Raw genomic sequence first — 72,089 nt, forward strand, 5'->3', positions numbered from 1 at the left:
AAACTGAATCCAAAAGAATGACATTGATGTTTAAGTCTGAGTGCCTGTTTTGAGCTGGAGGGTGAGAACCTGGTCTACTAAGCGGCAAGAGCAGTAGCTGTTGGGCCCACTCCTCATTATTTTCTTCCATAAAGTAATCTTGCTCAAACTTCTGGAAGCTGTTACCAAGATCATTTTCCATCTCTGCATCCATATCCACGGCTCCATCAGTATCACCAATCTCCTCCACCACTGCTTCATCACCTTCTTCAGCCCCTTCCTCGGCCTGACGGAGCTCCAAAGGACACTTGATGAAGCAGAATCCGTAGGCTGCCTCTGGCTTGGCTGTCAAGAGGAGGTGTTGCAGGTGCACTTGAAGTTCCTTCATGTCAGCAAACTCTTCCCAGTGCAGAATACCAAGGGCAGGGTTGATGGTCCCAAGGGAGACGGGACCAGGACACACCCTCTGGTTACAGTCCACTTGCATGTCTTTCCCCTCACCCTAGAAACAGCGAGACCAAAAGCCCAGACGTGGTGAGATGCATTTGTACACAATCACAGTTTTTCACTAAGTATTAAGCAGCTATTTCATCTATTTCACCTGTTGTGAGTAGTCACTTGTGAAGGACAGATTTAAAGTGTAATCCAACTTATTTATGGTTTTAATGTAGACAAGCATGTATTACCAGAACAAAATGACATGCAGTGTTCACTGTCTATACAGACCAGACTTGAATATTCATTCTCAGATTCAGAGACAATGCAGTACATTTTTGTCTTGTTTTGTCTTGTTTTTATTTTGTTTTATTTGTTGTTGTTGTTTTTGTAGTCACATGATTCATTCTATCTGGATGTTCTCAAGTCAACTGCAACAAAAACTGGGAGCAATTTCATGGCAGCATGAAGTCATGCCAGCATTTATTCATGCTATCTGCACTGTTATTATGATGGAGAGTACCCTGCATTGTTTATGTAAGTTTGGACTGGTGCTTTAATCCTCAGCTAAAAGGTTAAATCTTATTCTTAATTCAATCCCCTCCCTCTCAACAATATCCTTTCCAAACTGACAGAGAAGAGAAGTAATATCAGCAAAGCCCAACAAGAAGAGAACACAGCATACTGTAAAATGAGGAATGTTCGCGTGCATTTTAATTTCGCGAGTGCCAACATACGCCAACAAAATGCACGCGAAAGTTCTTGCCTACACAATATGCATTGGACGTCAGTGGCAATTCACGAAAATTTCATGCTGCGAGAAAGATCGTCGGCTCCAATTCGCAGAATTTTCATGCCGCAAATATATCGTGTTTTACAATACTCAAATGATACTGAATAGGCTGCCACAGATAAGGCCAAGTAAAAAAAGAAAGTAGTTTCTCGTCCGGGTTTTTTGAGCAAGGCGATGAGGGAGGTCCTTACTATTTGATATCTTACTATTTTTTCGAGAATTGTCAAAATGAAAGTAATATGTGTTTCTCGTCCGGTAATTCTGAGAAAAGTAACGAGAGAGGGCTTTACTATTTTCTATATCCAATTTATGAAATGAAATATCACTCTGTTAAGTGGTAGCTGTGTTATGAAAAACCAGGTCCCACGTGTATTCATGCCTGCACTCTCAAACATTTTCAAACAAATAGATATATGTACCATACTTGAAATGAAACTTCATGCATGCAGAAATACATTTGCTTTTTCTTTCCATTACAGATGTCAAGGGAAAATGACCATCTTAATACTGGTATTTAGTGTTGTAATGGCATTTCTGATACCAGTGTACTTGCAATTCTGATGTATTGTGCTATTAATTGGAACAGGTATAAAACATGTCTTCCCTACGTAGAAAGCCAATCACAGCATCAGATTGCCTCACACTTGCTAAACGTCATGATGATGTCATGTATACGGCCGTCCCACCACATTTTCTGCATGTATCAGTGCACACACACACACACACACATACACGTACAACATGCGGTGCTAGCTGTAGAGTGAACTGTCATGAAGAAAATGTGTGTTGTACAAGACAGTTTTTGGCGCATCGAGCTTTACAATCTCGGACCGTGATAGCACAGGCGAAGTTAAGCTTTACCCGAAGACATTTTGCTTTGCCTCGCTATATCAGGTTTGATTGGCTATGTTTTTCTTTGTTTGGAAATCACAAAATTTATCTCGTTATAGCAGTTATTTCGTTATAGCCAATCTCGCTATAAGAGTAGCATTTTACATGGACTTGTGTGGAAGGAAATTTGGGACCGGGAGAATTTCCTCGTAATAACCGATATCTCGTTATAGCAGTGTTTGTTTTATATACCGAGCTTCCCCTGCCCTGTATACCACACTACAGATGTTACGATTCACGGCCGTGTCCGTGAATTTACGTCGTAAAGAAAAGTATCCCGCAGAAATACGATACAAACCAGAATCCGTGGAAAAGTTATTCATTTTGTAGATACACCCATTTTATAATTCCACATTTGCTGGAAAAGCGCACTCATTTTCTCTTCAAAATACATCGCCGTCAGATGCAGCGTTACAGAGCAGAGTGTACGGGCCTCTACACATTCGAATGTGTTCATGCGTGCGATGGCCTGGGGACCCGATTTGGACAGCTAGCAAGTTACAGACACGGCCGAAAAAATAGTAAATATCAAAAAAGTCGATGCGGCAACTGAAAATCGATGCGGGCGGGGAGCGGGCTGGGACGAGAATTATGAATTTCTTGGTATTTTCAGCGCCATTTTGAAAATAGTAAATAGTAAAAAAATCGATGCGGCGGCCAAAATCGATGCGCGCGAGGACGAGAAACTGGTTTCTTTTTTTACTTGGCCTAAAAAGACCGTAAATATTGTTATTCTTCACCTTTATTTGACACAGCTTGTACTTCTCCTGGTGACTGCACGTTTCTGCCTTCTGCTCAATGTAGAGATCATGCGCCAGTTGGCATGACCCAGGCCGCGGTGTGATCCTTTTGCATACAACATTTGCAGGTGCTGTTGAGTTGATTTTGAATCTGGGAACACTGCACTCTGAAGAACTGCTGTCCTGATTCTGTATGCAGTGTATGATGGATAAAAAATAACATATGAAAGCTAATGCTTACAGTAACAGTCAATTAAACTTTACAAAATACACAATCTTTCACAGAAAGGGAATATTGCTGGATATGATCTGATAAAAAACCCCATACTGTACATACACAAGCATCAATCTAATGAAAAGGAAGGTTCCTCTTGGTGTTAAATTACTGATCTTGAGCAGATGAAAATGAAGGAAAAACGCAATTGAATGTGACAACAAAGAACAAAGGAATAGAAGATGCATTTTACAACAGAGCAAAAGACCACAAAAAGCAGACAAATATTGCTATTGGAGGACTGAAATGACTTTTTATTTAATGTTACAATTGTTTAAAATAAATTTGTTTAAACGCAATATGATTGCAATATAAGAACCTTCGAGAACTCTTCAAGCAACATATAACTCTCAAGAATTCTATAATGAAAATCTTTATTAGAGCATACTTACAAAATCATCCACAGAACAGGAAGAAACATTGCAATAAAAGGGACCAGAAGGAATAGATTGTGGTCATTCTCACCAACTTGGGAAGAAGATCTCTCTCAATGAATACAGCACTGTTGATCCTGTTGCCCGCCAAGTGGCCCGACTTGCCTACTTGACTGTGCTCTAGGTTGCTGCTCCATACGCTCTGGAACAGTAGCATAACACTGGAAGCAGCCAAAAGGAGGACACAAACCTTGAAGAGGAAGAGAAGGGGGCAGCAATGCCGCCGTATACGCCCCATCTTGCCTGCCTCAGATTTCTCCATTCACAAGCTGGGCTGCTTCCACCTGAATCCTCCGTTTCACCAGTAATTGTGACACCAGATTACATTTAACAGTACTCAGTAGCATAGTACCAACGTTACGTAGATCTTCTGCACATAATAACATGCTCTCCTTCGCGACGAAAGAATACACAAACTATGTGGCATCCTATTCTAATTCACATTGCATTGATAACGCTAGCTTACGCAAATTTAAGCGTATGAATGTCCAATGTCTAATAACAAGGGATACAGCACAAATACGAGCATATGGGACCAATAGCACACGTTGATACAGTGTCAATCACTCGCCAGCTCGACTCTGAAACAAACAAACAATGTTGAAGAAAAGATTCCTGACAATTTCACATCAACATGGCAAGTGTCACCGAAAACTTGGCAGCAACAGCATGCAGACACATATCGTAGCTAGCTAGCAAGCAGTTTGCTCCAGGTAAGCAGAGCTACAGTACAGTATCTCCAGAGGCGCTCCTCGTGCATCGATCCATCACCCTCATGATCAGCTGACGTTATGTACGCACTCATGATGCACTGTGACGAGGCCGGACGGGGTTTGTGGATGCGTATGGGAGGGATCGGAGGTGGAGTCATCCCTCCAAGAGATCATCCTGGGGGGCGTTTCATCAACGAGTTCGTCAGAGATTTCACCGACAAATTTGCTATCAGCCAATCAGACGCAAGGATTTACACTGACAACTGTTAAAAGCTAATGAAATCCTTGGTCTGATTGGCTGATAGCAAATTTGTCGGTGAAATCTCCGACGAACTCGTTGATGAAACGCCCCCCAGGATCCACCCCAGGCCGCCCGTAACTGGGGGTCAGGGGTACCGCGGATCCCCCCCCCCCCCCCCCCCCCCGCCGTTTCGTTTACTCCTTGAATCAACTAAACTGAATATAAACTTGAACTAAAAAGGTCCACTTTTTCTCATTCTGAACCCCCTGAAAATCCTATCAAATTTCGACCCTTTTTAAAAGGCAATGCCGGATCTTTCTGCTCATAGTCTAGAACAGTATCTCACCCACTTTCCCGCAATTATTGGTTATGACCATTTGTAATTGTTGTCGTTATGCGTTTTTGTCTTCTCCTTTCTTTTTCTTTCGGGGGGGGGGGGGGGAGGGGGTCGAGGAGTATAATAAAAAGATACACTTATACACGCTTAGGCATACACCTGAGGAACACTGTCATCGTCCGTAATGATCAATATAGTTCAATTCAATTCAATTCAAATGATTTATTTCCATATAAAGTAATACAAAGTAAAATACATACCGCTTACATGAGTACGGAATGTTTTAGGGAATTTTAAATCACATTTAAGCTTCAACAAAACATGGATACAATTATAGTAATATTAACTTTGTATTTCAGTAAATAAAGAAGCAAGGAAATACACTGTACAATCTTACTTCGGAACTATAGATGGAAAAGAGGAATTCACAAGAAGAACATAGCTTGTAAATTTTGTGAATTTCTCTGGGAGATGAGGGCATCTCAAGATCAGTCAAGGACTCCAAGTATGAAAATTTTTATATCATGATTCCAAAATAATACAGAATGATGTGTTACGGAAATGACTGGGGGGGGGGGGGGGAGGTAAAGCGTGAAAGTACGACTTGTACAGGCAAATTATTTTTCAAAAAGTATTATCAGCTTATACTATTTTTGACACGATAGTACAGAAAAATAAAGAATACAAAAACTTGCGTGTCTGGAAATTGAATAAAATAATTCCATCACTGTTCTCCTCTATCCATTACTACCCCCCCCCCCCCCCCACCTCCTTGGTCATGACACAAGGCCATGTAGGAAAATGATTTTTAAATTTTAATTTTGTAAAGGCGCCTCCCCTTTACGGAATTCCTCCGGATCCACCCCTGCCATGACTTGATATGGCAGAGGGGCATGTCTTGTAGATATAGACCTTTTCTGCCTAAACAATCATTCGTATAGGACCTAATGCTAAAAATATGATTTGGTATATAGAAAGGTGTATCTCGTATTATACATAGGCCCTTCTGACAATTTCTTTACACTTGTAATCGCAATTCCGTGTGAATGTATAGGGGTCTCTCTCGAGATAGGCCATTTTGCCAAATCAAGAGGATGGAGTACATTTTTTTTTTTTAAAGGACGAGATAGGACCTATTACCTTGGAAACAGAAGCTCACTGCACGAATTATGTAATTGATTAATGGAAATTTCGGCCTTGACCCCCCATGGAAACAGAAAAATCGACACCTTTTTAAAAACTTTTTATAGGCCCTTTTACCGCGCACACACACTCGACCCACTGTATATATGTGACGCATACACATCGGATTCTGCAATCAGAAATACATGTCTCTATACATAGACCTTGCACATCTCCTAAAATTATTACCACTTTAAATCACTTGCTCATTGCTTGTGTGACCACAATTTGCATTTCGTTGTAGCGATGAAATACTGTGCAGTGAGCTAGAAAATGCACAAGTACAGCAACAGTCTCAATCTTGTCACACCTTAGGCCTACTCTATATACCATGCATGAGTCTATTGAAAATGGCTATCATCTTCTTCTGTTCGATAAACAAAAAGATATAATATACTGCATGTTCATCTTCTCTTAACCCTTTGCCGACTGTCGCTAAATTACACTCAAATGCATACACAGACAGACAGACAGACACACACACACACACACACACACACACACACACACACACACACACACACACACACACACACACACGTGCGTATACAGCAATGTACAATCAGGCACTTCCCACGATTGTCCCTTACAATGGACCTGCAGGATACCGACGGGCATTAAGAGCTTGGGGGTTGGACTGTAACAAAAGGTTATTGATTTATCTAATTTTAGATAACTTCTTTTCACCGCACATCAGTAAACACTGCCTTCTCAGTTCAGCCGCTACCGATGCCCATCACTCACGCACTCGATCCTCTGTACAACGTGTTAATACACAGCGATTTGTTCAGCACACGACAATATTTATTGTACCAGAAATTTGCATCTATACATTTTCAAGCTATAATATTCTCTGAATACAAGCATGGTGGGCTCATCAATAGCGTTGTCAAATAGCTGTCAAAGCTATTCCTTAGATGTAAGATCAGGGTGAATAATTGTAAAAGTCTTTGAGAGTTTTCGCGGCCAGATAACGACATTCATCAGGATGTTGGTGGCTCGTCATCGGATCCGGTACGTAATGGTCATAGGCCAGGTTTTCCATTTGCCTATTACCACTTCTTTGTTGTTCTTGGGTGTGGTCGGTTTTTGTTTTTTGTTTTTTGCTGTTGTTGTTTTAGTTTTAAAGAGTAGATTCAGGGTAAGGCACTTCAATTCAATTCAATTCAATTCAATTCAATTCAATTCAATTCAATAGTTCCCTTGTTAGGCGCTGTTAATTTTCTCACGTCTACTTCATTATCGATAGATGATGGCCATGGTGGCACATCGCTTCTGTTTTCGGTTATATATTAATGTCGCTGATGGTTTAAGACAAACATGACATTGTGCCTGTATTATATTATAAATAGATATGGTGTTTTTTTTTTTGGTTTTTTTTTTAATAAGATGCATCACAATGTGTTTTGTGTGTTGTGTGTTCTGGGGTATGTGTGTGTGTGTGTGTGTGTGTGTGTGTGTGTGTGTGTGTGTGTGTGTGTGTGTGAGGTTGTAAATCCAATAATATTTAATAATAGGAGTGTATGCATAACAGGTAGGATGTTTTTTTATAGAGATTTATTTGATGCAGGAATAATTACAATACAAGATATATTAGATAACGGTCATTTGAGATCTCAGTCACATTTTCAAAGCTTGGGTCTTGGTTTTAAGGTAGAAGAATTGCTTAAACTGAATGATATATTTAATGCTATACCCCAGAAATGGAAGGATTCTATGAGAGCAGGTACACTTCAGCAAGTTGATTCCACAAACTTTGACTTAAAATTGATTTTTTCTGGTCAGAGAGTAAATTTGCAAGTTTTAAAATCGAGAAAAATATATGAGGCTATGGTGGAAGATTTACAGTCATCTTATGTTTTACAAATCAAAGATGACCACAGTAGCTATGATTATACAAACAAAGAAATAAAAGATCTTTTTATTAAACCGAGTAAGTGTACATTGATAAGAAAATATAGAGAATTTCAATTTATGATGTTACATGGCGTAGTTTACACTAAGGAGCGTTTAATGAAGTTTGGTTTTGTAACAGACAGCCTTTGTTCCTTCTGCCAACATGAGCCTGAAACTTATCTGCATTTATTTTTACACTGTGTTAAAGTGAAACCGTTATGGGAATTCATAATTAATTATTTTGATATAAATGAGTTAAGGAATATGAATTGGAGAGATATATTTGGGGGAATTTCTGGTTATTCAAATAGATCAAAATGTGTAAATACTTTGATTATCTTAACAAAATACATCATTTTTAAATCTAGAACGGGAAATAAGTTACCCACTGGAGAAAAGATGCAAAAGATTATTGTTGAATTAATAAATGAGGAAAAAATCCTTGCGACCAAGGCTGGGAAGCTACATGTACATTTACAAAAATGGGAATATTTTGAGACTTCGTTGAATAAACCAGTCTGAAGCTACGTGCAACGTCTGTGACTTTTAAGAAAATAGTAATGTTTCCATAGTATTCCACTCTTTCTTTTCTTCATTTTTTTCCCTTTCCTTCATTCCTCCTCCTCTTCTTCTTCTTTTTTTTTTCTCTTGTGTTGTTTTGTATTTTCTCCCCCTCCTTTCCCATGCGTTCCTGTCAGCCTGTTGGCGGGCTGATTATATAACTATATTTACTATATTGTGATGTGTAGGCAAGAGCAGTTAACCAAATTAGGTGCATGTGTATGTGTGTGTGTATGGGTGTGTTTGTGTGTGTTTGTGTGTTGCATGTGTACAGATAGGGGTGGGGGAGGAAACAGGAAGGGAGGGAACTGGTGGGGGTGGTCATAGGGACTCAGTAAGGGATATGAGTTAGTAGGTGTATGGGCGGGTATTGGTTGATAAATAATATGGTTCCATTATTTATTACTGTATAATTTTGCTGCATAATTCATTTGGATGATTATTAAGATTAATGCTAGAAGAATTGAATTATCACTGTTAAATTTAAGCAATTTTTTTGAGAGCATAGGGGAAGTGACTGTATGTAAATTGATAATTGTTTATGAAAATGTAATTTTTGTTATGTCATTATGTACAGCAATAGCAAATTTGCTATTATGATCACAAATGTATATTTTCGTCATTTCAATTGTAGCAAATGAAAATTGTTATTTTTTTTCTATTACTTTGAATGGAACAGAATAAACATCGTTGAAAAACAAAAAAAAAGTGTGTGTGTGTGTGTGTGATGTGCATCTATGTAGGCCTATGCATATATGTAATGTTTGCAATGAACGATAAAAAATATTACGTAATTTTTGAACAGCTGAGCGATGTCTCGCACTCCCATCGGTGAGTTACCGGCCGAGTCACTCCAGCTCCCCGCCGAGTACCTCGTCGACGGCGAGCAGTGGCTTCGCTTCAACGTTGGTGGCGTCATGCTGGAGACAACGCGAGCCACCGTTGACAAACTCCACTCATCCTTCTTCTCACTCCTGCTCGATTCCAGCGGCGACGACGTCCGCGCGCCCGTCGACGGCGTCTACCGTATCGATCGCGATCCACAGGCTCTCCATGTCTTTTTCAACTATGGACGGTACGGAAAGATCGTGGTCGTCCCCGAGCACGTCAGTGAGAGCTTCCTCATCCACGAGCACAAGTTTTACGGGATGTCAGACGCCCTTCTCGACGCCATCAAGAAGTACTTTGTGGAGCGGAGCGCGGCGCCGAGCACGATACAGTTGGAGCGGGTGACGATCACGGAAATGGCAATGGACAAGCGGTACCTCCACCACAATGTCTATGGACTCATTCGGGGTACACAGCTTTGCTGCTTCACCAACGTCCCAGGCAAAGGGGTCTGTTATCAAGACGTCGGGAGGTGGTTCGCCTACGAGAAGCCTCGTGACAAATGTAAGAAAAGTCACTCCATCTATATGATAATTTATACATTTCAACTAATAGCTTTGTTGTTGTCAGAGACGTACGTTTGACCATCAAGAAATATACGAAGATATATTTTGAAGATTGAGGTGTATAATCATCTTAGATCTGACTTGGATTTGTAATTGTGAGTGCGAATGTGTAAAATATCTCCGTAAATTTATACTGCGTTAATGCACTTTTATATGTATCTATGTAAATTATAAATTTACATCTTGCATGTGAATATGTAACTCCTTTATTCCATTGAGACATCATTTGTCTAATATCCTGTGCATGCCCATAACAGTTAATCTAACAGACTGGGAATCATCACTCTATGTATACCAAAGAAATAATCTCATTCATCCTCTCGTGTTCTCTGTTTAAAGACCCTGCTCTGTTCAGGACCAGTTTTGCTCTCGTTGCAGTCACACGGTGTGTTTGGCGGATGATGCGCTCATAGGGCTGGAGGGCTGGTGTCACAAGTGCTCTCTCTGTCTCCGCTGCCAGGACATCCTATGCAACGATCCTGACGTAAGGGAGGACAAGGCCAGAAATGTCGACGAAGTCAACTCGAAGGGGAATCGCGTGGTCCGAAAAACGGCTTCGGCAATTTTCGTTTCCGAAGTGGCTCCCGTCGCGCTTTCTCCAGAGCTATCCTCCGAGGAAGACTCTGACGTCGAAGATGAACAGACCGACCAGGGATTGGTGGGCAAGGTCAAAGATCCCTTGGCAGAGATGATGCTGAAGAACAGGCGAACAGGCGTTGAGGGTTTGGCCTCGAGGAGATTTTCGCTGCTGCCATCGGATGTGGACCAAAGCAAGTTCATCGAGCCGAGCGGAAAGATGAGATTGCCCCAGATCCCAAACGGCGCAGCGACCAAAGCGAAGGTCTCGAAAGAGGCTCGACGAACCAGGAGGTTCACTGAGCCGGCGGCTCTCAACATCGATCAGTTTGCGCAGTTTCTGAAAGGAGGAAACTGGTGACAGGGTTGTAGTTACAATTATGTCCTACATGGCTTCTTTCGATTTTGACGATGAATAGTACTGTACTTTTAACAACTGCCTGATTATGTCAGCGGCCTGATCACGTAACATGTGTTCATTTTCTCTAATGTTATTGTGACAATAATAGGCCTAAGGTCTTATTTATCCAGGGTAACCTCTTCAGTATCTCCACTGCTCTACCAGAGGGCCCTGCCATTATTATTACCCTAGCGTTGCCAGGTACCCATTTATACTCCTAGGTCGAGAGGGACATTGTATAATTATTGGTAAAAACATCTTGTCCTCGGACGTTGAAGCGCCTTGGCAGGCGGGAATCGAACTCGGGTCCTCCAATCGGGAGACGGGAGTCTTATCCACTAGCATACATGCATTCTATCGTCCACTATGCCACAGCGCCCCCACTGTGATAACATGAACTATAAATTTGCATTAATCATTATCGTGCATTGAAATCAATGCAAAGAACTGAAGTCATCGAATGCTGCTGCGAGAAAAAAAAAAATCTGAGTGTCTTGCGTGGTTATACGGTCATTATTCATGCACACATTTCAAAATGACATTCAAACAAGCCAGGTTTATGTTGTGTCAAAAATCGAATATCTATGGACGCTTCTAGCCTGCTTGACAAACATTTCTACGGTGGAATACCGATTCAACGCCTGTCTTTGTTTTTGTTTTTTGCAACAATCATGGATCTTTCACACAATAGAAGTGTGTATAAAATTTGAACAAAATTGTAGAAATGGCCCATCACGAAACATGCATGACCGCATTTGTGGAAGACAGTAACAATTTCATTGACAATGAACAATGGTCATTGTACACTATTATTTTTGTCACTTTGCAGTGGGTAAAAAACTTAGCGCGAGTTTTATCATGATTTGTATAGTATTGTATTCTCCATTCTCGCTTTATACTGAATGCACATGGTTCCATTCCATAGCAAAATAAATTTTGATATAAACATCATTTATATTCACTAATTCACAAACTCTGAGGGATAAGAACGACCGAGCACGGTCTGTGCTATTTTGAGATTTGTAGTAGAATTTGAGGTGATATTTGATGTATACTGGATGACTACTTTGTAGAAGTCAAACTTTATATGCCTTGACATCCTTGCCAAGTTGTGCTGTGCATTTGTCATTTGTATAAAAGCTAAATATTGATGGATAAGATAAAATATCAGATTTTAAATATTGAAATAACTCTCATTAAGAAATGTTAATCGGTGTCCGTAAAACTCTTTTGTTTTAGACGCACAGGATATTCTTTCACAGCTGAATTTCTGTTCCATCATACAGATTCACCCACCACAGACACACACACACCTATAGCATTAGTACACACCAATCTGCTCTCAGTCTCCGTATGGTGATTTATATATTTAGGTGATACGCTATCAGCGTATCACCTATTGTGATTGTCAAAATCTCTCTTTATTAGGTGATACGCTATCAGCGTATCACCTATTGTGATTGTCAAAATCTCTCTTTATTTTTTTTTATTCTTCTTTCTTTCTGGACAATTTTGTGTCGTCAATATCTCAAGAATGACATAACGAAATAACATGACATTTTCAGTCAACATGTCTCATGACAAAATCTAGCCACAATAAGGTTTTCATGACAGTAACATATCTATGACGTCATCTAGGCGCCATTTTGTGATTTTCGGACCTTGTCACATGATCGATCATAACTTCATAACTAGATGTCATTTCTGTATCATTTTCGGTGGACATGAAGTTCAGGTCACGCTCTATCTTACTTTTTAACGCTAGTTACACAGGTCATCATTACGCGCGCGTAAGCGCGCGTCAAAATTTTAAAAGGCTCAAAACGACTTCCCAATGGGAAATCTCGAAGTTTCAGACAATTTTAAGCGTTTCAAACATTTTCTCGCGTGCGCGTCCGTCCGCGCAATTCCGCGCGCAGAGCCCGTAAGCAACATGAAAATGCAATTTTTTTGACTGATTTGGATTCCTGATACTTTGAGTAACAATATCCATTGATTTCCGATCGATTTCGACCTATAACAAAGGAATGCACTGGCGTCAAAGTTGAAATTCCACGTGCGCGTCTTTCTGCAAATATAGTGAAAAAACATGTCTTTGTTTATTTCGCCATGGCTCTTTAAATCGTCCGTTGACCCTATATTTCTATTGCATATTACAAAAGTATATGAATTGTAAATAACATTCCTGGTATCAATATTGCCAGGAAAACGCGATGACGTCATCATATCGTCATTTTAGATGAAAAAAGTGGAATTGATTTTTTTGAGGTACTGTTTCTGACATTCATTTGCTCGTATCTCTGTTGTTTAAGCTCAATATTATCCCAAATTCAGATATGTTGCAGTTTGAACATTTGCCTTTCAAGTCCATGTGATGGTTTTGAAATATGATGACGTCATCACACTAGAAATTGTGATTAAAGGTAAAGACTCAAAATCAGACAAGTTTACGTGTTATGTCTATGGGAGGTGATTTTTTTTTTTAAACCATGCATTGACTTGACAACGTTTAAGCACCTTTACCTCATCTGATTTTGCTCCATTTCCTCTGAAACATAAATATGTTGTAGTTTAGACAATAAGCTTTAGTAATCATGCATTTTATGTTTTCAAATCTCCTCATCAGGTTGACAATTTTGCAATTTAAAACTGAAAATGAGAATGCAATCTGTACGGAACGATTCCCAATTTTTCTTTGCAACTGTATATTGATCGAATCCACGCTGCCACTTGTGAGAAATTGAATAGCGCCATCACAAGTCGACACTGTCACAATAGTATTTACATTTAAGTTTTGCACTCGATCTTCAGGACAGCAATGTGGCATAATCTGTTAGCGCGCTGGTTCTTCATAACGCCATACCGGAAGGCGAGAGGTTCGACCCCCGCAGGACTTTTATCCGTTCTTTCTTCTTTTTTTTTCTCTCTTTTTTTTTCGGCAGTTCAGCTTTACTCCGATGTCATTTATCGTATTATTTTATCAAGTGTACGTAACCCGCGAACACGGCTGCTCTATTTCCCTTGCTTTGTATTGGAGTTTGGAGATTGGGTTTGCTTCAATAATTTTGTCACACTTAATGTTGTAAATTGCCCCTTGTTACAGTGTCCCGCTTGCCACGATTCGTTTTCTCTTTCCTTTTCTCTTCATTTGTTCTTGTTATACTGTAGCAGGATATTTAGGAACGTGTTCGTTTACATAACTAACATGAATGGGAACTGAATTAATTAACTCTAGTCCAGGTGCATGGCGTCTCGCTTATCTCTTTGGAATTCCAGGTTATTGTTTGACCAAATAACGGAGTTAAAGACAGGCAGGGAAGGAAGTGACTTGATATTGCTTCATAATGAGGAATTTCGGGCAACACCTTTCCAAGTGTAGTGATTATGACGGGGTTCTCTGTCGTTTATTTTCGTCATGGCTGTTTCACTAGTTAGCCATAGGTGATATTATGTTGCTGGCATCTGGGAGAATAGAACAGATCAGTACCAAACTGGAATAGCCCTATAAGCAATGTGGTAAGCGTTCAATTTTTTGCATCATCTTTCTTCTTTAAAGTCAATCACTACTGATCGAAATACGCAATATAATATGACACGTTCCACTGGTAGTTTAGGCAAAGGGAGTTAATGCATGATGCAATGATAAATGTGCTACCATTGATTTTAGAGACGTCATTGTGGTGTGGTACTGGTGATGGTAAGGGAACCATAGATTGCTTTTAAAGTAATGAGACAATCATTGGACCTTTGCATCAAGACCGTATTTCCCATCTAGAATATAATGCATGTTCGTGCGGCGTTTTTTTTTTTAATCCTGACGTGGACATTTTTTTTTTCTTGTTTTTAATTTAAGAATGTTATATCTAAATTTGTTTCTTTCCCCTAACATTTGTTTTTTGTTGAATATAGAGTTAGACGTTCCGTGATCGAGTAGAAGAGCAGCGATTTAGTTACAGTTTCAATGCATCTTGTTTACCATCTTCTCTGACATTAAATTGATGGTTTTTATATTTGACATTGTCTGTCTATTTGCCAGTTTATGCTCATAAACCACTGCTATAACAACTAATACATTTGCTTCACCTGTCACACGCAATGACATGGATTGCAGTTGTGCATGCAGTTTTCCTTTTGCCACCTCTCGTTTTTCTCTCCCCTTTTCCCTCACTTTGGTTTTGTTATACTGCAGATGGGAATGATTACAATAGCATAACCCAACTTAAAGTAGGAATGAGAACTGAATAAATTAACTCTGGGCCAGGTGTATATAGCGTCTCGCTCATCTCTTTGAAATTTCAGGTTGCCATTGTTCGACCAACGGAGTTGAAGACAGGCTTTATGTTGCTATAGAGGTATCTCGCGCCACATGAATGGAATGCATACGCTGTTTAGTATTAGTAATACACTTTTTCATGCCCATCCCTGCCAATAAAAGTGTGTTTGACGGGGTTCTGTGTCATTCTGCCTACGAGAAAGCAAAGTTTTATTTTCGCCATGGCTGTTTCTCTATGCGTAGCCGTGGGTGATGGGTGTTGTTGGCATCTGGACAGTAAAGAACCGAGTATCATGCTATAATACCCCCCCCCCCCCGTTAGGTTCTAAGCGTTCAATACGGTGATATATCTTTCTTCTTTATTATATCGATCACTGCTGATGGAATTACAGAATTATGTTATGACACGTTTCACTCAAAGCTTAAAAAACAAAGTTTATGCACGATACAAGTAATGGTGCATGAGTCCTATAGGCCATTGATTTTAGATGAGAAATTATGATATGCCTAAAGTAGTGGTGTCATTGATTAGGAATTAATGACACGATTAAGCACTCCTTCCACTTCTAACTGTCCCCTTTGAATGTGTGTCGATCACGTGAGATCGTCATAAATTATCATTCACGTATAAGCTTACGTTCAAAGTGTACTCTTAGTTGGAGGAGACCTATAGTTACATGGTTAAAGGTGATGTTTTGCCCTTTTCTCTTTAATTGAGGTATCACTTTCGTCCAGGATAAATCACATTCTCATGTAAACAGACTCACTTGCTCTATATCCCCTGTTTTGTATCGGAGGCTTCATTGGTTTTACTGCTGGTAAATCTCACAGGCTTGTATATAGTTGTAAGAGCTCTCTGAACTGATCATTGTGATAGCAAGATTAGAGGGAGTCATATTGGTTATGTAAATAATGGTCAAAGGTCATGTTTTAAAAGGCCACTGTTGAAGCCAGGATGGTTATAAACACTTAATTGTCATGTTTTATTTGTACGTGCCGAGGATCACTTGGACCCCGTTTACAGTGCGAGGCTCGGCCGCGTTCGGTGTAAACGCGCAAAAGGCCAAATGCGGGGCCAAAATTGGCCTCGCATTAGGCCACGCTCTGGAGGTGGTCTCGGCCGCGGCCGAGCCGCGGTCGCGCCCGGCCTTTTTCTCAGTGTAAGCGCAAACTGGGCTAAATGCGCGGCCAATTTTAGTCTGGCTTCCAAACCCTCGCCTGTACTATTTCGCTATTCAGGATATTAACTACTTCAACGTCGAAAACTAGTATAGTTTAAGGTGGTTTTGTCCTGCAAAGGATTTTCTCCTTCGACAAAGGCCTTTGCCCGAACGGCGACTTCGTCGCCACGGAATTCAGTTGGCAAAGGATCTGAAAACCAGACAATACCAAATTGCGTTTGTTTAAAAGGGTAGAGCGCCACTACGACAAAATATTGAAAGGTTCGAATCAAAAGCGCGGCCGAGCCCGGCAGTGTAAACGGACTAAATTGCGGGGCTCGGCCTCGCAATTGAGGTTGTCCTTGATTGCAGCTCGGCCGCGGCTCGGCCCAGCCCCGCACCGTAAACGGGGTCTAAGTTTATGCACTGTAAGTACTCAAAAAGTCCGTAAATCGACTTAGTCGCACACGCACAGAATTTCCACTTAGTTTGTGTGACAGAAAAACAAATGTGATCTGAATAATGTAGGCCCAAAAAAGTTCAACTAAGTATCTCATTAGAACTTCAAGGTTCTGTATTACATTCTTTTCTTTGTCGATCACGGATGACCGACATCTGATGACCCCAAGCGTATCACCTAACTCGTCTTCAGTGTGACGAGTTTCATATCTCGTATATATATATATATATATATATATATATATATATATATTATATAATTATATATATATATTATATAATTATATATATATACATATATATATACATATATATACATACATGATATATATATATATTCTATATGTATATATATGTATATATATATACATATTATATATGTATGTATATATATCCTGTATGATGTGCACTATTCCATTACGATCCCCTCAATCTCTTCTATTTTTTTTTACTCACTTCTTTATAGGTAGCTACTATGATCGTCTCATAATACATGCTTCTTAATGATAAAATATGAGGAATGTAATATCACTTTGTGTATTTCAAAGTCTTAATATTATTGCACTACTAGGATAGTGTGTTCACTATACTTAAAACCATCTGCCAAAGGCATTACATTGTATTACGTGATTGGATTGTACAAATGTACATGCCAAATGCTGACAGATGTATACACAAGATGTACAATGTAGCAAGTACACTGTATCGAGTTTTAAGTATGGACGATCCAACTATATTACATTCCTCATATTTATCACTAAGCAAGCAGTTTTACAACTGGATTAAGACAACTTGTTTGTAAAGGCCACTTCTTGTGTTTCCTTTGGGCGGTCTCTACAAGTAGAGTAGACAGGTTTTGGGTGTTTTTTTTCCCCCCATAATATTAGTGTACTACAGTATTTTACTTGAAACACAATCAAGTTTCTCAACATTCTTCATGCATAACAAATGATAGTGGGTGGAAAATATTGTATTTAATACATGTACATCTTCCATGAATAAGCCATACACAAGGAAATTTAAGGCTTTTGTCCAAAATTTAATACGCTGTAGATAGAGTTACAGTACCATAGAATTGATACCTTTACAATACTTTGAATGGCAGCAATATCATACACAGAATTATGAAGTACACAAAGAAAGTGCACTAGTGCTCCTGTTATAACAATGCCTTGGGACTGGTGGCTTTCTTTTGTTATATTGAAATTTCATTCTAGCACAGCAGTATATCATATAAAGATATGCATGCAGATGATAGTTTTGGGCCTGAACTTCGACTCCGTTGTAACAAGAATTTCATTATACATGTAATTGTGTTCATCATAATGGGAGTGGATGGTACTGATAATATAACAGAGTACTTACAAGTCATCATACGCTTTCCCATAGTGCCAATAAATCAATGTATAACTTGTAAAATTATACAAAATGTAGACACAATCATGGTTGAACACAAGACACAAAACTGTTCTTATCTATCACTATACATAAAACAAACCATTTAAAACACTTCAGATCACAGTGACTAACAAGCACTTTCCTGGATAAATGCATGCATATGATTCATGTATGTAGCAAAGCTCAAAACGAATGTGTTTGACGGAATTTTTTTCTTTTTTGAGATCACAATGACTAACGAACACTATCTCAGACAAATACATGCATGTAAGTCCATGTATGTAACAAAGATCAAAACAAATGTGTTTGACAGAAATATTTTCTTTGAAATGCCATCCATAACACATACAATCCATAAGTGTGCTATCTCTCAGAAATCAAGCAGACAGAATTGCAAGGATTTCTTTTTCCTTGATCATCTCTTATGTTATCCATGATTCAGTCCTTCAGTGATGACAATTGGCTATAGCAGGTGACACCAGCACCAAATCTTTCATTCAAACAATTTTCCCTACAGATGAGGATCGTTTATGCATGCAAGAGGTTGCCCGATAATTTTCTCACTTCACAAAATACAGTACAATGTAAATGTCACAAACATAATACGTAACCCACAACCACAAACATTAGGTACGAAACTGTACTTACATTACTTGGCATTTTACTAATTTTCTGGGCACACAGAGAATGATATTTCACAATTTGAAAGCACATACATTGCAAAAGAAAACCATTTTGCCCTTTTTTGCTCTTTTGTTTCTTCACCACAGGATTTGACAGAAGATTTGGATTTACATGTATGTGTGAAGTTAAAATATTTGTAACATTCAAGTCTATTGCACAATATGGGTGTTTTACAATATTCACTGTCAAGACTAAAGGGTCTGTCTGAACATGTGCCCAAGTTACCATTCATTAATATACGTAATGCTGCACATACACACTATCTTCGCGACTGTGAGCATAACACTTGTGAATCTGGACTTGTAAGACAAGTTTGCGGATAGTTAAATTCACAATAGCGAACCAAAGAAATGTAACGCATAAGTACAATTCCTACACTTTAAGAGAAAAAGTTAATTCCATTTTGTAAAAGAAAATGCAACAAACTTCCATTTTATGGGAGACAAAATTCTTTTTTTTTTGTTCATAAGTTGCTTATTCTGTGAAAATCAGTTTACTTGCAAAATTCATTGGAAAAAAAATATTGTGAGTTGATCGATTGTCACGTAAGTCACAAAATAAAATACTGTGAAATGTTTGTCATAATAAATATGAACTTACGTTAATTCATTTTCTACATAGTCCATACTCATGCACTACGTAAAAACTCGGCAACATTTAATGAAGACATGTTACACAAACTTAGGGGTATTACAAAGTGAATGTGAGACTCACATGACTAGCAAAGTTACGTTGCAACTTAGTTGTCTCACACTACATTCCACTGAAAATAGTCTCAAACTTTATCTTAGTTTCCAGAATAATCATTCAACTGTTGCATTCCTTTCACTTTTAAAAAAAAAATTAGAACAAGTTTCCCATTGTTTTGGAACAACTCTCCTCCGATCCATCCCCTGTTGGCCTCAAAGTAAATGAGTCCAGTTGATTGGAGTAATGACTGACCATACAATTAATCAGACAGTATGTCTACTACCTGATTTGTAACTTAACATCATCATGAACTCATTTCCGTTTTCCTGTCCTAAGATGTGTATATTTTCACTAAGGTTGGAATGTATAACACCAAGTCTCATCTAAGAGGGAAAAAAAAAATCCCAAAAGAAGAAATTGGGGAAAATCTCCCCCCCCCCCCCCCCCACCACCCCCATTTCTCTCTCTCTCTCTCTCAAAAAAAAAAGGGGGAAAAAAGGCAAGTGTTCTCAACTGGGTTTAATCAGTTTTCACAGGGCTTGGTTTTGGTCTCGCCTCTTCCTTATATGCTGAGTACACAAATAATCCAAGTATGACGTGGACTGCTCCTATTGCTACAACCGCTGAACAGAGTGTTGCTGTGTGTTCAGACACTTTGAAGATATCTGGAGGGGTAGAGCAGTTAATGTGATTATAAATCTGAAGCAAGAGAATATTCAATACATATTCCCTCTCATCATTCTATCTTTTGCAAATTATGTGACCATACATACAATGTACATGAATTGTGGGCATTGTGGCAGAGCTATCAATGAGAGAAAAGCACAGACAAAACATTTTATATTGAGTGTTGCAAGTTTGAAGCTCTGTGATTCAGTATCATGCCAACATCTTTCTTTTACACCAGCTTTGAAAAATTATCTATTAAGGTAGGTCATGTACCTGTAGGTCCTACGTACATGTACATAAATACCATATACCAGGTAGATCTCTAATGAGGTCAATATTGTTATGTACCATTAATCATACAGCATTATAATAATACATACATCTTACTCAATTGAATCAAAACACTGTAAGAGCACATTGATTCTAGGTGGCAAAAATCTGGATGGTTGCTTATGATCTTTAAAGTCATGTAACATGGTACATTGATCAAGATGTACATGTATGTAAAGTAGATATGTACATCCCATATTGTAATCTACAATCAATATATCTTGAGCCCTAGAGATTCAATCTACAGAGGAAACAAGGTATTGAAATTTTGATCCACTGTGCATTTTATGCAAATGCACAGCAGGACTTTATGCAACTGATGTCAACAAATCAAGAACAGGAAGGAAGAAAAAGTAAAATATCTATTCTTACAAACCCTGATATTCTTCATTTATGATCATTAATTGTATTAAAAATTCAAATACATTATAGGCCTACATGCCCTGATGCTTACCCCCTTTTTTGCACTTGGGTATTCATTCAAAACAAGTTCAAGCTTTAGGTTAGATCAAATTATCAACCCTAAATAGAAAAAAAAAATCAAGAAAATTACCTTCAAGTACTATGTGTTTCATAAAGAAGTAGAGAAATATAGGAATTGTGAAGAGCAGGAAGGAATACAGAAGCAGCTGCCTCAACGCTGAAGGTTGTGCAGGGTTTCCCCTAAAATGGAAGGGAAAAATGAAGTAATTCACATTAGTTTCATCATACACACTGTACACTGTACAGCAATGGTGACTAAAATGTATGTAAAAAACATGATACATGTATTCACATTTTATCAAACTTGCAGAGAAAATATCCTTATATACACATCCAAAATGAGGGGCTATAAGTGATTATGACCTGATAATAGTGATAATGAATGGTAAGAACATGTATTGTATTGTAACAGGCCTACTATTGGGTGAAAACATCACCTGGTAAAATGTTCACGATGCAGCATGAAATCTATAAACATCTCAAAAAGCAATGATATTGAAAGAGAGCATGAATCTGATAAAAAATTCAAAATTGAACATGTAAAATTTAAATATTGTGCAACAGTTAAATTCTTATTTTGTTAATGTTGGAGCAAAACTCTCATCATCAGTACCGAACACTTCGCGTGATTTTACTGATTATTTTTCATATCAAAACAGTAACTCTTTTTTCTGTACACCAGTATCTACTCATGAAATAGTAGATATATCTTTATCTATTCAAAGTTCAAAGGCAAGCGGTCCTGATGATATTGCGCCAAGAATTATAAAAGAATGCATTTATTGTTTTGTTGAACCTCTTTGTTATATTTATAATATATCTTTGCAGTTTGGTGTTGTCCCTGATAACCTTAAAATAGCTAAAATTGTTCCGTTATTTAAGAAGGATAATCCAGAATGTATTGAAAATTATAGGCCGGTTGCAATTCTTTCTATTTTTGCTAAAGTTTTGGAAAGATTAATGTACAATCGTCTTTCTAATTTTTTAACCAAAAATAATATATTGATACCAGAACAATTTGGATTTCGAAAATATTTCTCTACATGTTCTAGCGTAATATCCTTCACAGATTATATTTTGCAGAAAATTGATGATGGTAATTATTGTTGTGGAGTCTTCATGGATTTGTCTAAAGCATTTGACACCATCAACCACAAGATTCTACTTAAGAAATTGTGTCTATATGGAGTGAGAGGTGTACAGTTACAGTGGTTTGAAAATCATTTGTCCAATAGAAAACAGTATGTGATGGTCGATGGTGTCAGATCCTCTTATCTCTCTGTAAATATTGGTGTACCACAAGGTTCTGTTTTGGGTCCTCTGCTTTTTCTTATTTATGTTAATGATATAGTAAATTGTTCTCGTGTATTTAAGTTTTCACTTTTTGCTGATGATACAGTGGTTATGTTTTCACATAAGAATATTGCTTTATTGATAAGGACAGTGAATACACAACTTCAATTATTAAATGAATGGTTCAAGAGTAACAAGTTATTTTTGAATCATAACAAAACAAAATATGTTATTTTTCATTCTATGACTAAAAAAGTATCGTTGAATAGTGATACTTTAATGATAGATAATAATGTTATTGAAAGAACTGAATCAATATCTTTTCTAGGTATACTTATCAGTGAATCCCTCAGTTGGAAACTTCATATATCCAATGTTTCTTCAAAAATCTCACGGACCGTTGGGATTTTATCAAAACTCAAACATTTTTTACCAAGAAAAATATTGATTATTATTCATAACTCTATTGTGTTGCCACATTTAAATTACTGTAATGAAATCTGGGGAAAAACATATCATGTGCATATTAATAAGCTTGTTCTTCTTCAAAAACGAACAATACGTTTAATAAGTAATGCCCCATATTATAGCCCCAGTCTGCCATTGTTTCTCAAATTACAGATTTTGCCATTGCATGAACTTGTCAGATTGAATATCCTTATCTTTATATTTAAATATCATAGAGGTATGCTCCCTTCTGTATTTGATAATATGTTTCTAACAAATTCTTATTTTCATATGTACAGTGTATTCCACTCGTTCCCGAAGTAATTTACGGTATCCCTTTACTCGTTTGACTGTACAATCCCACTCTATTAGGTTCACAGGTGTAAGTGAATGGAATTCAATAAGTACTGCTTTGAAATGCAGTACAACTCTTTCTAGATTTAAGTGCTTATTGAAGCGTTCTTTCTTTGAACAGTTAGCCATGACTGAGTAGTAGAGTAGTATGTAAACTGCATGTGTGTGTGTGTGTGTGTTGTATGTATGTGTGAGAGTGTGTATATACTATGTACGTATTAATGTGATGATTTTTTTTTTATTTACTTGATTTCACACAGAACCAGTTGTAATATATGTTGCTATTGCAAAGTTGTATTTTCATGTGTAGGCAACCTAACACAAGCACAAGATGCTTTCAAGGCTGCCTGGCTCTCATTGTAAACGCCATTATTACATGTTATTGTGTTTTATTTTGCCGAATAAATGGCCCAAATTGGCCTCAATCAATCAATCAATCAATCAAAACTTAATACAGGTACAGTAATGGCAGTAGACTATTTCATATTTGTTTGTGCTTGTCAGCTTTTGTATTGTATTGTTTTGTTTTGTTTTGTTTTTCAATCCAGGCTCTTATAAATTTTGTTTTCCTTTCGACCTCTAGCTCTCCTGGACAACCCTGGGGCGCTGTAATGAACGTGTTGGGGTCGCTGGTGCAGTTATAGCTCTGTCTCAGATCCAAGAAGCACTAGTCTAAGCATTTGAAATTGAATAATTATTAATAGTTCCTAATCCTAGCTACAAAACAGAGTGCCAGAATGTACTATTTTGAAGACTATTCTCCCTGAGCAGTTGATTATACACACTGCTACTGAACCACCAGGCTACCGGTCTAGAGTATGAAGATACGCTCATAATATCGTATATGATTCTAATTCAAATCATAGACGTCTAGAACTCTACTACTACTAGCTCAAACGTTTATAGAGTGATCATGCACCCATCGTTGCCTTAAGAACGCAGAAACGAAGCAATGGGACTATGAGCAGCTACTCGCTATCTTCTACCATGTCGACTGCATGCATCAACCTTCGGCTTCGGACCCGGATATGCTACGGGTTTAAGACTCATTCTTAATATAATCGAAGCCGGAACATCGCCTCAAACATTTCTAGCGCTAAATATGATGAAAATTAATAGAAACGTAAGATGAATCAACGTACCCGCTAACGCCTCTGATATCCTGTGGTTGTTGCATATTGCACCTCTGTTGTTGATCGCTCCAGTACGATCTGATGAATGACACTCGACACTAGTAATATAATATGCACGTCGCACGCATTCCATTGAGCTAGCGCGGCGCGGCGAAGAAGAGCTAGCTTCCGGCAGGGCCACCCGGAGATCCCCGATCACCGGACACGGGGGAGTCGACGAGGAGACGTGTCGTTGGCTGCGAGGTGTGACGGAGCGGCGGATCAGGGAGGTGGAAGCCTCCTCCGATGGTCACACAAACCATGCAGGGAGGTGGGAATCTCTTCCACCTCCCTGCACAATCCTTGGAGTGAAAAGGGGAGGCGCCTTTACAAAATAATTGTTCTTTTTTATTTATTTATTCATTTTCCATGTTTTAGCAAAAAATAAAGAGGGGGCGCGGGCCCAGTGCGCCCCCTCTGGATCCGCCACTGATTATTGCTCTAAGTGTCTAAAATTTACCTTAGTCTTCCACGAGGCGAAATTGACACACTTATTTTTCCTAAATCAAAATACAAAAAACTATATATGAAAACATTATATACCCGATATTTTTTATTTTGTTAATTTTGTCAAGGAGAGTTACTTGCTTGCCCGTGGATGAGCACATGCTGTCATCCGCAAGTCATGCGGTTTCCCGCGAAATACACTCCGATTAAAGCTATTATCAGGTTTTCTTAGGGAAAAAATCCCGCTCACGCCCTGTAGAAAAGTGCTCAATTCCGACAATCTTTAATAATTAGCCGTAACTACAAAATCTGATTTACATGTACTATAGTCATCCATAAATTTCATCTTGTTAATTTTCCATTTCCAGACATAATATATATATACACACACACACACACACACACACACACATATATATATATATATATATATATATATATATATATATATATATATATATATATATGTATATCTTCTTTACTGTGTCTTGTCATTTGAATGCTGTTCATGTAATTGTATTGCATACACTGTATTTTTTAAAGCATGTGAACAAAACAAATATCCGTGATAAGGACAATTGATGACTGAAATGATATGAAATATGCATATATATATATATATATATATATATATATATATATGTTTGAATACATATACACATAACAGATGAAATACGCCTCCAGACTTTCTACTTCAGTTTAATTAGTTTTCTCTTTCCTTCTTCCTTTCCACTTTGTTTTTCCCTTCTCTCTCAAACAACCATTTCCTCTTCCCACGGGAAATGCCGTTCATTTACATGTAGGGGCTACTTCATTATTTCACTCCATAATTGATGAACAGTGAGGAATCAGATCTAATACAGATTGAACCAGGCAAGTCTCATAAGGTAACATACACTGTATTTCGCAAAATCATCATGATGAAATCATGATGTACAGGGGCGTATCCAGGAATTCCGTAAAGGGGGATGGGGCGCCTTTACAAAATTATGGGGGGGGGGGGGGGCGCACGCGCCCCCCTCCACGCACCCAGTATGCCCCCCCCCCCCCCCTCCTGGATCCGCCACTGATGTATATGGCTATACCTTTTGTATTTCATGTATTTATATATATATGTATTAATACAGTGTACATTTCTGTCTCTGCTCGTAAAAGTATGTGATTTGGAAAAAGAGCATGTCACAGTAACTGTGGTATAATTTCATGTAGGAAAATTCGCAGTAACAATGTTCTCTGAGCCATATAACCAATCGTAAATTGAAATGCAGGGTCTAATGGAGTACATGAGACGATCACTCTGCCAATTCTGAATTTTGTGACAAGTAAATACTAAAAATGAACAAAATCAAACTATTAAAACATACACAATGAATCTACTGGATAACCCCACGGGAAAAATATGGTGAAATTCATACCTATGCTAATGCATGTATATGTTGATAATACTAAAAAACAGAAATAAAATCATTAATTACACATTCACTCATAATACTCAAGTGCATGTGAGAACTAACGGAATACAAACATTAAAGATAAGAGATTGCTTGCTGATGCTGCTGTTTAATTAATATCAAAAACATTACATTTACAACCACATCCAAAAACATGTAAGTAAAATTACGTACCACAAAAGCAAATCTTAATCATATCTGTTTTACATATCATCATACAATATATACATATATATATATAAAAGCATAATCTCATTCTATATTTTTAAGCTGGCATGCAATCATACAGCTACTGTCTCATATGCAATGACTTAATTACCAAATTTTATCAAAAGCAAACATTATCAAGATATACATCATTCTAAAACTATACTCACTGCAAATCCCAAAGAAAATATGCAATCAAATTCACCATCAAAACCTTGCACAAAGACAAACACTTCTTATGGTAAACAAAGTTAAGTACTTGTAAAAAAAAAAGATGCAAGTAGAAAAACATATGTGCATAGACGCTTCTCTGTCACTGTGACATACAAGCATATGACTGTACCTTCATCTTCTCACTGAAGGATGGAAGGCAGACTTTACGGTATATGAAAGATTATTGTCTCTTTCTGACACAATTGTATATATACAAGCATATGACAGTACCTTCATCTTCTCACTGAAGGATGGAAGGTAGATATCATAATATAAGGTAGATCATCTCTTGCTGACAATAAAATATCATTTTATACAATACAAGCATAATTATAACTGTACCTTCATCTTCTCACTGAAGGATGGAAGGTAGATACAATGAAAGGAAGATCATCTCTTGCTGACAATAAAGTATAATTCATAATACAAGTATAATTACGACTGTTTACAACTGCACCTTCATCTTCTCAATGAAGGATGGAAGGTAGATATTAGGACATATGCAAGATCATCTCTTTCTTCCACAAGAATACTATCTATAATACAATCACATAACTATACCTTCATCTTCTCACTGAAGGATGGAAGGTAGATATTGGAAATATATGTACAATCATACTACTTACAATACAGTACAAGCATTTCACTGTACCTTCATCTTCTCAATGAAACATGGAAGGTACATTTAATAGGATATGTAAGATCTCTTTCCCACACATAAATACCACCAGTTATTACACATGCCAAAATCTCTTCGACAAGCATCTTCTATTGATGGTTTTAAAGAGAACCTCAAGACCTACCTTTTTTAATTTAAATCGACAATTGTTTACCTGTATGTATATGTGTACGTATATTGTTTGTTTGTTTATTGTTCTCATTATCTTCTGTGATACTGTTGTAATGTGATACATTATGTACTCTGTTCTATAAGGCCATGAGTATCTTTTTAGGAAGAATGAGCGTTTTATAAGAGTCTCTCTATTATGTTATTATTATTATTATTATTATTATTATTATTATTATTATTATTATTGATTATACCTTCATCTTCTCACTGAAGGATGGAAGGTAGAGATTAGAACATAAGGAAATTTGTCCCTTTCTGACACAAAAATACTATTCATAATACAAGCATGACTATACTGCACCTTCATCATCTCACTGAAGGATGGAAGGTACATTGTAGATCTCTGGATATATATACGACCATCTCCTACCAGCAACGAAATATTATTCATAATACAGTTGTACAAGCATATGAATGTACCTTCATCTTCTAACTAAAGGGTGGAAGGCAGATTTAGGACAAATGTAAAATTCTCTCACCAAAACACAAGTACTACTTACATGTATCTACAATACATTACAACAGTTTCACATTTTCTTGTCATTTCATTTCATTGTTGCTAATCCTAATAAAGCATTTCTAAGGCAGAACTTCGCTTCCTAACCAAATTAGTTGCTAGGATACTACATATGCTAAATTTGTTTGTGCAACACAAGTAGTCTGAAAGATTCCTTTTACCTTTTTAATCATACACTTTACTCATGGACCATATGTTTTTCTCTTATTCCAGTAATATTTTCAGAAGTTTATATTGTAAAAGTTCCAATGTCTTTCCTAGTGTTCAATTACACACAATTCATAATATTCACTGGTCTGTTAGAAGTAGTGCAGACTGGTTGATTTACTTATTTCTTTACCCTTGAATTACAGCAGATAGGGAATTCTGCATACTAAAACTAAAGTGGATATTTCTTTCACAATACATGCACACACAAATGAATGTCATTGAAATTTACCACTGATAAAGGATCTATGAAAGCTGAAATGTTGAAAAATTCGAAAGTTTCCTCATTGATATTGAAACACAAATGTCTGTTCTTTATCTTATATAGATTAACTTTGCCAAATTTCATAACACATGAATAATTTGAGACATTAGTATCACACAGGATACTCAATCAAAGCATTTGTGACCATGAATGTGCAGTTGTTGTCTGACAATTCAACCATAATTCAAAATACAGTGTAATTAAAAATTTCAATTATTCAGCAAGTACGGTTCAATTGATTAAGTATCAGTACTTTCTCAATTATCTCACCACCTCAATACACAATAAAAGAAGAAAAAGAAAAGAAATCTCCCCTACTTTCTCATGCAATACCACAGATATTCAAACTTGTAAAAGGGGGTTTCCAGGGTTATATCTAAAGAATATGAATATACTACTAAAAAAAAGTTAAAAACCACTTTTTGTTTCATGTATGATTCTATTTTTTAATACAAGATATTTCACTTCTGGAACTACCCCAATACAACTGTCCAGAATGACCTCAAACACTCTGCAATCAATTTTTACATCTGGTTGGCTTTAGTTGTTGCATGATGTCTCCAGCATCATTGTAACATTGAGACAAAAAATAAAATAAAAGAACTAGATGCCACTCATTGCTTGAAAAGGAAAAAAGAAAAAAGAGAATGAGAATGATTAAGTTTAGCTGTGTGCCTTTTTTTTTTTGGTTCTTTTTAAGCAAAAGGGCCTTCCCTTACAAGAGAAGAATATGGCAGAGAAAAGACAGGCATTATCCTTTCCACAAAATATAGCATTGCTTCAGTACAAGTCTCAATTCCATTTATGCTGGGATTAAGAGCACAATGTGATGTGTTTTAGATTAACAAGGTTTATTGGCAGGCTCCTGTTCTTCAATTTTCTGAGAGAGATGTGTTTCTTCTTTCCATTTCGGGAAGCTTAACCCTAACAGAGCCGGGGGGAGGGGGGAATCCGACCCCCCCCCCCCCCCACCTTGACGTTTCGCCCTATAATTCTGTAAAGAGAAGGCCTCGTCATGAGGTTTCTTGTCTTTCATCGTTCAAGTCTCCTGCAACTTTTGAGGCCAATTTGCAACGTCCATGCATACTTTTTCGAAGCCACACCCATTTTTGTAATGGCAATTTTGTGATTCTGTGTACATTTCCTATGGAAAACAATGCTCTGTCATGAAAGTCATAAAAATCTGATTATTTTTACAATTAATCATTTTCAGTGATTAACTCTACGCTAACTACAGTAGAAAAGTGGTGACAATTTCCAATAAAATACAAAAAAAAAACAAAAGTTGAAAAACAAAGAAATACATAAGAAATTCTGAAAACAATAAAATACATAAGAATTGAAATGAGTTTTGGAAGTTTTTGTGATGTACAATCCATCCCCCTCCGGTTCTAGCATAGCCAAAAAAGCCCGGCATGATTAGGGTTAATTGGGATAAAAAGAAATGTAGATGTAAAGTTGAAACTTTATGTGAACTGTATTCATTTTGGCTTTACTTTTTAATGCTTCTTTTCATCCATGCAATCAATGTAGTGCATGAAAAAAAAAAAAAAAAATTGGTGTGAAAATCCTACAAAACATAGCCAAACAGTCTGTATACATAAACACTGCCATTTTGAAACGGTCACATGCAGAACGTCTGTAATGAATGCGCCAAGTTTTGGGATGAGCTGATAATCTCAGTACATCAGGTTACATTGGTATAAAAATGTCTTCTTCTTTTTTTTTTCATGCACACTAAGAAGTGAGTCAGTGCATTTTGACCCTTTACCAACTGAAGATTCTGGACATAATGGCCTATTGTTCCCTGAATTGTACAGCAATTGTGCTTATTTCAACAACTTTCTTAATGATGTACAACTTTACCAAGAAAACGGTGTGTCACAGAAGTAATTCCGACATATTGTTGTTGACCTTTGACCTCTTTCAAAATTCATAATCACATATCATATATGACTAGAAATGTCGCTATGGCGACTGGTATGCCTCCGCCATAATGCACGATTCTCCTAATAGGTCTGTAGTACATGTGGACAATGTGTGATTACATTTTCACAAAATTGGCAAAATATTAAAATGATATGTTTGTCACAAATGTATCGAATGTTCACCTTCCTTGACCTATGTTTAATTGGATGAATAGGAGAGCATGTATTTGGGGATTTAAGAACTTTAACTTCGACTTTGACCCTTTCACAAGTTTACGCACTTGAGTAATTTTCAAGGTATGGAGAAAAAGTGCAATTTCTGTATTGAATAGTAAATTGTTATCATTTTCATCTAACCTTTGATTCATAAGAGAATCACCGTCAGGCAGAACATACATAAATATGTACTAAGTTTAAAAATAACTTGAGCCACTTCCGAGATATGGAGAAAGAAGTAAGTTCAGCACTTTCACTTGATCTTTGACCTTTTGACCTTTGACCTTTTTGGCAAAAAAAAAAAAAATCCCAGAGAATCTCTAGTGGGTTATACATGCATACATCAAGTTAAAAAAAATAATCCTGCTGCATTGCATAAATATAAGGAAAATAGTAACATTTTGAAGTATTGCCCTTGACCTTTGACCCCTGACCTTTGACCCCATGAACCCCAAATTCCCTAGATAACCACTGCCAGTCATTACATGCATATATACTTTGTTCCATAAAGACACCTTGAACAATTTCCAAGATACAGAGAAAAAAGTGAAATTTTAACATTTTACTTGACCTTTTGACCTTTGACCTTTTGACCTCATGACCCCAAACTTTCACCACAGAATCTTAATTGGCTAATACATGTATACACCAAGTTTCAAGAAAATATCTTCAGGCATTGCATAGATATGGGGGAAATAGTGAAATTTTAAGCATTTGACCTTGACCTTTTGACCTTTGACCTTGAGCATGTGCACCCAAAAGTTGATAGGCACAACTTCACCCCCTAATACACATACATGCCAAGTTTCATTAGGATACCTCAAAAGGTTTTGATAGTTACCCTGTCCACAAAATTCATTACGGACGGACAGAAGGACGGACGGACGGAAGGACGGACGGAAGGACGGACGGACGGATGGACGGACGGACGGAAGGACGGACGGACGGACGGACGGACAACCCGAAAACATAATGCCTCTGGCACCACTTCGTGGCGGAGGCATAAAAACAAAAAAAGATGGTACAGCATAAAACTATCAAAAAGCAAAAAAAATGATGGACGGGCAGTTTGGGACGTTTTACGAAGAAATAAGAAAGGCAGTTTCAGGCATTTCAGTTACAAATGGGTTAAAAGACAGATAGCTTCACAGTTCTTTTTCTAAAAAGTAACTCGTCTAGAGATTGGCTTTTTCCTATCTCTCTAAAAGAAAAAAATCCAATTGGCAAGAGCTTAGATTGTTGCTATCTTATTTTAGTGGGTTAGGAACATCCAATATGGACAAGTTTCATATCATTCTTAATATGTAGAGTAGAAAATCTCTTCTGTTGATGTTTGAACTGTGTTGAAAAATAATGACCTTGGCTGGAAACCTTTCGTTAGTGTGTGTTACACTACTGCTGCACATCATGGTGCTCATAGCTTACTCCCCTCAGTGAGCTAGGGATTGACATTTCACCCTCAGGAAAATAAAACAAGACATTACTGGATCCAGGCGAGCCTGGCTCCTGGTTATTGGTCACATGACATGCTCTTTCCTCACGAGCCTGGGCCCCATCCTCATCATCACTACCATCTAGCAGAGCAGCTTGAGAGTCGACGGCGTTGAAGGGGAGCTCCATTTCATTGCGCACATCGCCGCCGTTCACGCTCAGTGGACGTGGCTGTGACAGCACCGAGTCACCACCCACAACCTGAACGCTCAAGTCGAAGTTGGCAGCACCTACATTCAGGGGAATGCATCCTGCTTTCTGTTTGCCGTGGTACGACACTTTCGCACTTCCAGCCGATGGGCTCTGTCCCTGGACGCTGCAAGCATTGGTACGGGAGGAAAAACACTTGTTGTAATCAAATGTATTCATGACAGAATGAATTCCAAATACACTCAGCAGAAAAAAAAAGTAAACGCATTTTCAAGTTTATATTTCTCATAGAATATTTGGCTGAAAGGTAATGTATTGTATACCATATCAAAGGTAATTCAATTGGCTATCAACCTGGTAGGTCAACAAAAATGGGAACTTTACACATGAGTGAACACCTTTGTTTATCTCTTCCAAGGCAGAAAAGTAAAAATTGCAAAACTGAACAAGTTGTCATTCATGCATATGTGCTCTCCCATAGAACAATAAGAACAAACAGCAAATTTCACACAAAAGGAAACATGAATTAGGTTGCAAAAATAAATCTTTGATCTCTATATCTTTTAAGCCCAAATGATCACTGAAGGCTAAAGATAAAAAGGAAAATAAAGAATCTTATGTCAAATCTAAATTCAAATGAAATGAAATAAATGTAATAATTAAGAAAACTGGTAGAAATTTGAGGGTTTTTTTTTCAAATTAGGAAATTGTAAATAAAATTTGGTTCTTGAGTATGTCTCATGATTTCTCAAACCACAAGATTAAAAGAAATAAATAAAGAAATTCTGCTCAATTTATCATCAGTATGGTTATTATTCCCTATGTCATTTGAAGTTTGACTTGACAGAAAATTCTTATTTTCCCCCTTTAATTTCCCATTTTGCTTTTCTTAGAGGTTATAAAGAGATGAAGAGAATGAAAACTTGTTTTTGCTATTTCAGAGACTCCAACTCTCCTGCTTTCGACGGGAGATCTCCCGCCGAAAGCCAATTTTTGCAGGATTTCCCGTTCTCCCGCTTGAAATGATTTCTTACTTGATTTCATTGTATGTTGAAAAATAAGCCTGAGATAGCACAAGAGAGCATCTAGAACCCTAGACCGCAAGGAACTTTGTGCTCATACTTGGAGTCTCCCATTTGCTAGGGGTTTCAGGCGGGAGAATCTCCAGATCAGAAGGTTCTTACGGGTGGAGTCTCTGCTATTTCACTCATGTCTCTCATGGTATTAAATTGGTCTTTTGTTGTCAATGTTATTGTGAAGGGCATTTGCCAATGAAAGAAAACATGTTAATTTTTGCAATTTTTAATTTTGTGCTTTGAAGGACAAAAACGTATGTGCTCATTCATGCATAGTTTTCTTTTTAATCAACCTATGAGCTTAATTGCCAATTGAATTACCTTTATATGGTACATAATACATTGATTTTCATCAACATCTTCTATGTAAAATATGACCTTAAAAAAGTGTTTCCTTTCTTTTTTTGCAGAGTGTATTATCTATATACCATATTTACTGGTGCATTATTAACTGCTTCCCAAAGTTCTGGCCAGTCACAAATGTGCCTGCAAAAATCCTGATTACTTCTCACAAAATAGCAGGGTGCAAACCTGGTGAAGTGGTTTGCACACCAGCAGATACACACAGGCAAACAAGTAGGAGATTCTGATCCTTTCTGGTTCATCCCATACAGTTAGTAAACGGCATCAGTCAGACACAATGTGCCATGAAGAGAAGATAACTGCTGACAAGGGGCATATAGCCTGATATATATTTCCTTCTCCTACTTCTTCCACCTTACTATTGGGTCTCCTGAACATAGGAACTAAACACCAGAAATAATCATTTTTTCTTTACAAGGACAAAAACTCGACTTGAACTCACCTGGTTGCAGTACCAGGTGAAAGCACAGCTGATGATGCAGCTGAAATTCATGAATACAAAATAATATTACAGACAAATCTCATGGGATATGAGAACCATAGATATCAAACATGGGATACATCCAATACACTAGCAATATGCTCACTCCAGCACAATACAATAGCCCCTCATCTTAATATCAAAAAAGAATTGTATGCTCTTTAATATTCCATTTTAAGTGGTTTTTAATTACCTTGCAAAAGCTTAAAATCTGAATTCCCCATCTCATCCAAAACTATAGGCCTACCATCCCTTCAAGGACAATGTGGAAATTTATTAAATGTCTTCTGTCTTACGAAAAAGAAAGTTTCTTTACAACAATGCCACTGTTGCTAGTTTGCTGGTCGACTGAAATTCAGTTGGGGATTTGAATACAATATGTGTGGTACTATCATGGAAAAAAGGGATTAGCTACAGGAAGTTACATCTTACATCAATCTTCCTTACATATATCTGCAAAATGGTTTATATCATAAATTCTTTTTTAAGGCCTATATGAAATCCTCTCACTTTCATCTTTCTGCAAGGAAAAGAAATATCTACACAGCTTTGTGGTATGGCAGGATAAGCACTAGAATTCAATGAGCAATATAATTATATACCTTTTTTTTTAACCATCTTGAACTAAAATCATATCAATAATGCAGAGCACAATCACAATGGGCAACCAAACAGTGCTAAGATATCCATGTTCAAGTACATAAGTAAATTTTTCACTTTGACTTTTTGTTAAATAGTTCAATAATCTAAAGAATATTCTATGGTTAATAGAATTTTTTTTGGATAACATACCGCTTTCAGGTGGTAAGAGCAAACCATTCACCTCCGGAATTGCCGGTGCTGAACTTCTACTCCTTTCTGACTCTGAATGAAGAAGAAGGGGGGGATGGAGTTTAGTAATGTATGAACTCCACAGCCATATCTGTTTAATATGGACTGGCCTTGAAAGAGATACAAACTTTGTACAATCACAATATTTATGGCCTAAACTAGAATTGTATTGCTCAAGTCGTAGACTAGACCCGGACAATAGAACTCTAGTGAGGGCAATTATTGTTGTATCTCCCCATAGTAGCCAGTCCATATCATCATTAATAACAAAATCAGACATCGACAGTAAACATGAAAATAAATTATGGACAATTAATGTACTAGTAATCGCATCTTCAGTTGTATTTCAGAGATGGAAAAGCACAGACATTAGGGCAATTTGTTATCACTGCATGCTAAGCTACAGCTAGCCATCTCTTGCTAAGTTCACAAATACCATGTTTACAGCATCCATCTATTAACCCTAAAAAGGCCGGGGGGAGGGGGAGGGGGTTGAATCAACCGCCCCTCTACATTTTTCGCAACTATTCCGCTGCGCGAAATTTTGTGACTACGCCGTTCGCTGACTTTTTACTTTCAAGTCTCGCGCATCTTTTGACCCCCCCTCGGCAACAGAACACCCCAAAAAGCCCGGCCTGGTTAGGGTTATACTTCCCCCAAATGTCGGCTTTCCTTTTTTGCCATGTATTTTGCCATTGACTTTTCGGAGCAGGCAAGAACAAAATTATTGACTGGCCACTAATGATGGTCAAAACTTGGGCAATGAAGAATTAAAGTTGCCCTGCTCCCCGACAGTGCTACTTATAGTTATGAGAGCCATCAAAGACTTTGTATAATGCAGCTTTGAGTTGACTGCATGACACAGAGTTGAACTCTAATGACAATTCGTCTGAAAATATAAACTGACCTCGTCTTCGCTGGGGCTGAATCACATAAACGTAATATGCCAGAAATGCACCAATGCCAATGATAGACACAGTGAGTAGCCCTGCAACTGGACCAGCAATGCCAATGTTGATGTGGAAGATTTTCTCTTCTGAAAAAGAAAATGTGCAAGAGAGAAAGGTTTCATCAGGATACTTCAAATATATCACGTCTTAAAAATATTCAGGTTGACTGTGAGAAAAAGAGTAAAAACTAAGAAGTACAAGTGTCATTAACATCAGGCAAACTATAAGAAAGTTTGGAAAATTGTATCACCCGAAATCACCTTCCAACTTTCACATTTGTTCATACACAGTAATATTAAAGCCATGCCTTCAGTCAATGATATCTTAAAGATAATAAAAAGTTTTGGTACCTCAAAAGTTTCCCTGAATTTCTGTGTTTCAGGTTAAAGTACCTTTCATATAACTAACACTGTGAGACTTACTCGCCCCAAAGTGTTCTCATTTCTTAGTAATCATGCAATTAACTGCAGGCCAGCAGCCCCATACGCATAGCGTAATGGGGCTTCGCATTGTAGCATTCAGGATCATGAGAGATTTAGTATCGCGGGTAAATATTTACTTGAAGGGTGTGTACAGTTCTGGTCGAGGTGTAGATTTAGCTTTTAACATTTTGCGAGATATTCAGAAACCACTCTATGAGATGTCAAAGAGCATGCAGTTCTAAGGGGTATCAAAAGTTTATTCGATGAAAATCGGTTTTGAAATGGCTGAGATATCCAAAAACAAGGTGAAACAAAGAGATCCTAATAAAGTTGGGGCATGTCGCCTTTTATTATTAGCACTTTTTTGGATATCTCAGCCATTTGAAAACCAATTTTCATCAAATAAACGTTAAATCCTTTTTACAATTACATGCTCTTTCATATTTCATAAGAGGCTTTTCATTATCTCACTTAGGAATGTTCAAAACATGAATCCCTACCTCAACCAGTACTGTACAGTCCCTTTAAAATCCAAAAAATTCTTCAATTTGAAGACTTACCAATTAAGTTGAAGTATTGAAAACAGGCTTTGGGCAACGTTTGGTTCTGCCAATAGTCCCTTTCTGTTCGAATTGATGACTGAATGTGACTCGGTCGAGAGGACCTTGGGAGAGCTACATACACTGATTACTACGGCCAGCGCATGCGCGCACATCACATGCGAACAAATTTCAAATCCATGAACGGATAAGATGTTTATGTGCATATGCGCTGGCCGTCAATTCAGTGTAGCTCTCCCCAGGTTCTCTCGACCGAGTCACATTCAGTCATCAATTCGAACAGAAAGGGACTATTGGCAAAACCAAACGTTGCCCGAAGCCTGTTTTCAATACTTCAACTTAACTTGTAAGTCTTCAAATTGAAGAAATTTTTGCATTTTAAGTTGATCTTTACCTGCGATACTAAATCTGTCATGATCCTGTATGCTACAATGCGAAGCCCCATTTAGCTATGCGTATGGGGCTGCTGGTCGCAGTTAGCTATGCGTATGGGGCTGCACGCTGCTGGTCGCAGTTATCATGCAATAATGGTTTCGTACAATACGTGTACTACCTCGCCGCCGTATGGCGGCGGCTCTGGTACGAAACCATTATTGCATGATTACTAAGACATGAGAGCACTTTGGGGCGAGTAAGTCTCACAGTGTTAGTTATAAGAAAGGTACTTTAACCTGAAACACAAACTAAGACAAGGAAATTCAGGGAAACTTTTGAGGTACCAAAACTTTATATTATCTTTAATGAGCAAAAAAAAAAAGAGTAAATAAATAAACAGAATAAATCAAATCAAGCATGCATTCATTTGACTTGCTACTGACATTAAATGCTAAGAGGGGTATCATTCCCACTTGCTACTGACATACATGTATGCTAAGAGTAGTATTATTCCCCTTATGTTCTGAAGGACATAAGTCAATAAATCTTTTACCATTCTGGAGACACAAATCGACCATACCACAGAGATGTGAAGATGTGAGACTTGAAATAAATTGACTTACTCTTGCTTGGTGGAAATAACAGAAACTACACGAGTATATGAATGTGTACGGTTATTATGCTGAACATTATGGCTTATTTTTTGTGTGTAAAGATCAAAACTTTGATTCTTGAAAATAGCTTACCATTTGATTTGGTGGCCTTTCCAGGCAGTGGGAGACCAGGCGATGCTGGATGCCGTCCAATATTTGGTGACGGAGAGCTTGATTCCTCGTTAATACTGAGACTGGTCTGAGAAGACACAGGTGAAACAGTCCCTGCAATCGTCTTTGCTGATCCAGGTGATCCCGATGTCGGCAGGAATGGAAGTACTGTCGATGGCTTCGAGGATGATGTAGGCGGCTGTGATGATACTGGCAGTGTACTCGTTGCTGTTGATGCGGACGGCGAAGGAGTCACTGAATCTGGCTTCAACCAAGTCGCACATTCGGGCGAATCGTACTCTGACTCGCAATCAAAACAAATGTTTTTGATTGCATAGTACTGCCTGCAAAGAAGAAGTGAAGAAGAAGTTAAAGTAAGACTGACTCAAGCATTGAAGTGGGCTACAATCATTCTTCTACAAAATAGGAAAGTATTTAGAGAAACATATACTAATACATGTACTAGCATATCTAAAGAAGAAAAGACGTTCGTATACTAAGACAAGTTATGAGACTTTGATACTAGTAGTATCATGGTCCATGGTAGTATGTAGCATGTTACTTTTACAGCGTAGCATTTCAAATTTGTTCTTTACCAACAACAACAACAACAACAACAACAGAATCAATAAAATGCCACATGTTTAATTGTCACCATTTGAGCCACACACCGATAGCAAATAAATGCACAGGTCAAGTAGGAAAGTAGGAAACATACTACCATACCATATCTAAAGAAGAAATGATGTTTGCATATTAAGACATGTTACGATACTTATAAGTAGGCTTAGTATATGTAGCATGTTACTCTCCAGTGCAGCATTTTGAATTTGTACTCAACCAACGACAACAAAAAAAAATCAATAAAATGCTACATGTTTATTTGTCACCATTTGAGCCACATCCCGATAACAAATAAATGCACAGGTCAAAGGACCTTAAATGGACCCTACTGCCCAAGAGGAGATACAGACAAACAGACCAAGCTGCAGAATTCACTACAAACCAAATTCTGATATCATATGGACAATCTCTGTGGGTCGACTGGGTTATGAAAGCAATATCCCTTATAAATTCATGCTTCGTGACTTATGATATCAACGTATTTTCAAGTACCCATCTAGACATCAAACTTGAATTTACACATTGGTGCACGTTGCTGCACCTTCAAAATCTTCAAAATGGAGTGTCTATTCAAAAGAGCAACACACATGTGGAATATCTGGTTTCAAAATTCAAACAAAGTTTACTTCCTCTTTGACTTATATCTTCCACCAGTTGACCCCCTCCCCCTTCCTCCCCCCCCCCCCCCCCCCCCACCACTGCTTCTTAGACATTGTTAAAGACCCACTTGGTGCAGAAGGGGGCCTTTGGAGCAGGGGGCCTTTGAAGTTCTGACACAGTTATTTCACATTTGAATCACCAAAGTTTGCCACTGACATTTGGAAGCACAATGCAGCAAATCTACAAAACTATATTAAAGGAAGTACTCAAATTATACATTTAGTATATCTTTGTCTTTCATATGAGGTCTCCTGCTACAAGAGCTGAATCTAGCATTCTATTAACTCTTTGATTCAACAGAAGTGATTTAGGCCTTCTCCATACTCATGAATATTAATCAAATCATAATCACAATGTTCTCCAACTGATGCCAACACCGGAGTCTGAAATAAGTCTACGTCTGGCTGGAGTATGACTCAATGGAGAATACTTAGTACTAGCTTGCTTAAAGGGGATGGCTAGTAACTGATCAGTGGGAATCAGTGGGAATGCTGGGTGATGATTGTTCCAATCCTTGCGGGATTCATTTAAGAGAACATCATATATCTATTGTTGTGTGAAAATTATTTGCTTCAGAATGGTCTCATATTCAAGTAATGTGCAGTTTAATGTTTCCTGATCGCCCCATCACTGTACAGGCATGCTAACCTGGAAACATTAAACTGCACATTACTTGAATATGACACCATTCTGAAGCAAATAATTTTCACACAACAATAGATATATGCCAGGTAATGTATTCTTAAATGAATCCCATGACGATTGGAACAATCATCCCTCAGCATTCCCACTGATCAGTTACTACTACTAGCCACCACCTTTAAGAGGGATATCAAAAGCACTTTACCCTGGAGGACAGGGACCGCAGACGGTGTTGTGCGTGGCGTTGCACCATGACAGTTCGACCACACTGCGGTCACACTGCGCACACACCCTGCAGTTCACCTGGTTGTGGCCGACTCCATCCTGGTACGTCCCTGGTGGGCAGTCTGCACAGCTGTCTGCACTGCCGTATCCATAACCACAGAGCTGTAACAAGAAGGGAATGAAACCAGGATGTAGAGCATGGACTCTCACTCATGTTTGGGGTGGCTGATTAAGATAAGGGATGATGAATATGATACTGGTGAATGGCATAACTTTTCTCTTCGTTTAGCAGCCAATAATAGTCAGCAAATGTAGTGATGCAGTGTTAAAGGGTGTGCACAGTTCTGGTGGAGGCGAGGATTTAGCTTTTAATGTTTTGCGAGATATTCAGAAACCACTCTATGAGATGTCAAAGAACATTCAATTCTAAGGGGTATCAAAAGTTTATTTGATGAAAATCAGTTTTGAAATGGCTGGGATATCCAAAAACAAGATGAAACAAAGAGAACCTAATAAAGTTGTGGCCTGTCGCCTTTTACTCTTAGCACTTTTTTGGATATCTCAGCCATTTGAAAACCAATTTTCATCAAACAAACGTTGAATCCTTCTTAAAATTATATGCTCTTTCATATTTCACAAGAGGTTTCTCATTATCTCACTTAGGAATGTTCAAAACATGAATCCCTCACCTCAACCAGTACTGTGCAGTCCCTTTAAACACCATGCGCAAATTCAGAGAGAAATGCCTCATATCACTGCATGGCAGTGATAACATTTTGATTTTACAAGCAGACTTTCTGAACTGAGTTTAGCTGCAAGTATCATATATCCCTAATGCATGTATCCCTAATGCATATATCCCTAATGCACTCAACTATATCAGCCAGTAGATCTTTGATAAGTATTAAGAGTATGACAAAGATATGCTGGTACCTACAATAAAAAAAAAAAAGAAAAAAAAAATCATCTTTGATGAATATTGATATAAATGCTGAACACTTGTTGCTACTGATTTGTTAACAGTCCTCATTATATCTTGATTTATTTCAACAAGGGTATGATTTTAAGGGGATGTTCAAAACATATAAATAAGCAGAGGTATGATGGCTCTAATAAGGCATGAACTCACAATGTGAGATTCATGGTAGGTGCCTGGATAGCAGGTGGTGCAGTTGATACAGCTACGCATCTGTCTGTCCAAGAACTGATTTGGCATGCAGTCAAATCTGGTGAGCCGTTTCTTCCCTCCATTCCATCTCCTCGAACCACGTTTCCCTCCTGTTTGAGTATCAGAAGAAAAATTGCTTCGGGGATGTTGCTGTGACTGTATTATGAATACAGGACTCCAGGTTATATACCATGTAAAACATTTTGAACAGGCATGATTGTCATCTTACTGCAGATAAAATGAGTAAAAATAAGTTACTCAGGAGGAGATGAAAGGTCGGGGTGATGGGGACGGGGGAGGGGAGCTACAACCTTTTTTATATCTGTGACCATTTTACCATTGGTTACTGGTATTTGATGTGTAGCTATATATCCATCAGCAAAATCTCACACAGCCACATATCACACCCAATACACTACATATCCTGTGTTTTGACAGGCAAAGTGTTTACTTTCCTCATGTCAGCGCAAATACTCACACCCAGGACGGACACACACACACACACACACACACACATAAGCGTCTATGGTGGAAATCGAGGACATGTTTTACCCACAAGAATTTTACCACTGACCGAGGACCTGTGTGTTAGTAGGAATCTGGTCAACCGAGGACTCATTCGTATATTACTTGATACAACTGGGGACTTATTACAGTAATGTTAATTGAGGACCTACAAACATGTACCCCTAAATGCAAAAGCAGACCATCTGGAATATGGTCTGCGAACTGAGGATGTCCTCGGTTCGCTGGGTGTCGTTAGTTAAAATGTAAAGTTCGTGTGTATGTCCACGTTTTCCATCATGGGTACGTGCAAGCACACACAGACACAGACACACATACACACACAAACACACACACACACACACACACACACACACACACACACACACACACACACACACACACACACACAGACACACAGACACACAGACACACACTGTCACTGAGGAATCCCTTTCAATGGATGCAGTGACAAATGCCATTTTTAAAATCTGTACATGTGGACAATTAAAACAAACTGAATATGAAACTATGAAACTGAAACTGAAACTGAAACTGAAACTGCAAAGCACTTTGTACATCAAGAATGTAATGGGGGAAGAATACACATTCTGGCAAATTCTTCATTTCCCTAATTGTGTGTTACAATGGAATGATGGAATCCCATTTTTTCCTTTGCTCATTTTCATTCACATTGTGAATATTTGAGTGGCAAACAAACCTCTAGAACTCTGTTTGCTAGTTCTTGACACTCCCTCAGTCAAACTTAAAAGTGGATTGCTTTCGCTGACAGACAGGATGGAAGGTTTAGGATCGTAGCTGACCACTTCACTTGATGCATTCTGAGAGTGAAGAGAAAAGGAAATATAGAGCAGGCTTTTTCCAGAACATGATATCTTGAAATGTAAAGTATATTCTAAAGATGGCATCCTCAAAACAGGCTCCTCTAAATACAGTTACAAGACAATAATCAAGCTACATGTAGGATTCAGAAGATTTTTGTGACAGCTGAATTCATGAATATGAATATGAAGCAGATAAGGAAATCTGAATGCGTGAAATGTCCATTGTAAACATAGAAATATATCAATAATAAAGTGAGAGTAATATTACGGAAAACAAACGTACCCAGTTGTTGGGTTTTTTTTTTGTCAGTTCAATGAGTGATTTATCAAGCACCCAATATTGATAAAATATGTGACCCGCTGCAACAAAAGGATCCGAAAGTCGGGGGAGGATAATTTTCTGAAAATGACATGCCATTATTCCCTTACTCTTCCACTTTAATATCATATATAACAAGACTCACAAAAGTACTCAGTTGCGGAGATATCGATGATTTTATTAGCGCATGTTGAGTGGTTTAGGAAATCAGTGCTTCAAGAAAACCGCCTTCAAAGTTTTCCTTCCGACACTATCAGGATCAAGGGGAAGCAAGACAGTTTCACCGTTTGACAATAGAAGGTACGCTCCTAGCAAACTCCGCGATGTTCATTCAAGCTTAGCACTAGCGGTCTATGCACAACCAATCTGTAACCAGGATGCCACGCACTGACCAATGAGATCACTCCCCTGTTGCTAGGGGAGGAGTCTAGCTGTGGCGCTAAATCCAAATCTTCGGACACGTTTCTGTTCAGTTGAAAGTCGGAAAATCATGGCCCAGAAAAACGCTATTTTCTTGCCTTTCCTTTGATCATTTAGCTTCGAAATTTCGGCAGATTATAGAAGATACATGTACATTAGACTACAAAATTATGTAAAAAACAGAAATCCGAGTGTTTTGACGGATTTTGATGATCTGACTTCAAACTCGATTTTCTCGGCTCATCCGTCAGCAACGTTAGGATCCTTTTGTTGTAGCAGGTCACATATACAAAGCATACAAATTATGTAGGCCTATCGGTACATACTTTCTAGGTGTTCATTTTCTGTTTGTTTGTTTGTTTGTTTCCCATTTGTTTAAGGGGGTAAGTAAAGCACAAACAAAATATAAACACAAATCCCAAGAAGCATCCAAGAAGCATCCAAAAAAGTATTGCGCATCATGCATGTTTCAAAACTTAAAATGTATCAAATTATCAAAAAAAAAATTTCAAAATTACTGGAACCGATTCTGGCTCATAAGGGCTACATAAGCTCATAATTTTCAGCCTACACTATAAAGTGGGTTTCATATTTAGGTTCATGTATATCTACCAACACTGACAGCATTAAAGCCAGTAAATGTGTTAGTTTGCAATATCCTTTTCAGCACATCAATGATTACAAAGAGCTCTAGAGTTTGAACAAACAAGTAAATATCATGAATATACAGCTTTCTTGTAATAAAACTTTACCTGAGCATCAGGTGGACCAGAGATGTTGGTAGTATGAGAGTTAGCAGCTTTCACATGCATAGCAGGCAGGATGAAACTAGCAAAGAACAGCAGTGATAACACTGCTGAGGCAGGCATCATGGCACTATAACGACTGATGGCCACCATGTCATCATCCTGAAAAGATTGTCAATCAATAGTTATGGTTACTTGAATTCTCTGCCTTTCTTACAAAACAATAAACACAAGACTCAGCTAGATTACTCAGGATTGGTGAAGGTATGGTCATGATTTAGTACATGAGAATAAAAACAATGTGTTTGTGTGCATGAAATTTTTGCAAATTTCACAAGAAGCCAACATTCGCAAAATTACCAAAATGCATGTGAAAGTTCTTGTCTACACTTGTCTGTGAAAGCCAGTGACATTTCATGAAAATTTCATGCTGCAAAAAACACCACTTGCTATTATTATGTTGCAAAAATTTCATGCCACAATATTTCTGATTTACAGCTAGTAAAGATAACAGCTTGTGGATCATGCAGTCAGCTGACAAGAAAAGCTTATTTTCCTTCCCAAGGCTGACTGGTTTGGCTTCCATTGTCTTTTCATATATTTTATAAAAAACTAATTTTAGCAGTGCTTTTAAGTCATTAAAACTGATACACTATTCGCATTCACACAGACAAAACAGAAGGATAACGATCGCGAAATAAATCTGATACACATTTTTTTTTTTTTTTGAGCCAGACTGATGGGAATATGCAGCTGATTTCACATTGCAATACAGGTCCTATAATTAGTTGACCAAACTGCGCACGAAATCTACCGAATGGTAATGGTTGCCCCTGTGTTTGTGCGCTGTTAGATCATACTTGTACTATACATGTTTGAATGATGGGACAAAAATCATGAGGTTTTTCTTCTCCGGCACTCACACACATGCAATGGTACAAATTATTGTACTATTTCTCAAATCATATCACTTTATTTACAAAATATTGGCAAGATTTCTTGGGATTTGAATTGTGATGCTGATAGCGCTATTAAGTGGGATTGGTATACATGTAAACACAGGCAAAAATCTTGAGATTTCAAATGGACTATGATGCAATTATCTTGAGATTTGTATCCCATTTAATTTGTGTCACTGTGAATCCCATTGCACTAATGTACAGACAAGTACCTGGCCCTCTTTCTCCCTATAGCTGTAGTCCTTAACTCATGTTCACACGTGCCAGATTCCATTCGCACGTCCGACTCAGTTGACGGCATGCCAAGTTCGCACATTTTGCTCAAATTCACAAACCCGCCCAAACTGATCAATAAATTGGCAAATTACCATAGCCGGCATAGGGCAATGAAATTTTCACTCCTGATTCTATTCCTCACACTACTAGCTTGTGCTGTGTGGTGTTACAATGCTGTTCCATCAAGGTTTTCTGAGTAAATTATAATTTTTCTGTTGCAGTAGTGCACATCCATGCCTACAAAAGTTGTTATGCACCCCCCCCCCCCCCCCCCCCCAGGCTAGAAAATAATGTAGCTAGGCCCTACTGGACGTTTGCAAGAAAATATAATCATAACTTTATTGCAGTGAAGACTTACATGTCAGCAAAGCTTAGAATAATTCTCCACAACTTTGCTAACCGCATGCACGTGTATCATACATAACATGGATTGGATGGCTTTGATTAAAAAAAAACACCCCCCCAAAAAAAACAAAACAAAAACAAAAACAAAAACAAAAACAAAAACCAGGATGTTTTCCAAAAGTACGCACAACATGACAGGCCCAGACCTAGGTATATTATGTTGCTAGCTAAATTTTACTGTTTGTTGCTGATAAACATAAACACAAAACGGATTTTGTAACTGCGCCATACCAAACAATAGAGCGGGCGGGGTCTATTGTACCCTGCAGTTGGGTGTGGACAAAACTACCATCGCACAGACATCATGCAGGTCTACGTACGTGATGTGAGTGTGTGTGCTCCCAGTTGCACCCCTCTATATGCTCTACACGTACATTGAGTCATTGCATTATCCTGCACCTGTTGAAAAAAGCGCGACACCAGAGACTCCAACTCTCCTGTTTTCGACGGGAGATCTCCCGCCGAAAACCCATTTTTGCAAAATCTCCCGTTCTCCCGTTTGAGATTTAATTTCTCCCGCCCTGGCTCTTTGTCTCCCGTTTGAAAGTATTTCTTGCATATTTCTATCGTATGTTGAAAAAATAAGCCTTAGATAGCACCAGAGAGCATCTAGAACCCTAGGAATTTCGCGCTTCGCACACATCAACTTTGAGTCTCCCGTTTGCTCGGGGTTTCAGTCGGGAGAATCTCCAGATCAGAAGGTACTTTGGGTTGGAGTCTCTGCGACACAACTGCTTCAAATACATACTCTGACAGATGAGTTAATGCTCGAGAACTGATTCCCGAAATAAAAGGAGAATACAAACATACCTCACCGCTCTTAAAGATACATAAATGACGACTCTCTAAGATGCAAGGAAAGAAATCATTGGCACTGCTGTACACGAGACAGATTAACAGCCTTCTCCACTCCCAGCAGTTTACACTGGTAGTGAAGTGCATTGCGTCATTCCGAAAGGGATTTCCCCCGCCCGAGCTCCTAAAATGTAATGACTGCAGCGCCATCTACGTTAGGGCCTGTTATTATTGTAATATCAGGGAGGTAGTAATATGCACAGGACAGTGGTGGATCGGTGAGGAATTGGATGCGCGCTCAGTTTTTAGATTGGGCTGCAGCTTTCCAACGTTGTGTGAGTGTGTGTAAGCGTTTGTGAGATGATGAAAAGCCTCTTATGAAATATGAAAGAACATTTCTCATAGGAATTCACAGTCCATTTGACGAAAATTGGTCTTGACATGGCTGGGATATCCAAAAAAGCCGTCCTTATAAAGTGCTACAAGCCACGACTTTTACTAGGATCTCTTTGTTTTACATTATTTTGGATATCTCAGTCATTTGAAAAGTAAAACCGATTTTCATCAAATAAACTTTTAATTCCTTTTAGAATTGTATAGTCTTGAACATTTCATAGAGTGGTTTTTAAATATCTCCCGAAAGGTTAAAAGCTGAAACCTCATCTCAACCAACACGATAGGTCTGTTAGCCCACAAGAGCAGAGGTTAGACTGTTTCCAAAGTTCAAAGTTCAAATTCATTTTCATTTCCATCAAATGAACAGAGAAAATTATGTACAATATACAAGTAGGACGTATTCATAATAATTGCAAAAAAAAAACCACCCAACAACATAATTTCCAAAAATAGATATCAAAGTTAATTTTCAAGGTTAAACAAGAGCATCCATTTTGCACTGATCTACAAAATAGGTCTGTGCATCATTCGTTTTATAAAATGGGCCCGTGAATCCATGAAATGTGACTATTTTCCCCATCATGCATCTAGTCAAAAATACAATACTTTAGGCTGGAACCATGCAAAAGAATTTTATAGGACGCATGGCCCAGTGTGGATCTGTAAAGTAAAATATCAATGCATGATATGACCAATCAGATATTGCAAAGATTCTAAAGCCCATTTTACAAACAAATTTTATTGTTCTAGGATTGTCATATATACTATACAATTTAAAGACATGGCATTTAGGAGATATACTATATCTTTTGATATTCACATATTTTTTCTTTTTTACTGTGATTCATGTACGCCTACAGATGGATGCATTTGTCAAGAACGTATCATGGATCAGCATTAGTACATGATAATAGGGGGCTATACATTTGCAACATGGACATTGATTAAGAGGAAACAAAACCCTGTTCTGCGCATGCACAAGATGTCAAAATTGATTTCCTATCGTCTGAATTTTCACTTTATATTTATAGGAATCTGCTCAAATTCACGACACGGAGAGCTACTTGATGCCATTAACTTGAACTACATACGGTGTGCTACTTTACTTGGTATACTAACAAGCTGCATTTTTGCGAAATCTAAAGCTACACGTTTGTACTTTGCAACAAGATGCAGGAAGAAAGAACAGTTAGTGCAACCACAGCCATTAACATCTGCATCACGAATCTGAACAAAAAAGCCCCCTAATATCAGTCACAAGCAGGTAACCTACTACTACTACTACTACTCACCTACTACTACTACTACTACTAATAATAATAATAATGAAGACAATCATATCATCATCATTATTATCATTATTAATATTAATATTATTACTATTATCATTATCATTATTATTATTATTATTATCATTATTATTATTACTATTATCATTACTATTATCATTATCATTATTATTATTATTATCATTATTCATTCATTAAACCGTATGGACAGCCATATTATTACCATTACAATTGTGTTATTTAATCACCATCACCATCAAATTATCATCATCAAGCAGCAGCATAACTGTAATTATTATTAGTATCATGTATGTCATCCACAGTTCAGAACAAAGTTCTCTATCAAGATCACTATCATGTATGTCATGTACTAGTACATTCTAAAATAGGACCTACATGTATTTTCAACAACACACAAGTAGACACCCACACTAAACACAAACACTTATCATCAAATCCTTGATACGTCATCGCTGCCAAATCATATAATAACAAGCACTGAATGAACATGCAATCACAACACACTGTCTATTCTTGGGAACATTATTATTTCAGTTTTAATAAATAATGTAAAAGCAAGCATGACATTTGACACAGTGCAATTACAATGTATACAGAGTGCTTTCCTCTTTGAATCTCCATTCCACCTCACAGCAGACACAATACAATTAATTAGTAATAATACTATGTTTTATGCTTTTCTTGTGTGCTTTTGTTGATAACACTGAACAGGCTTTTACAAAAATCTATGAATCCTGATCATCAGGGATGATGATAACATGTCAGCTAGCTAGCAAATCTACTTTGAAAGCTGTATGATTGCATTTCTGGGCTACCAAGTCTAATGCATGAAGCTTGAGACACATTTTTCATGTTCTCACACAAATCTCCAGGAAAAAAAAGCAACAACATAAAACTCACACTGGGGAGGGGAAATCCAACTTGCCTTATACCTGAGAAGACAATGACATTGTTTTTTGTTTTTGCCACAGATCAGGCTTGTTTTTTTTTGTGTGTGTGTATTAACGTCACATAAATATACTTTATACAGAAAATATAATCTCTTTGCTCAAGATGAAATTAAAATGGTAAATTAATCACAGGCCTACACATTACATGTATCATAATATTTATGCAAGATGACATACAGTAACAGGTGGACCAGTGACCAAGGGCCACTAATAGAAACAGATGATGGCCCACCATTTTCTAAGACATGAATGTGTGGTGTCACGGAAAAATCACGTTTATGCCTCAATTCAACATTGCATATGTCAGAATAAGTGAACTTATTCATGGCGTACAGGGCATCCAATTACTACTAGAGCACTACATTTAAAGAAATCAGATTTATAAATCATCTCTTTAGGAGCGTATTTCATATGAATTATTGACAGTCTACAGCATCATTCAAAACTATAAAGTGGATTGCAATACTTTCAAATTGTATACATAGACTGGTATCAGCGGAAAAAATACAAATGCATAAAAAGGGTGGTGGTTTTTGAAAGAATGCATCAGAAAATAACAACAGCAAATGAAAGAGTTGAAAATGAATGATAAAAACATATTGTGATTGACAAAATATATCATTCTCCTAGATTCACAGTCACACATGAATATGTACAGCCTCAAGGAACAGATTAGAATAACTGTAATAAAATGAAGATAATTATTTGCTTCCTACATACACAATTCACACACAACGAATGTGGCAATAGCATCTAAGTAACTATAATTTCACTCACACACAGTTAATCAGCCAGTAGCTGTATCTAACAACAATTTATGAATAATTATGTATGAATACTTCTATAACTATCAATAACATGAATACTAATAGACAAGGATAGTTGTGTGGGGAAGGGCAGGAATGTGTGAATGCCCACACAGGAGTAAATTCACACTCCTGTATTTTATGACCTCACCCTCCCCCCCCCCCAAAAAAAAAGAAGATTTTCTTGCACTTAATACATTGATTATGTTTTCTTTTGTCCTGTTGGGAATTTTCAATTTCATTTAAAGTTGGTCACAAGCTGATGGTAAAAAGCCAATCAACAGGTAAAGCAAGTATGATGCCTATAGAAGGTAACATGGTGGCACACGAACTGAACAAAAAGGCTACTCAAATATGCAAATCTTTAATATATTGAGAAGTTTACCAGAAGGACACATGAAGGAAAACAAATGACTACACAAAGATTTTGCCTCCATTCATGAAGTTGCTGCTGGAGCCTGAGAAACTCCACTACCAGTCATAGAATAGCCTTGGGGTGCGTTCGAGCGCTCTAAGGCGAACCAAAGCATACTGTATCGAACTGTGCCAGATTTGAAGAGTTACATGTTCGAAAGCTCTGTTGAGAAAGCGTACCTCATGAGTTATTTTTAGAAAAGGTCACACATTTTTGTAGCAAGAGGGTCATTCACCTGGCGCTTCAACTACTTAGAACTGTCCCGAACAAAGAGAATGACACATTGCGACATATGCCCATGAGACGTGCATGCTTTACAGCAGGGAGGTGACAGCGAACTTTTGGTATGCTTTTGGAGCACATTGAGAAGTGGTCCACTTTTGGCTCGGTACAGTACAGTACGGTACACTTTAGGAGCGTTCGAGCGTTCCTCTGGTGCGGGTATTGATATGGTTCACTGAATGGGAGAGTGCTCAAACTCACCCTTAGATGCCCTCATGAATGGTGCAATTTTTAATCAATCAAATCAGAATTAGGACATTTAATTCCTTCACCACATATCCATTTTTGCTCAATATTGGGACAGTGCGATGCATACATTGTAAGAGGGGGCACATTATTGTGGCAAGACAAGGCATTTCAATGCTCACTTGTGCGCCCACCCATAATTTCCAACTAACAAAATAATTCTCGATTTCTTTTTTTCTGAGCTGGGTATAACTTTTTTGCTTGTCCCTTCACTGAGTAAAACAACACTTTTTACATGTCTATTCATTTCTTTGTGCATTTAAGGTTTAAGATTTCTTTGTTAAAGAACACATACAGTGTATGTACCTATCATGAAATAAGACAACTGAAAAAATGGTAAGTAAAATGTACTGATAAACAAATGTGTTATTTGACAAACAAATTTGTTAATTGTAAATGAAAATATCAATACAATTCAACAAACTAAATTCACATAGTTATGTAAGAGCCTTGTATTCTTTGCTCCCCTATACAAAAACATATTCCACCACCCTTGTCTGTCAATATACATGATATATGTGTATACCAAATTGGAATAGCACCAACAATAAAAACATCTCTACTCTATATCTACATACATTTACGTTATCATGCACTATATGTTCTGACATGCAAAAGTTCTGGAATTTTCCAAAATGCCATCTCATGCCATCGTAAAAGGGAAATACGTATATGATAAATATGTTCTGAAACATATGATGTGTTTATGTGAATATTTTAAAATATTGTGCTACCTTGTGCTTATTTGGTAAAATATCCAGATGAAAGACATAATAAAGAAAATCCTAAAATATACATGAAATCTTTTATATATTTACATACATATATGAGTATCAAATGGCATATATTTCTTCACTTGCAATGAGGTATCATCTGTATCATTTGCACATAAATGAATATACAAATGACTTCCCTAACGAGTGTAATTTCTGGCTGCCTAACATATTAAAGCATAACATAAAATTGATAATAATAATAATAATAATAATAATAATAATAATAATAATAATAACATCAATAACAATAGTCATAAGAATACAACCAAAAATAAGCATAGGTAATCATCCTACACAGCTCTCCCAGCGGGTCCAGTCACTATCAGAACTCAAAATTGCCATGCAGCTACCTAACACATTCCTTGATCAAGATGGTCATTGTGTTCAACACATCTTGTCCTAGGATAGAGGTGCTATGCCAGGTGTCAGACCCAAGACCACTTATTTACATATCCATAGCCTCCACCACTATGCTACTTTGACCCCACAGGAGAGGATACATAGGATTATATTTGGTTGTTGAGGTCAGTGAGGACATTTACTGCTATGCTACTTATGATAATGACAAAATTAGCACTGGCCAGTCAGATATGATGAAAACTACACACTACTACAACACAACTAGCAATAAAACTAACTGATTAATCATTAAAACAATATAATGCCAATAATGATGATGATAATGGCAGCAAATGCTAATAATTTAATTGATGATAACAAAGATGATGTAGATGACAATGATGATGCTGGCAATGATGACGATGATGATGATGATGATGAGGATCATCATCATCATTCTCATCACTATCACTATTACTGTTTCTATTACAGCTGTATTCCTATCATTATCATCATCATTACTATTCCTTTTACTATTGGCTGTATCATCTTTACCAGATGCTCAAGAAATCTTACAAAAAGAAGAATCAAGACAATAAAAATGACAGCTAGTGGAAGCCAAAATCTAGCCTAATTTAACAGAGATCTGCCCTGAGAGATCTGCCCTGAGAGACCTATACCCTGAGTAATTGCTCTGAGGCGAAGTCTCATCGTCAAAATTGAAGCTGAGGTTCGAGATGGCCGACTCTGCCCCTGGCGAGCTTGGTCCACCGTTCACCAGCGCAGGAGGACCAGTATTCCAGGCGAATAGCAGCTCCTCCCTCTCATCAATCACCCCTCCACCTGTCCTAAGGGACTGGGCCAGCGAGGGTGTCACAGGTGTGGCAACATGAGGCGCTTGTCCTGGAAGGGATTCTGATACAAGAGAGAAACATTAATCCTTACATCTCAGTTATCTAAGTTTTTATGTTGTGAGTATAAATATATATAGAAAACTGACGGACGGACGATGGACAGACAGACGCCACAGGTGATCCCTTAGTCTCCCGCACCTCTGGTGGGCTCAATAAAAATGACTTCGATCAAAGGATTAGTTTCCTCAATCAATATCCATTTTTTTTTGTGTGTTAAAACTGTGTGTATTTTTTGTCCAATTTAACTTTTTCAATGAAGTATTGCGCTTGTTTTGCTATGAAACTCATATAAACATGTATGTAGCAATCCAAGCTGATGAGCTCACCAGGGCATCATTTCATAAAAGATGTTAGGATATCAACTCTTGCTGGAATGGCAACTTCCCATAACAACAGCCAATCAGGAAGCTGGATTCTTGTTGTTACCATGACAACTGCCATTCCAGCAGACGAGTTGCTATCACGTCGAACGATATGAAATGGGGCCCAGAACTTGACTTTTGCTGACCCCATTCGAGTGCCAGTTTAACACAAGAGAGTTTGTGAGCCCAGTGCATGCTCTATTCATATCTCTCGGGCAATTGATATTTTGGGATCTAGGGCAATTACCCCCTGGGCAATTACCCCTTTCCCTTCCCCTTCCCCTGACACTAACCCTAATCTTTACTCTAACCTTATCACTAGCCAGAATTTAGCCATGGGGGGGGGGGGGGGGAGGGTAATTGCCCTGATACAGATATTTCGCATTGTTCGATGGCATGTGTTGTTGACCATGGAAATGGGAAACATGTACTGCTCGACTGCTTTTGCACAGGTATACACAAGAAACTTGTTTGGGGGCATTGAAGACTCACAGAGAATTGTGGAAGGAACGGGTTACATCTTCTGAGTACATCAGCAATGGTATTGCTGGTTCCAACGGCTTGTGGATGACTGACATTCTACAGATTTCCTGTTCTCACGCAATGGTTCTTAACAAGAGGCATATCTATTTTTTTTTAAGTGCTAATCTTTATTCCTGAAAGCAAAACTTACCATGAGAGATCACCACGATGGAAGAGATGCTGTGAGAATTTGATCTTGAGTCTGTCCTTCTGCAGCACTTTAAATGTGACAAACCTGGAAAAACAATTCATATCATTTAGCAGTATGTTAATAAGTTAGGTAATAACTGAATGAGCATCATGTCTTCTTGATGGCATTCTTTATTTTTCACTGATTTTTCAATTTTTCATATTTCATATTCCTCAAAATTAGTACCCCACAATATTGGACACAATACTTCGTTTCTTTTTCTTTCTTTTTTCTTCCCATACGTACAACAAAGTTGAATAGATAACATAGTGTATTGACTCAACATTAACTTGTTTTGTTTAAATTCATGTGTTATGTGCATTATGTTATTCTACCAATGTTTTACACATGCACATTCTTTGTGAAATCATTTGTAATTCAACCTCAGGCTGCAATGAATGATTCCGGTGGATGAAATAAAGATACCATTAATCAGACTTACAGCAAACTGTAACTTGTTCATATTCCTTTAAAGGGGAATGAAACCCAAATCTCTATAGTGTGCATATATTTTTAACATTTCTGGGGCAGCCAAAGATGCACATAAAAGATCCTGCACGAGAACAGGGTCCATAATCCAGTGAAGTGGTCCATGACATTCCCAAGTACTATTTTTGACGGTGCATCTCAAAACGAAAAAAAAAAGTCGCATGCACTGATTTTGTGTGACGACTTAAAATAGGTGAAAAAGGTGACTTTTTATACTTTCTGAAAAAGCAAATTTTCTTCAACACTACACTAAAATTTGGGATCATAAAATGAACAGGAAAGTGTGTTTTTTAGCAGTTTATCCCAGACACTTTTCTTAAAATAGCATGATTAGGTATGTCTTTAGAGTCCCCTTTTTATTTCTTAAAAACCCTGTACACACTCTTCATTTTCAGCTCTAATAACTTTAGAAAAGATGACTGCTGCTTTAAAAGAGGGCACTTAAAATGGACAGAATGTGTTAATAGAACATGCTCAATTTCAGTTTAATCCAATCACCCCTTAATTGTGGTTAATCTGTTGGTTTACATCCTTTTTTTTGTCCCATTCACTGCACAAGTAGCATGGCTTGGTAAAGATTAAACGCTTGAATAGACCTTGTGCTTCAGAGCCTCTTTTCTGAGTTCACACTTTTGTGGGGTATGTGCTTTCTTTCCAATATTTAGATAGGTTAGGAGAGTTCATTTGATTTGACTTATACATCATCTTAAAGCTTAAAGTCTGCTCTTTCAGAATATGCTTATAACTAAAAATCCATGTCTGGCTACTTTTTGTTGGTTTTGTGATGCAGGGTCACATTTACAAATGGATCTCATGTAAGACCAGCTCGTGTAGTTGAATATGGGCTATCCAGTCATCTTCTCAGATGGAAAATGAAAACAAACAAACAAACAAACAAACAAACAAACAAGCAAACAAACAAACAAACAAACAAACAAACAAACAAACAAACAAACAAACAAACAAACAAACAAACAAACAAACAAAATATGTCAGCTAGGGCTCCAAGCAATGTTGTCAAAAATCTGTCCTATATATCATGTTCCATGATGATTTCATCACAAATTGTATTATTGGAATTATTAAATGGAGAGATTCCAGCTCTTTGCTGAACCTCTGACCCGTTAGCTTGGGTTATTTACCAGCAGACGAACGAATAAAAGCAACAAAGAAACTGTGCAGATAGTACATGTATACTCACGGGTAAAAATGAAACTGGGTTGTTTCTGTCGGATGACATACACACATACCAAAATGGCAATAATGATGATAGTGAGTAGCCAAGGCCAGAAACCTGGATAGCAGGGATAAATTGTGATCGTATCTAAGAATTCCATCAGCAGGGTACTTAGCAATCAGAATGCAACCAGCATATCTTAAGATGAAACAGCTCCACACCTTTTGTTAATTCAATGTTGCAGTTTACGGTACATTACATGCACCCCGCCCTTAGAACCAAAGGCATAAATGATTCGATATCTATACTATAAATTGCTCTACACTGTGAAATTTACAAAAGCTGGTGTGTACTGGTGAAAACATTCACTAAACCCTTCCTTATAAAAGTATGACTTGATTGTTCCACTGTTGGATCTGGAAAAAGATATGTTGGAAATTACAAAGTGCGGTCCAAGAGGTCCCACTCCTGCATCCATTCCCTACCCCCATGGGGCCAACTGTACCAGTATAAAGTGACAATAAGCTGTAGTGTACTGACTTCTGTTGAAATTATTCTTGCAACAATCCCTTTATGAAATAAGAAACAATCAAAAAAGATTTTCCTAATTTCTGTCTTCCTTTTTTTTTTTTTTTGGGGGGGGGGGGGTTGCTGTCAATTAAATATTCAGGAGGTGGATTTGCACCTCAGTTGTTTTTGTTGAGGTAAATTTCACATGACAATACAGACATAATTACAGCATTTCTACAGGTATACTACCTCTTTGTCTTGTACAACATCTTTAACTATAAGTATCCAGTTACAAGCACTAAACAAGAGCAATTCCAACTGGAAAATGCAGTTGGTTTGGATGCCTCTGTCTCCTCAAGCACTCACTCATTATATTCTACCACAAATCTGACCCTTCATTTAAATTAAGATTCCACTCATCTCACCTATCTTGACTATATGAGCTTTGAGGATTGTCTTTCAAATATCATCGCACAGTGAAAATACCCCCAGATTATTTCCCCCACCATATAACATCACATTAAAATTTCCTTGCTATTAAAAGTGAATGCTGGAAAACACAATTTTTAAGCAAATGTTTGGTGACCTCAGACCTTTGACCAAAAGAGATTTCTTTGTCCATTTATGTCATATAGAACAGGGCATATTTCCCTTAAATGAATCTGAATGTGCAGTGTGCTCTTTGACCAACTGGGATTTAATTTGTATATATATCTACTTCATATCAAACATGGATTTTCCCTTAAATGACCCGGCATGAACGTGCAGTGCTCTCTCGAAGAATGCCACACTGGTAGACCTATAAATAGCTAGAATGCAGTGTATTACTCACCACGTCTGTGTACTCTGTAGACTAATGGAGGTAAGGAGGTGTTTCCAGAATGCTTTGGTGATGGCGATGATGTCTGGGTGATGGGTGGGGTACTGGTGGTAATCCCTGGCACATCATGGCAGGCCGGTGAATCTTCCACTGAGGTACACTTGAGGCACACGTTTTCAGAATATTCAAACATCCTGAAACACATGATTGGGAGACAAACATTGCAACAAAAAGATATTTAAAAAACAAAAAGTTAAAACAACAAAAATCATTAAACAATAAGAGCAATTCCGACTGAAAAGAGCAGTTATTGACTTAGAGGTATACTTATTACCTCCGCCAAGGGAGGAGGTTATGCTTTCGTTACCGTTGGTTTGTGTGTTTGTGTGTTTGTTTGTCCCTGATGTGCAAAATAACTCAAAAAGAAGTTAACAGATTTGGATGAAACTTGTAGGAAAAGGTTTAGAATGACACAAGTAACAAACGATAAAATGTTGGTAGTGATACGACAATTTTGGGGGAATTTATGAAGGATTTTTTATATTTTGGCAGGTAGGGTCAATGAACTTTAGAGTTCAGGCTGCGCATATTTGAGGTTTGCATGTGCGCACTAAACTGCGCGCTCTAGTTTCAGCTATGGCGAGGCGCACCGCGCAGCTGAGGATTTATGACGTAACAGAGGCTCCTATATTGGGAAAATTCAGGTGATTTTTCAGCATAATATGTATATCTATGGGAGGAAATCACTGATCTCTATGGAACAGCCCAAAGAGCTTTTAAAATCTCATCGGTGGAAAGTAGCTGTTTAGTGGATCGAGGTCTGCGCTCTCAGAGTGCTTTTCTAGTTTATGTAAGTCGAATTTGCTGTTTTACCTAGTTTGTACACCATTGTATTTCTACATGGACCCCTTTGAAAAATCAGTCGTGTACTGAAAGGGCTATATCCACCCTGACAATGGAAATAATTATACTATATAGAAAAACTAGAAATATCGCCAATTCACTCAAAAACTAATTGCCCCATCATATATTGCCCCATCATTGTGGACTTTTCTCAAAAAGAGAATACCAAAACCACATAATCAGAATTGTAATTTTTCCTATCAGATAATTATCAGATGGGCAAACTCTGAGATTGTGGGACCCCCCCCCCATGTCCAAAGGGGAATGAATGTGACCATTTGTACAAATAGAAATTATGACATTATGGATAATATAGTCCTGCGAAGTTCTACATGAAACAGTACACATACTCAAAGCACATATCTCTTTTGGTGTCATAGAGTAAGAAAGACACCTGAAAATTACTGATGAGTAAGAGACTTTGAGGGCTTGGGAAGGCCCATGATATGCCTCTATAGTTGGGACATGGTCCCTACAAATAAATATTCTATCACTACTGCGATATTTAATCTTGTTTTGGGGGGACAGACGTATAACCAGGAATCTTTTGACCAAAAGAGCACTTTGTGAAATTTGGCCAAAATTTCTCAGACTGTGACATGCTTGTCACAGTCTTCTTCTCACCCAGGAGGGCAGGGGCCGCAGCGAGTGTTCTCTGCTGAAGAGCACGCCTTCAGCTCCTTCACGTTTGGGTCACACTCTCTGCAAGGCCGACAGTGCGTGCCAGTGTAACCCGTATCCTCTTGGTAGTAGCCATCTCTGCAAGGAATGCACTGGTCCTGCTGTCCATCTCCAAAGCCGCATACCTACTCATAGAGAAAAGAACAGAGAGAGATTAACACACAATTTTCCATGGTGTATTAAGGGTTTGAACCATACCTAACCTTTGTTTTATAGTATAGCTGCTTCTTTTTTTTTTTTGCCATTTTCACACATCACCATCTTCTCAGTCTTAATTCACACAATCTTAACTTTGGTTGCTCAGGAATAAGTACTAATTCATAATAGAACACAAGATAAAGTTGACATTGGCAGCGGTTTATTGAGGGGGGGGGGGGGGGAACAATGCACACATCACACCAGAAGAGTATTTGTTAAGACAGTTAAATAAGAGAAGGAAGGACAGCATATAAAACATGATCTCTCTAATAGACAACTACTAAATCTCAATCATCAGATCTATCACTGCTCTTACAATCTGTAATAAAACGGTGATACAAAACCACAAATAAAAACAAAAAAGAAATGGCAAGGGTGCTATGTAAAGTCATTCATTTTTTTTTAACCCCACATTGACATTATATGAAAAGTGAAGGGCCACATACTACCAGAAAGAATGACTAGAAAAACTAAAAGCTGCATGGGGGGAGTTGGGGGGGGGGGGGGAATGTACTGCAGTTTCATCAAAAAGTGAAATGTCTCTTTATTTTGCTTGCATACTGCACTTGTTCACCAGCATGCACTGGCATGATTGTGAAATTATCTCTTGCATGCATATTCAGGTGTGGGACTATATGTTTTCAACTATATTCCTCTCACATGGGCTTTATTTCATCTGTCCTTCAGTTCCAGCTACATGTATGTCATTTAGGGTGTATCATTGTACCTATCAGTGCTACGTAGGCATTGTGAATACAGTATACACTTCACAGATTTTTTTTTTTTTTATAGCTTTGAATTAAGTACAACTACCTGCATTCTTATCCCTGTCACAGATACCTTTTAGATGGTTTTATTTAAGTACTTCTTTGATCGGCTCTATATACTGATCATGAGGGATAAAAAAAAAAAAAGAAAAAGGAAAGGAATGCAACTCACAGTTTGGCTTTTATGTTCAGTACCAGGGTAACATACTGTGCAGTTCATGCAAAGGTTTCCATTGTCCAAGTATTGGTTGCGAAGGCATCCATTAGGTTCAACGTTAACCTCACTTTGGAAGCTGTAGTCATACGATGAATAGCTAGACTCCTGAGCTTCTGAGATCCATCCTTCAGATGTGGGGATATCAATTTCAACAATTTGTGTTCTACTGATGACTCCATCATTGCAATTTAACAAATGTATGGATTATCTAATTGTAATAATTAAATCTTTAAAAAAAATGTCTATAATGTTTGGGGGAAAAAGACACAATGATCTTGCACTGGCAGACTTTATTAGCGGTGAGCTAGAAGTGTATACACCACCATTTGTAATTTCAGCTCTTTCTGAGTACTGTGTGCGAGGCATCATTGAAGGGTATTTCTATTCAGGGTGTTGGTGATAGATTTGTTGTTGTTGCACATTACCAAGGAAAAGTGGAAGTGACAGGTTGAATGACATCAAACTAAAATGAGGTGTGGCAGGGGGGAAGTATGAAATGTTTACCATCATGCAAAATTCCACACAAAAATATTATAAGTTACATCCACACAAAGTATTGACAATAGTAATGAAAAAAAATATATAATCATACACAGGAAAGGAGGTATTAAAATGGCATGGAGTTAACACTCAATGAAATCACTGCTGTCTGTTATTATAGGATCCTTGCAATCTGATATTAGTCATGATTAACCCGTTGAGGACGGACTGATTTTGCTACAACACGCATTTCCCATAGACCCCTGCCCGAGTACACTCGGGACTCGTCCTCAACGGGTTAAAATATAAAAGTGCAATTAATGGTTGTTTATATACCAAACAGTTTTGTCACTGCAGCCATGTCAATTTACGTGTCATGTTACCACACAAGACAGTACACAGCTATACTCACACTTTGAATATAGCAATTGTTTGAGAAAACACACTGAAATTTACATGGAAGAACAGAACTGTTATAGGAAAGGTTCTTGACATGATGTTTAGAAGAGGACAACAATGTTTTCTCACACAATTTAAACAACATAAATATTTTTCATCAAAACTATTCAGAACCACACCAGTGTAAAATCTGTATGATTCTACTAGGGGCTTCATATGGGAAAAAGTGCTTATTAACCAACCTGAAGGTGAAGTGGCATTCAAGCCAGGTTCTTCTATGGTCTGCTGGGGGTCCTGCTGTCCAATATGTGATGTGAAAGTGGTCAATGAAAAGGATGATCAAACACATGAATTTCAAGGAGAGATTCCCCACAAACATATACACAACTATGTGGGTTCAGTTTTAATGAACTGTGCATCAAAGCATGCATTCCATTGGTAATGGTGACTCCAGTCGAGTTTCTTAGGCTGTGTCTGTACTGACATAGAGATCAGTGCTACTATTGATAGCAGTGATTTAAAAATGTTCAACGAGTTTCTTGGGCTGTGTCTGTACTGACATAGAGATCAGTGCTACCATTGATAGCAGTGATTTAAAAATGTTCAAGTTATCAAATTTGATGTATATAATGTGTAGGTCAGTTCAGTTGTATCAGAAACAACCTACCATAACTATTACATTTTTGCATTAAAGCCTAAAATATAAGGAAATATCATTATTTTTCTCAATGAAACCATCACTGCATGTATTGTATGGCTTAGTCTCTGACAAACAATTTTATCATAACTATTGTTCACATCAACAATACTAAACATTGATTACACTGATTAACATTTTTTTTACATTGGTTGTTTCTATTCCTAACTCACGTTTTAGAACTATTTTGAAAAATTAAAGCTGGGTATTTGTTTCATCTGCAAATGGTATATACTGCCTTTAGAGTTGCTAAAAGATACAATGCTTTACAGAGATTCCTGAATACATCCAATTAAGTTAGGCCAGCATTCCTATTACATGGCATCCCCATGTTGCCAAATCTTCAAAGACATTTTTGTATAGCATTGTCATGATAATGCATAATTTTCCACATTTCTTCTGCATCAAATTGTCCTCTGTATGGAACTCTGTAATTCTTGGTACACATTACAAGCAGATTTTTTTTTTTTCCAAGCTTACCTATAACAACCACATTTTGGTAGTATTTGCTCAAATGTGCAGAAGAGGCTTGATTCTTATTGCGTACATTTATGTGTAATCATGCCATGTGAGTTACAGATGAAGCTGTCTGGCATGTTTGAATCTACTGTATCTTAAAAAAAAAGCTCTGATTTAATCAAAATTCTGAATCCCTTAAAAATATGTCTTCACCAGTTATGGTAAGAACATAAGAATCAATTACTTTTATGAGGAAGTCATTTCCTACATCTGTAGAGTCAAGGGAATGTAAGAACTGAATAAAACAATGTGATAACTCACGTCACGGTCAGTATAATTTTCTAAAAACTAACAAGCATATATTACAGCCATTCCGTGGATATCAATTTTCTCTCCATTTCGTTTGTCCTGATAACACTCACACTAGGTAATTTAACTAGTGCATACGGTACATGTACAGCACTCACCACATCTGAAGTGATCAGTGTTGCACCACATACAGCGAAGGCACTTATAAAGAATACCGCTGAATAGGTAGCCGCATTCATTGTCACCACCTCTTGACAGTCTTTGATGCACTGCTAGAACTGTCCCTTTTTTCTGCAGCCACATCAAGAATGACCATGCACAAATGGGAATAAGTTGCAGTCAAACACAAACCCAACCTGACATAATAATAATAATAATAATAATAATAATAATAATAATATTATTATTATTATTATTATTATCATTGTTATTATTATCATTGTTATTATTATCATTATTATTGTTATTGTTATTATTATCATTATTATTCTTGTTATTGTTATTATTATCATTATTAAATGTATATATCATTGTTTTGTCATTATTATGTCGAAATCACTTGTTTGTTTTGAGCAACAACATGAAGTTAACGATGTTTAATGTCAAAACTTCTTGGCAACTGATTTGGCTCAAATTTACACGATTGGAAGTAAGTTATTAAGTTTGCCTGTGATTTTGGTCCAATTTGGTTTTGTGGAATTTGAATTGGATACAGAAGTACGTTGTAATGCCAGGACGAGCACATTAAAAATTGACATGTATCCACAATACAAATTTATACTGTTCAATTATGAGTAACTACATTGTACAACTAGCGTACATCAGAGATCTGCCAGAGCAAGTGACCCCGGAGATCTGTCTTTTTGCCGAAGAAACAGTGTAGTGTACCATGGAGTGACAAGCAGTGCAGATCAAGATCTCCTGCCAGATGACCTCCAGTGCCTTACCAGCTGCAGGAAGAGAGGTTGCACATGAAATTTCATCCAACTACATTAAGTGCTCTTCCCTGCCAGTCACCAGGAGTAGACATCCATTACAGCCAAGATACCACCTACGCTTGGTTGTACATGGCCACACTCTGGATAAGGTCACAACTCACAAGTGCAAAGACATGTATGACAGTCCAGCAGAACATGAGCTAGGACAACCATAGTCCATATAGTATTAATGACATCTGCAATACAGCCAGCAGAACACTTGGCTTCCTCAGAAGAAGTCTGAAAATAAGTTCAAGAAAGAATAGATCAGGGAAAGAGCGTACAAGGCCTTTGTAAGAACAGCACAATATGCCTCCTGTGTTTGGGATCCCAATTTAGAAAGACATCACTAGAGTCTGTATAGCAAAACGAGCTGCTTGCTTTGCGCTGAACAGGTACCATATAACACATCAAGTGTCAGCCAGATGATCAAGACCCTTGGCCGACAGTTTCTGGAGTACCGCAGGAAGATCTCTCATCTCTCTATATGCTCTTTAGGATCAACAGTGACCTTGCCCACTGCACTGCCCAGCCCAATAATCAAATCACAATTCCTCCCCCATTACACCCCCTCGCCATTTAACGACGCTCCCATATCAATACAAGCCTATACTATAGCCTATACTGCACTAGTAAGATCACTTCTTGAGTACGATGCCACTGCCTGGGACCCGTATCTACAAAAGGACGGGTAAACAGATTTGAAAGTGTCCAAAGAAGAGCTGTTCGATTCATTACAGGAGATTATGTAACTAGAGATGACAGCTTCATCACAAACAACCTTCTGAATTACATCTCCCAAGCTTGAAGGAAAGAAGAAGGAACCTCAAACTCACCCTCTTCTTCAAAGTGGTTGGGGGGGGGGGGGGGGCTGGTGCCAGCTCTCCCAATTCAAACTTTCGCTCAACCTACAAAATTCGGACGACGTATAATAATTCGCAAACTGTGACACTGTAAATATTCTAGTAGACAAGTGACAAATAACAGTACCGGTAAGTGCTTTAATAATATAAGAGCACGAACAGAACAATTCAGGAACTCATTCTTTCCATATCTACCGTCATAAAGTGGAACCACCTGAGTGACGCCACTATCAACTTGCCATCAATCGCCCCATTCAAAAAGGCCATTGACAGAACCTCCCAAGTACACCTGCGCCCTCTCTCGTCCGATGCATTTGCCGTTATGCCCAGTAGGGCCCTGCATCGTACACATCCAGAACCAGAAACGGTTCCGGCTTTTTACCTGCAGAACACAATACAGGGGGTAATCTTTTTTACTGAGGACCATAAAGGACTGGAACAGAAGACCTTCCAAAGGAAGGAGCGGCTGCTTTAATAACCCTTGACACATTTATGTCAAGGGTCAGCAAATTATAACCAACGATCACTAACATCAGGGCATCATGCTCATTTAGTTTAAATAGACAGAAAAATCTGTCTGGTTTATCTTTTTTTTTTTTTAAACATCCACAGCTCTTCTCCATAGACAGGGGATTCCGTGAAGCCAGATGCAGTCTCCGTACTAGAACATATCCCCGGCGACAAGATACAGCTTACACTACAGACCTCAACAGATCTTTTGGTCAAATTAACTTACAGCATCATTGGGCATTAAAATAATAACATTAACAATGATAATTTGTAGACCTCTGGCTCTGTAGATAGCAGTTCTGCAGGTCCATGCAATAGACAGGTCAAGCTTGGTCTGCACCCATCCCATAGCGCCATGATAATCAACCCACCCAAGGCATTTAGCATGCTTCGGGTAGACAGTATAAAAAGATCCGTCTGTCCGGAGGACTCTTTTATATTTTGCCATTATTGCTGTCCCCGTGAAGCCAGACGCAGTCTCCGCGGAACATTCCCGGAATCGGACAGATACAGACCGATCTTTCGGTTAAGCTTGCGGGCATCTTCGGCAAGACAAGACAAGGCAAGACCGTCTTTAATGCACTTAGCCCGACCAGACGCTGTTAGTACGCTGTGCGAATACCTACCTAACGGTGCTACAGCGACTGGGCTGTGTATAGTTAAATGCCACTATGACATCACCACACGATCAGATCAGTAGGCCTATTCGTTACCTGAATACGTTTTGTAGCTCCTCGATCCTAGCTATGCTCGACTCAGTCATCATTTCATTGTCGGAGTATGACCGACTACGTCTACGAAGCAATTGCGGTAATACTCAGTAACTGTCTAGTGTTTTTGAGTGTTATAATGACACACTTGTATGCACGAGTAAGCCTTACATGAACGAAATCTAAGGTTTTTTGGCCGTCCGATTAGCGCTCGCTTGTAGAAATCCATTCTTACCGCTCCGCCAGGTACATCGCTATTTAGTGGAATTCCCTGGTACCATCTATGATGACGTACTACATTTTCAGTGCGTGTAGTGCACAGCTAAGAGTTCTGTGGTGTAGTGTGCATAGTATAGGATGTGACGCTCACGTGCGCTGGTGGCGCTGCCTGCAATGCCTTGTCTTCATACTGCGCGGAATGGAAGTTGTGTGTCAGTAGCACTAGTAAAACAAAGATAATTATATTTTCTATGGAAAAGTTAGCAATTACCCAATTTTTAAGTACGGGAATGATACTGTTGATGTTGTTTATTGATTTTGTCTATCTTGGAGTGAAGTTTAATTACAATGGAAATCTTTTTAAAAAAAATCTAAAGCAGGTGCGGTCCAAGCAGGAAAGCCTTATTCTCACTTTCACTAAAATTACGAGGGTTAGGTTTACCGTTAGATATCCAATGTGAGTTATTTGACCATTTAGTTCTGCCAGTTCTTCAATGTATACGGATGTGAGGTATATAGGGCTATGAGGATTTGAGTCAGATTGAAAATATTCGACGAAAATTCTTAAGATCCATCCTTAATCATGTTAATGTAAATAAATGTACGCCCGATTGTACATGGTTTACGGTGAGACAGGTCGTATATGTATATTGAAGTGAAGAATGATAGGTTTTTGGTTGAAGATAGTCAAGGAAAGCATTGTAAGTATACATTCAGACTTTAGAATATTCCAAAGTCAATTACGGACAGAGAGTGAGAGCGTTGGACCCTTTGTATACCGGGGGCCTAGGCAGATTACTCTTCTGCTGAGAAGACTGCTCCACGTATACTGAGCAGGTCTGGACAGAAAATTATCTTGTCAACAAGCAATCAACCTTATAGCCGACCAAACAAAGGCCCTCAAATTTTTACTAGATCTAGACTTTATGAGGGAAGTGATGACACACACCAATTTGACCCCCCCCCCCCAAAAAAAAAGGTAATTAGAAAATTAATAAAAAGGAACTTGGCGTAAATACTCAATCCTGAGTGATACACGCCATCAAAACCAAAACAACAACAACAACACCATGTGCCCCGGTCGCACGTTCCGCCCGGTCTCGGGAGAATCGATTGCGCACATACAAAATGATATATAATTTTGATATACATGTATGTTTGAAGTGTCACGCAGCAAGCAACACAACTAAATATTGAATTGTAACCAATGATGGATGATGAAATCGAAATAAAATATTGTTTGAAACAAAAAAATGCATTCCTCTGAGCAGCCTACAATATACTTTACCGGTATGTCATCCCAGGGCAGATCTTTTTTCACTTTGTTTTTCCCTCTCGTTTTGGAGGCCGAACTCCATGAAACGCTCGTGTATAATAAATAGGCTTACTTTGGGCATTTTTAATAGCCATAATAGCCGTGCCGAGTTCTAATGTAATGAATTGTAAATCATCTAATTTGTGTGTGCATTTCAACGTGACAACCGATGAAGAGTGCACACCGTCATGACGCCTTGTTGATACTCGGTACCGGAATGTCATTCACAGCTCTCTAGGTCATTCATTCATGACGTATACACACCGGTACAAATCAAAACACTCGCCCCCTCCCTCAAGCTACGGTACCAGTAAATAAGGCTTGAAGTTGAACGTACGTACCTGCAGTGAGTCTCCCGATGAACAGAACACTGCTCCAGATCAACAATTATATTCAAAATAACCACATGCACGACATAAATGCTGCTTGGGAAGGATATTTTCGTCACATTTTGACACACAACTGACAGCGCAAGCCTACTTATGCACGTGGATGCGTATTATGTCTCGCGTTGGATCCGGGGAATCACCTACATGGGCGCCTTCTGATGACGTAACGCGTCTTCCCAATCTACTCCAATATCGCGCTTTCCAAGAATTTCATTGCGTTGTTCATGATTAGATCAAGGAGCTTGTGTTTGAAGCTCATCGATGATATACATGCAAAGGGGTTAAGTAGGCCTATTTGATAAAATCTCTTTGTTCATACGTTCTAGTTGGACTATTATAAGCATATTATGAGCCTATGAGGTGGAATAAGGGATACAGAAAAACAAAAACCAACTCACAACAAACGAGGCAAAGGAGAAGATAACTGAATCTTTTATTTGTGTTTGCAGAATACAGGTTAAGTTAAAGACTGTCTTACAATCCCCGAAATCTGTATGTAGCCCATACGCTTGTTTTGGTGTTTTTTTTCCTTATTAGGTTTAATTTTCAATCTATAAAATATCAATGGCAAATTTGATATCTGTGATAAGAAAAAATCAATATATATATATATATGTATATATATATATATATATACATATATATATACATATATATATATAATTTATTACGATTAACACATATTGGCATCAGACACACACGCATATACACTCACAGTTAAGGTAGATTGCTATTATAAAATTATTTATAAGACAAGCTATCAAACAACCCCTTGAATCAATTTAGATGGTTATAGGCTATTTTTATTATGTCTATTGTGTCCCGGTCGCGCCTCCCGGTCGGGAGAATGATTGCGCACAAAATATACAAAATGCAGCAGGCCTATAAATACGTTCATCGCAGGGCAGATTTTTTGTTATTGTTGTTATTGTTGTTGTTGTTGTTGTTTTATGTTTTTCCTCTCGTTTTGGAGGCTAACCTCCATGAAACGCTCGAGTATGTTATGCTTTCTTTTGACATTTTCAATAGCCGTGCCGAGTTTTGAAGCAATGAATTGTAAATCATCTAATTTGTGTGCGCATTTCAACATGACAACCGACGAAGCCAGTGCACACCATCGTGACACCGTGGTTGACCGGAATGTCATTCACATGTCATTCATTCATAACGTAAACACAATCGCTCCCTCCCACAAGCTCTACCGTACCAGTGAACGACGCCAGAAACAATTTCGGCTTGAACGTACCTGCGTTAGGCCGGTATGGCGAGTCTCCCGGTCAACAGAACACTCCTCCAGATCAGCAAAGATATTCAAAATAACTACATGCACGACATACGAGTGTACATTTAAGATAAATGTTGCTTGAAACGGATATTTCGTCGGATTTTGACACACGACTGACAGCGTGCACTATGCACGTGCATGCGTAGTATTATGGTTGAGTTCGATTAGGGGAATCACCTACCTTCTGACGTCACGCGTCTTCCCCTCAGCTACTCCATTTAATCATTAGTGGCGCGCGTTTCAAGAATTTCGCCGGGCACATTAGTCCAGTCAAAATATGAAATGACCCACAACTAATTGCAACAGAAACGATTCCACTTGCATTTGACCCGCAAGAGCTATTAAAATAACATATTAAAAGTTCCCTAAAATTCGAGTGGTGGATCAGTGTCTAATTTGCATAAATTCAAAATGGCCGCCATACAACCTATTTATGCCTATATCTGGGGATATATAACCCACAGAAAGTAAATTCCGGTGTCTAATCCTATGTTTTTTAGGTCAAGGAATACAATTATGTTATATATAGCAACTTTCAAGCATCCTTTTATATAGTTTTTGCATTTATTTGCATATAATTACATACAAAATGGCCGCCATATAGCCTGCGCAATCGCGTATCTTCGTATATCATTAATGTAGTACACTCAGGAATAAGTCGCTATATATCTGGACATAAAACCCGCAGAAAGTTGATTCTGGTGTCTAAACCTATGTTTTTAGGTCAGGGAATACAATTATGATATATAGGCAGTAACTTTCAAACTTCCCTTTATACATTTTTTGCGTATATTTGCATTCAATTAAATGCAAAATGGCCGCCATAATGCCACTACAGGCTTATATTTCTATCTGTAAAAGGTACATAGTGATGGTGTCTGTGGTCTTAATTTTACTGCTGAGAATCACTGATGTAAAATACGTTTCCCTCAGGAATAGTTACCAACATTTCACTAAAAATTTGCATATGTTTATACATAAATCTATTCAAATTACTACCGTGAATATGATTTCAGATATCTGAATACAAGCTGCAGAACGTTAATTGTACTGTAATGTCTACATCCAAGATATCAAAGGAAAATTGTTATAATACCATTCACAACCTTGATGATTATCCTACACCTAGTGTGTATATTCTTGCATTTATTAAAAGTATTGTATTACATTTACTCACATTTTCTTGAGATAAAGCCTCAAAACAGAAAACTTTAAGTAGCATCGAATAGAACATAATTTTTAATAGTAATCTCAACTTATCTTCCAAAGTGTGCTCAATAGGTACACAAATATTAAAGTCTAAAATTATGTAGTAGGAATCGTTAAAATATTTCATGATTGCATGATATTCAATGTATTATATTTTGCAATTTGTCCTCACGTTTACTGCTTATTGCTTGCGACTATGTTGCAATTCTTTATTCCTTCTCTCTTTTTTTTTTTTGCCAAAGGGGGGGGGGGCATGTCATCAAGTTCATGATTATCCATAAGCTACTCTACAAAAGTTTCATGAGTTTGGACATATCTCATACAGCTTTCAAAGTGTGCTTACGGTACACAAAAACTGGTCTTAAATCATTCAGCAGACTTTTTTTCCGGCAAACATATTTTTTTCTTACCTGCGATGATCTACATCCATGTTTAGTCGATATATACTTGTGTCCTTTGTTGCAAAAACTTTGGGTAAAGGCATGTTTATCAATGAGCAACATATGACCGTGATAATTTGCATGGAAGTGGATTTTGTCATATTTTGCCCGGTTTCACCCAGTGACTTACTGAATATGTAAAACATTGTGATTTACAGCCAGATACAAAGAAAAAGAAAAAAAAAGGAAATGCCTTAACATTCCTATTACTAGTACTCTGGATTCATCAGTCGATCAATACAAACAGCATCCATCTCATTGGCTTCACGCTCATACAACACACATAAATCTTATAAGTCTTACTTTTACCATTTTTCGTGTTATATCTGCAGCTGTATTAAAAGAAATGTTTCCTATTGCATTGAGGCTTCGCACTAACACAGTTTTTTTTCAGAAATGCGAGCAGCATGAAGGCTGAATTCAATTTTGCTGGCGAAAAAGCAGTCTTAAGTCAGATAAAAAACAAAGTACATAACATCATTTTCTGTTCCTATAACCCTTCAAAAAGGTCCCTTCCCTCCACCTCAGTAGCAGCTTTTCTTCAAGTTAAATAGTGGAAGGGAAATGACATACAATCATTGGAATTGGGAAGATTTGAGGAAGATGTTTAATCAAAAATAGATGTTCTGAATCTGATCACTACAGACAAAGCTGCAGCTATTAAGGAACTCCTGAAGAAAGTCTGATGCAACCGCAAGACAGGATTGTTAGCAACTGGCAGTCAGGCTGGCAGTGTATATTTGCAGGGCAAACAGATTTGACTGCACACAACCCAAACCAGTGTCAGATGCGGGCCGTGGTATTATCAGACACTCGTAATGTTGTATTTTTAAAATATGTGAGGAGTGAGATGATGCTGTTCTAATTGGTGACTAGGAATAAGAAGCATTCTCGAAAGACATCGACACAGTTTACAACAAACGTGAGACTTACCACGCTTCAGTATGAAATGGAGCCGAGAACCTGTTTGCTTCAAATTAATCAACTATTTCACACCATCCTAGTCCAGAATTTGTGGTAAACGCATAAAACGCTGTGAGTTTAAGCTATAGTTTTGTATACTCGTTTTCCACTTTTATCATTGATCTCTATTTTCAGAGATCACATTACATACCTTAGTATCTGTATTATCACAAGCTAGAAAATGAAAATGATGTACAGGAAACGAAAAAAAGTTTTCTTGAAATCAAGTGACTTTGATCCATTAGATTTTCAAACTCATCTTAGCCAAAGGTTCAAGACAGCAAAAAAGGTTCAAGCTAATATTGCAAATAGCCATCATTTATCTTCTACCGTCCGGTCGTCGGTCATGCATATATTTTCCATTTCCAGGTTCTCTTCAAAAAAACCATGTAATGACAGATTTTCAACAAACTAGGCAAGTAGCATCCCAAGGATAATAGACTTTCAAGGTGTTTAAATAGACACCATGTCCAAAAGGTCCCAGAACCCCGAAATTAAGGAATCTATTAAGAAAAAAAAAATCTCCCCTCACACACACACACACACACCCTCACACACACACACACACACAGTAGAACCAGGAGTACAAAGGTGAATATCTTGGAGATTGCATATAGATTTAAGTTTACTTTCGCCGTTTAACTTGTTTTCGAAATATTACACATTATATATATATATATATATATATATATATATATATATATATATATATATATATATATATGATACTTGTAATCCGCGTGTTGGTACCAGTACAAAAAAGATGACGAATTAGGGTAGTAATGCATTTCAGTCCAACAGTGCTATTTAGTCAGACCAATTTTCGACGAAAACATTCTTTCTTCACAATTGTCATTGTCGATCCTGAGGAAGACGAATGTATCCGTCGAAAATTTGGTCTGAATAAATAGCACTGTTGAACTGA

At 37.8% G+C, this 72,089-nt stretch overlaps 1 protein-coding gene, 2 long non-coding RNA genes and 1 pseudogene across 3 annotated transcripts in view; 1 reads left to right on the forward strand and 3 right to left on the reverse strand.

Moving 5' to 3' along the window:
* Nucleotides 1–3,784, reverse strand: part of LOC139724474 (uncharacterized) — a 7,591-nt gene extending 3,807 nt beyond the window's left edge. Inside the window, exons 1-3 of the mRNA XM_071635612.1 lie at nucleotides 3,578–3,784; nucleotides 2,839–3,027; nucleotides 1–481 (exon numbers count right to left, since the gene is read on the reverse strand). The exon at nucleotides 1–481 is cut by the window's left edge and continues 1,205 nt beyond it. Of these exons, the coding sequence (XP_071491713.1) occupies nucleotides 1–481; nucleotides 2,839–3,027; nucleotides 3,578–3,784 (877 nt within the window). The remainder of the gene's footprint in view (nucleotides 482–2,838; nucleotides 3,028–3,577) is intronic.
* A 5,504-nt stretch (nucleotides 3,785–9,288) lies between these two features.
* On the forward strand, nucleotides 9,289–10,867 carry LOC139724463 (uncharacterized; annotated as a pseudogene).
* Nucleotides 10,868–34,972: 24,105 nt separating this feature from the next.
* Nucleotides 34,973–38,421, reverse strand: LOC139724475 (uncharacterized). The gene is made up of 3 exons (XR_011710468.1): nucleotides 38,065–38,421; nucleotides 35,919–36,047; nucleotides 34,973–35,044 (listed from the first exon to the last, which is right to left on the reverse strand). It is a non-coding gene; the product is annotated as an uncharacterized lncRNA (long non-coding RNA).
* Nucleotides 38,422–54,151: 15,730 nt separating this feature from the next.
* Nucleotides 54,152–57,337, reverse strand: LOC139724476 (uncharacterized). Its single transcript, XR_011710469.1, has 3 exons — nucleotides 57,187–57,337; nucleotides 55,869–55,961; nucleotides 54,152–54,223 (listed from the first exon to the last, which is right to left on the reverse strand). It is a non-coding gene; the product is annotated as an uncharacterized lncRNA (long non-coding RNA).
* Between the last annotated feature and the right edge of the window lie 14,752 nt (nucleotides 57,338–72,089).

Source organism: Diadema antillarum, unplaced genomic scaffold (genome assembly GCF_040938485.1).
Source record: "Diadema antillarum isolate AM-2024a unplaced genomic scaffold, OU_Dant_1.0 scf00000215, whole genome shotgun sequence".
Classification (NCBI taxonomy): Eukaryota; Metazoa; Echinodermata; class Echinoidea; order Diadematoida; family Diadematidae; genus Diadema; species Diadema antillarum.